Source organism: Mixophyes fleayi, chromosome 2 (assembly GCF_038048845.1).
Source record: "Mixophyes fleayi isolate aMixFle1 chromosome 2, aMixFle1.hap1, whole genome shotgun sequence".
Classification (NCBI taxonomy): Eukaryota; Metazoa; Chordata; class Amphibia; order Anura; family Limnodynastidae; genus Mixophyes; species Mixophyes fleayi.
The window spans coordinates 195361300-195433388 of NC_134403.1; the positions used below are offsets into that span (position 1 = coordinate 195361300).

The 72089-nt window shown below is 40.7% G+C and overlaps 2 protein-coding genes and 1 long non-coding RNA gene across 3 annotated transcripts; 2 read left to right on the forward strand and 1 right to left on the reverse strand.

Annotated features, from left to right (window-relative positions):
• Nucleotides 1-25127: 25127 nt before the first annotated feature.
• Nucleotides 25128-25564, forward strand: LOC142140275 (uncharacterized). Its single transcript, XR_012688369.1, has 3 exons — nt 25128-25201; nt 25295-25396; nt 25484-25564. It is a non-coding gene; the product is annotated as an uncharacterized LOC142140275 (long non-coding RNA).
• A 2430-nt stretch (nt 25565-27994) lies between these two features.
• GALE (UDP-galactose-4-epimerase) lies at nt 27995-36808 on the forward strand. Its single transcript, XM_075195259.1, has 11 exons — nt 27995-28103; nt 29812-29944; nt 30383-30498; nt 30723-30836; nt 32345-32521; nt 32658-32771; nt 33113-33179; nt 34162-34247; nt 34406-34483; nt 34716-34830; nt 35746-36808. The coding sequence occupies exons 2-11, from the start codon at nt 29824-29826 to the stop codon at nt 35802-35804; spliced, it is 1047 nt and encodes a 348-aa protein (XP_075051360.1). The 5' UTR covers nt 27995-28103; nt 29812-29823; the 3' UTR covers nt 35805-36808.
• A 1963-nt stretch (nt 36809-38771) lies between these two features.
• Nucleotides 38772-51156, reverse strand: LYPLA2 (lysophospholipase 2). Its single transcript, XM_075195260.1, has 9 exons — nt 50970-51156; nt 50675-50706; nt 45228-45293; nt 45052-45099; nt 44894-44964; nt 44093-44166; nt 43518-43619; nt 42505-42678; nt 38772-39399 (listed from the first exon to the last, which is right to left on the reverse strand). Exons 1-9 carry the CDS (start codon nt 51045-51047, stop codon nt 39349-39351), a joined length of 696 nt encoding a protein of 231 aa, XP_075051361.1. The 5' UTR covers nt 51048-51156; the 3' UTR covers nt 38772-39348.
• Nucleotides 51157-72089: the final 20933 nt, after the last annotated feature.

Sequence of the window (72089 nt, forward strand, 5' to 3'; positions counted from 1 at the left end):
CATCTTGTCCAAAATGCAGTTTTTCCCCTGCAGATTTCTGGCATATGTTATGGGAGTGTCCAGTAGTAAGTGCTTTCTGGACGAAGGTCTGGAAGTGTGTGACTGATACGGTTCCAATGGCTCCCCATATGAATCCCAAAAGCTGTCTTTATGGGATATCGTTAGAAGATCTAATTGATAAATATCCAGCTGTTTATATTTTCAATTTAATGACACTTGCTAAAGTGGTGATTTCCCGGACATGGTTGGCACCGGATCCAGCTGATTTAATAATAACACAGTGCAACATGAAATATATGTATATACTAGTAGAAATGCTAAAGCTAAATACCATAAAATTTGGTCTATGTGTGTTACCACAACCAATGCGGCATAAACTTATAGAACAGGTAGAAGAGGTCTTCACCTTTAGCAGCCGCCTTTTCCGTAGAGACTGGTTATGCTCACAGGTACTCAGATGCCCCCAGGTCTTAAACTCAAAGTAGTATAAGTTTATACTCGCACAGCTGCTTACAGGTACAGGAGATGACACACGGAACAGCGGCAGACCAGTGATCTACAGACTAGACAGAGCACCGGAGGAGGTGTCAGATATCAGCACGGTCAGGGTCACAGGCAATGGTTCAGAATCCAGGGGCAGGCAATGGATCAGTATCACAGGCAATGGTTTGGAATCCCGGTACAGGCAATATGTCAAAGGTCACAGGCAAAGGTTCAGAATCAGGAAACAGGCAATAGGTCAATATCACAGGCAAAGGCTCAGAATCCAGAAGCAGGCAAAGGGTCATACACGGGTAGTCAAATCCAAAGGTTTATCACCAAGAAAGGCACAGGAGCAGACTAAGGCACAGTAACACTGAACTATAACCGGCAGGGAGGCTAAGCCCTCCCTGCGTTAAATACAACTACTAGCCAATGGGAGCGGGGCAGAGCCATCAGCCACAGATGGCTGTATTAAAGAAAGACAGATAGCCACATTGCGCACGCACCCGGCTGGAGCTAATGCCGGGACGCAGCGCTATCTATAACAGCATCCCGACCATTGCCTAGGCAACGGCCGGGACGACTCCCGGAAGTGACGTCCCGGTCATCATAGCGACGGCCGGGCGCAAGCAAGAGTGTCTGGGCACCGCCGCGGCTTGTGACAATGTGGTATACATCTAAATACCAGGTTTGATCGAATGATCTGGTGTCCTTGGATTGATGTTTGAGGTATGGGTGGGGGGGCTGAGTGTCTGAGGAGGGAGACTCGTTCCGCGCAAAAATTATAGAAATGTATAATGTGGGGGTGTTGGAGTGTAAACTATGCATTAATATGTTGTTAACATACAATGTCTAACTGTCAGATCACTCCATAATATTTCAATCTCTATTGTTATAAGGTCATGGATGGTAGAAGCTATAAACTTTACTTCAGTAATTTCCTGTTCCTAATGATTGGAGGGAGGTTAAATTCCAAATACTGAATGTTGCAACTATTGTATTTAGTTTGTTCCATGTGTAACTATATAAGGAAAGAGCTAATGTATCTGAGAATCACTTCATGGTTAATTGTGGTGTTGTCATGAGCCGCGGCGACTCCGGGCACCGCCGCGACTCTCTGCCCTCGCTTCCGGGTTGTTCCGGCCATTGCCAAGGCAACGGTCGGGACGCATTCACTGTGCTGCGCCGCGCTCCGGCATTCAGGACAGCCGGAAGCGTGCGCAATTACTAAAGAAGCCAGCTGGCTAATTATTCCATCTCGGGGCTGCCTTTCTCCCATTGGACCATGCTGGTATTTAAGGCAGGAAGGGGCAAAGCCTTCCTGCCGGTTATAGTTCCTGCTTTGATGTTACTAGCCTGCTATATTTCCTGCTACTGTTACCATTGGATTTGATTATTTGTTGCCGACCTTTGCCTGATACCTGACTCCGTTTGATTGCCTTTGCCCCTAGACCTTTTGCCTGGACTCCTACGCTGCTGATTTGCCTGTGACCTCTGACCTTGGTTATGTGTACTGGATATTCTGTCTGCTGCAGGCCCCCGACCCTTGCCTGGATTTCACTCTGCTAAATGCTCCTTTACGCTATCGCTGGGTTCTCCCCAGTCAGCGCACAACTCACGACCCTCAGCTGTATGCGGCCAAGTCTATCCCCACCACTAGTGGCTCCAGCGAAAACCAGATTTCTGAGTAGACTCCGGGTTTTGTGTTGCTGGCTGTTGGGGTTCCTAACATTATAACCGGCCCAAAGATTTACACTAGGAGTGAGTGAATTGTATCACATTCGGTCCTATGGAACCAAGTCCGGCGCAAGTGCTGGCAGGACAAATCCAGACCTTGTCCCAAATGGTCCAGGAGCTGTCCCAGTGCAAGGCTGCCCAAGAACAGGCGTCCAGAGCCTCACAAGCTGCTCAGTCCGCCGTGGTGGAACCCAAGATGCATATACCTGACCGCTTTTCAGGAGATCGCAGGCTCTTCCGTAACTTCCGTGAAAGCTGCAAGCTCTACTTCAAATTGAGACCACTCTCGTCTGGATCTCCACAGCAGAGAGTGGGGATAATTATCTCTCTCCTACAAGTGAATCCGCAATCTTGGGCATTCAGCCTAGATTCCAACAGTCCTCAGTTGCAGTCTGTGGACGCCTTCTTTGAAGCACTTGGGTTGATTTACGATGACCCGGACCGAGTGGCTTCTGCCGAAGCACAGCTTCGATCTTTATCGCAAGGGCAACGTTCCACTGAGGAATATTGTTCCAACTTCAGGCGTTGGTCTTCAGACTGTGCATGGAATGACCCAGCTCTTTGTAGTCAATTCCGTCTGGGTCTCTCTGAGCAAATTAAGGACTCCCTGGTCCAGTACCCTACTGTGGGATCCCTCTAAGAACTTATGGAGTTAGCGATCCGAATCGACAGGAGATACAGAGAAAGGAAGGCTGAGAAGGAAAGTTCTTCCTCCTTTTCTCCTATGCTTCCGCAAACTGCGCCTATTGATCAAGTCAAACCTATGCAACTGGGAGCATATCGACTGTCATCCGAGGAACGGACCCGGAGACGTACTTTGGGTCTCTGCTTGTACTGTGGAGAGAAGGGCCATTTGCTCCGTTCCTGCCCCGTTAAACCGGGAAAAGACCAGGCCAAGTGAACATGGAGAGTGTCCATTTAGGCCTACAAGTCATCTCTCCAAAAAATTCTTTGCTTGTACCTGCTCAGCTCACCTTTAACGGGCGAGATATTTCCTTTCCAGCCTTTCTGGACAGTGGAGCTGCCAGAAACTTTTTGGACTTGGCCCTCGCCCGGTCCTTGGGTTTCGCAGCCGTTCCTCTGGAATCCATCATCACTGTTTTTGGATTGGATGGAAATCGCCTAGACAAGGGTGAAATACATCATCGTTCACCTCCTCTGCAGTTAAAGTTGGGTGCCCTTCACTCCGAGACCATCTCTCTGTATCTAATTAATTGCCCTTCGGTTCCTTTAATTTTGGGCCACCCCTGGCTTCTTCTTCACAATCCTTGTATCGACTGGACCAAGGGTGAAATCATCAAGTGGGGTCCTCGATATCCTTCCTCATGCTTGTCTCTACCACTCAGAATTACTCAGATCTGCCCTGAACGGTTGCCTTTTCATTACCGTGAATTTTCTGACGTTTTCTCTAAAAAAGAAGCAGATGTTCTTCCTCCACACCGGGAGTACGATTGTGCTATTGACCTTGTCCCTGGTTCTAGGTTGCCCAAGGGAAGATTATATGCCTTATCTATTCCAGAGACCCAAGCCATGGAATCATATGTAAAGGAGAACCTGCAAAAAGGCTTCATACGGCCTTCCAAGTCTCCCGTCGGAGCAGGCTTCTTCTTTGTGGCTAAAAAAGATGGTGGGCTTAGGACTTGTATTGATTACAGAGGGTTAAATAAAATAACCATTAAAAATACTTATCCTTTGCCACTTATCTCAGCCATCTTCGATCAACTAAAAGGAGCTAAAATTTATTCCAAAATTGACCTACGAGGGGCCTACAATTTGATACGTATCCAAAGTGGCGACGAATGGAAGACCGCCTTTAATACTCAAACGGGCCATTATGAATACCTCGTTATGCCCTTCGGCCTCAGTAATGCTTCAGCTGTTTTCCAAGATTTAATCAACGATGTCCTTCGTGAAGTCTTGGGTTCCTTCGTAGTGGTCTATTTAGATGACATACTGATTTATTCCCGCTCATTAGAACAACACCGGGAACATGTTCGGCAAGTACTTCTGAAGCTCCGTCATCATCATCTCTATGCTAAACTAGAAAAGTGTGACTTCGAGGTCTCCAGGGTCACTTTTCTGGGATATGTCATTTCTCCTGAAGGCTTTGCTATGGACCCCACAAAGGTACAGGCTATTCTTGATTGGGTACAACCCTCTAATTTGAAGGCCATCCAAAGGTTTCTGGGATTCGCCAATTATTATAAGAAGTTTATCAGTTCTATTTCTATTCTCATCGCCCCCATCACAGCTCTGACCCACAAGGGTGCTGATCCTAAGATCTGGTCTCCTACTGCAGTTTCCGCCTTCAAAGCCTTGAAACGTGCTTTCATGTCTGTTCCAGTTCTGAGACATCCTAATCCAGACCTTCCTTTCATTATTGAGGTTGATGCTTCGGATGTAGGAGTTGGAGCTGTATTATCTCAAAAAGATCTTAAGGACCACCGCCTTCATCCCTGTGCTTATTTGTCTCGAAAATTCTCTTCCGCTGAAAAACATTACGACGTGGGCAATCGTGAATTACTGGCCGTCAAATGGGCATTAGAAGAATGGCACCACTGGCTTGAGGGAGCAAAACATACCATCACAATCTATACGGACTATAAAAACCTATCCTATTTTGAGTCCGCTAAAAGGTTGAACTCCAGGCAAGCACGGTGGTCCCTCTTCTTCTCCCATTTCCATTTTATTATTACTTTTCAGCCTGGTTAAAAGAACCTAAGAGCGGATGCCCTGTCCCGTAACTTTATCTCTTCTCAAACTCCAGTTTCTGAGGCCTGTTCGATTATTCCCGCTTCTTCTATTTTGATTGCCTTCACGCAGGAATTGGGTAAAACCCTTCAGCAATGTCAACCACAGGCACCTTCTGAAACACCAGTGGGCAAACTTTTCGTGCCTGTACACATCAGAAAGTCGGTCCTCTCACAGTGTCATGACAACAAGGCTTCTGGATATCCCGGTATTGCCAAGACCATTGAAATTGTCTCTCGTACTGTCTGGTGGCCATCATTGTCTAAGGATGTAAGAGAGTATATATCGTCCTGTGACCTGTGCTCCAAGAACAAAGTTTCCCGGAGTACCCCTTCCGGGCCGTTACTGCCATTACCTGTCCCGGTCAGACCTTGGACCCATGTGTCCATGGACTTCATCGTTGACTTACCTCTATCCTCTGGGTGTAACACCATCTGGGTAACCGTGGACCGGTTCAGCAAAATGGCCCATTTTATTCCTTTGACCAAGTTACCTTCTGCCCGTTCTTTGGCCACCTTGTTCGTCAAATATATATTCCGTTACCATGGACTACCGGAAGATATTGTGTCAGACCGGGGCTTACAATTCGTCGCAGTCTTCTGGAAGGCCTTTTGCTCTCTCCTAGGCATCAGCCTCAGTTTGTCTTCTGCCTACCACCCACAGTCAAACGGACAGACCGAAAGGGTGAATCAATCCTTGGAGCAATACCTTCGACTGTATATTTCCAAACACGATGACAATTGGACTGACCTCCTTCCCTGGGCCGAAGTTGCGTACAACAACGCATGCCCCACGTCTTCCCGGTACTCTCCTTTTTATTGCAACCTGGGGTACCATCCCAGAGCCAACTCCTTATCCTCTCTATCCACCGATAGACCACCTGAAACCAGAGCCACGGCCACCCGCCTTAGGAAGATATGGAAGTCTGTGCATCAGTCTTTACTTCGACTTTCCTTTAGGTCCAAAGTTTTTGCTGATTTACATCGTTCCGCTTGTTCATTCAAAGTTGGAGACTCTGTGTGGTTCTCCACTCGGAATATAAGACTCTGTCAGCCGTGTAAGAAATTAGGACCTAAATTTATTGGTCCATTTACCATCCTAAAGCAAATCAACCCAGTGGCCTTCAAACTGAAGCTTCCGGAATCTTTAAAGATTCCCAGTACATTTCACTGCTCTTTGTTGAAACCTGCCCAATCTCCCAGAAAATTCAAACCTCCACCAGTTTCGGTGGATGGACATCAAGAGTTCATAGTGGAGAAAATCCTGGATTCAAAGAATGTCCAAGGTCAGGTTCACTACTTAGTACATTGGAAGGGGTACGGCCCCGAAGAACGGTCATGGGTACCGCAAAGAAACCTACACTCGGATAGGTTACTCACTGAATTCTTTAGAAAATTTCCCGGAAAACCAGGTTGTCAGGGTTCCTTGACCCCTCCTCAAGGGGGAAGTACTGTCCTGAGCCGCGGCAGCTCCGGGCACCGCCGCGACTCTCTGCCCTCGCGTCCCGGCCGTCGCCATGACGACCGGGACGTCACTTCCGGGTTGTCCCGACCGTTGCCTGGACGCATTTACTGTGCTGCGCCGCGCTCAGGCATTCAGGACAGCCGGGCGCGTGTGCAAATACTAAAGAAGCCAGCTGGCTAATTATTCCATCCCGGGGCTGCCTTTCTCCCATTGGACCATGCTGGTATTTAAGGCAGGAAGGGGCAAAGCCTTCCTGCCGGTTATAGTTCCTGCTTTGATGTTACTAGCCTGCTATATTTCCTGCTACTGTTACCATTGGATTTGATTATTTGTTGCCGACCTTTGCCTGATACCTGACTCCGTTTGATTGCCTTTGCCCCTAGACCTTTTGCCTGGACTCCTACGCTGCTGATTTGCCTGTGACCTCTGACCTCGGTTTTGTGTACTGGATATTCTGTCTGCTGCCGGCTCTCGACCCTTGCCTGGATTTCACTCTGCTAATTGCTCCTTTACGCTATCACTGGGTTCTCCCCAGTCAGCGCACGACTCACGACCCTCAGCTGTCTGCGGCCAAGTCTGTCCCCACCACTAGGAGCTCCAGCGAAAACCAGATTTCTGAGTATTATTATTATTATTATTATTATCATTTATTTGAGTAGACTCCGGGTTTTGTGTTGCTGGCTGTTGGGGTTCCTAACAGGTGTATGTTTAATTGTTTTTGTTTGGTCTCTTTTTTTGTTATATGTGACTGAAAATTCAATAAAAAAGTATCTGATTTTAAAAAAAAAATCACTATCAACGATGGAACGATGTTGGGCAGATGTGGACATGTGTATGCGCTCATGACCGACAGTGTAGGTCTCTATAGTTTGTGCAGAGTCGCAATGTTTTCAGCAGATGGTTATGAGAGATGAAGAACATAGATCTGAAGGTAAATCGTGTAGGTGTGTACACATGAATCAGCCTGCTCATTGGGACTTTCAGTCGATGGTAAAATCATAACAGAAATCTGCATTAATTTTCTGTAGTGTGTACCTAGCTTTACTAACTTCATTTGTCAGTGGTTTTAATGTTGTGGCTCTGATCGGTGTATATATGGATAGCTGTATTTAAGATTAATGAAGGCTTTAGCTATTTTAGATTTAGCCTTCATCATACAAAAACAACATTTTTCAAAAACCTGTTCTTTGTTTTCTGTTTATATAAACAAAGTTATATAGAAATCCAGCTGACCAGCTTTGACAGAAAATATATTATCAACTATAGAAGCTATGATGAAGAAAATGCTTGCTGTGGCAGGTATTCTATAGCTTCCTTTGAAGTTCTTGCCAGAACACATCTGGTGAAGGAGAGTGAATAGCGCCATTATATTACATTTCAGTTGACTCTTTCCTCCGACATTCAGTTTGTAATAATAATTTTTTTTATTCAGTAAGCTCTCTATACCAGTACTCCACCCATTACATCTCCAATGGAATTCACACTCCTTTCTGCTAACTCTATGAATCCAAAATCTAGTATCATGAATCTTCTAGCATTACACACCAATCCAGGAAAAAGTGTAATGGAACCTAGAATCAATCACTAGTCTATATAGCTCTTTATTGCAAACATGACAATGGTGTTAGTAAATTATCGTCTAAATTTAGTATGTATTTGTGAAGATACACTCTTGCACATGCTATACATGTATATTGAGACACCAATCACAGCCATGGCATCTTCCCATGCACACTATGCGATCAGTTACCCAGAGGATGCAAAAGTGATCGCACAAAAAGGTGTGTATAAAATGAAGTACTGTAAGGTATTAAAATATCTCTCAGATATAGCAAAATCTCTGAGTACCTCAATTTATACATATCATTGTTGTGTTTGTTGTTGGTGGCGTCTTTGTAGATCTGTTCATATCACCCTTTATATAATCCTTGGTTATGCTCAATATTATTATAATAAAACTACATCCGTACCTTAGATCTTTCATAAACACTTCTAAATATATTATTTAAAATTCATTTGCTCTTTTTGTAATACACAAGGCAAAAACTCCTTGCCCTATGCTAGCTCAAAAAATGACTTTAAAAAAATATATATTAAATTTATACATCTAGCACCTGGTGAAACTTACCTATTATATTCCCACAATGGATTACCTCTTGTCCTTTGAAACATTATTCCTTCTTTAAAAGAACAATCAACATTTAACATTTATCTTTTACTGATTTTATGCGTAACTGTTTTTGTTTTTCAGACAAATATGCTGTCTAGACTCGTGTGAGACAATAACACTAGCTTTATAAATGTTTTTGTTAATCTCCTGTAATCCATTGTTGGAAAACAAACCTCCTTTCAATCCTGTTAATTAATTTTTTTCTCAATGCATTCTATTCTATCAGTTCAAAAGGGTAAAAAGTGTGTAGTCTTTGTAGATCTGCATTTCAAACAACAAGACCTTTTGTTAGTGCATGAGTGGAGATGAGAAACAAATTGAGTATTTGCTTTTGTACTTACAAATTATATTTAGTCTGAGAGACACATAGTACAAGGTCTATCTTAATTATTTTTAAAGTAATATAAGTGAAAGCAAATGCATGTTATTTTAATGTCTACTCACATTCATTATTCAAATTAATGATTATAGTTGCTATAAAAAGCTAATTTTATAACTGTAAAATAACATAGTATACTACTTATTTATTTAAAAAAATATTAAATGAGCATGTTTTAAATCTCCAATACCTTAAGTAGAGATTTAATTGTGATTTTTTTTCTAAGAAGCCATTCAGATGTTTTGAACCATACTACAATCTCAAACTGTGTTATATATTTATGTGAAGCTGGATTTTATAATATAAAACATGTACATGGTTGGATGCATGAAGCAAAATTTATTTGTATTATTTTTTATAATATATAGTTTAAATCTAATAAATACTTTCCAACTCTCCTGGATTGTCCATGAGACTGCTAAATTTCGGGTAGTTCTCCCGAACCCCAGCAGAGTATGGCATTCTCCCGCGTCTACCTACTTGCTAGTGAAGTAGGCAGGATTAGGGCCACCATGATACGATTCTCAGAGAATAGTGTCATTTTAGACACACCACCCCCCTCCGCTGTAAAATGCTGCATTTGCATAATCGCAGGGCCAAAAATGACACGGTTTACCAAGCTCTGCCCTCCCTCTGGCCATACACCCAAAAACTCGCCAAGTATGATCTAATACAGTGTTGGCTAACCTGTGACACTCCAGGTGCTGTGAAACTACAAGTCCCAGCATGCTTTGCCAATATATAGCAGTTTATTGCTGGAAGGGTATACTGGGACTTGTAGTTTCACAACACCTGGAGTTAGCCAACACTGATCTAATATATTGTATCCAAGAAATAAGACAATAATTGGTTTTATTAACCCATTCAGATGAGTGTAATAATGTGAGTAATATGTTTTGATGCGATGACGACCTATGGATTGGAAATGTTGATATATAACTGTCAAGAGGTAAGGAATTACATGTATATTAAAACATTTTTTTATTCAGCTATGCTGAAACTCTAAGATACAAAATTGCATATTATATACATTATATATATACTGATTTATTTATTTTTTGCTTGTTTACAAAGCTAAAAGAAAAAAAATGGGCATGATGATATATTAGTTACCATGATATATCAGAATACATACTGTTGTAAACTGTTTGTTTACCTAGAAACACATAAAAAACTTGCATGGCCCCTCTATATTTTTTATTTACAATTAATTCAGAAAACATGTGTTCACTACTTTTATACTTTGTACTGCCAGATTTACAATGAAACATCTATTACTAGATCATTTTTTGGTCTATAAAATATATAAATACAAACTGCATTTGCAAGTTTTTATATTCTATCCAGTATATATTTTTTTATTTTCCATATATAACTTTATATACAATTATTTGGATTTTATTTATGCATTTATTCGGTGTCTTTTTACAAAATTATTTCAGTCTAGAAACAAATAAATAAAATCTCCACAACAGTAACATGAAATGTAATTTTTTGCGGTTTGAATATGCCAAAATGATATATGAAGATAGAAGAAACAAGCAAACTTTGCAGTCAAAATTTATTTCCCTATCCATGCCACATTTGTATATTTATTTATTAAAATGTAAAAAGGTATTTCATGTACACAAATGTGTTTGTGTTCCTTACCCCCTATGTCCAACTTATATATAATATGTATAACATGTTATCTTCTGAGCATCATGCTCAGATTAATGATTAATGTTTTTTATAATATAACTGTAAAAGTTTTTGAAGACAAGTGATTTATTATTTATTTTATACTAAAACTCACCATTACAGACAATTATACCTTTTAGTATTGTGATGTGTTTGGAGAATAACCAATAAAGTTTTCAATGATTATATTTGTATATTTGTAATGTTTCTCTAAAGCAATTTTCTTATATAAATGAATGTCATTAAAATTGTGCATTAGATTTATCATTAAAAATATTGTATCAATAGTTTTTAGTATAATGTTAAAAAATATAACCTGTGGTACTACAGTTCAATTGCTACATGTTTACTTTTACATAATTAATTATTATTATATATATATTATACAATTTATTTTACCATTACAAAACTATAATAAATAAATTATGGTGATTTGCACACAACTCAACACCATTGTTAAAAAAAAAAAGTTTTCTGTGAGACTACTAAAGTAGAGTAGAGATTGTAAAATATTTTATAACATTTTGTCAACATTTTAATATGTATAAGAACAATGGAATAAATAAACAAAACCCATCTTCAATAAAAAGTTTAAAAACCTTTATTTTAATTATTTTCAAAACAGACATTACAAAAATGATTTTTTTTATGGTTTTAATATATTAAAAATGTATTCAATAACAGGAAATTATTATCAAAAATAGAACTTTATTTTTAAAAGTGCAATACAAACAAATAAAAACGAATTCATATTTTAGCTAAAAGCTCCATATAGAAAAAAATATCAGTTATTACAGCATTCTTAACTTAAAAATACTAAATGCTATAAAAAATCTTTTTAGTAATGTGTAGGTCAAAATGTAATGTAATATTAGTGATCTTTGGCATGAACATTATCTTAATCAACACTCATAAATTTGGTGTTTAGCAATGTGGTGTTGGTTGAAAGTGTGCTTGTGTTAGGCTGGATAGACACTACAGTGTTTTTAGACGATTATCAGGCGAATCAAATGATAAATGGCCGTGTGACCCAATATCAGATTAGTATATTGCAACAATGAACGACTATCGTTCCAAAACACATCGGAACGTTTCAATTTGATTTTTTAACTGAACTAAAAATCTTGTTCAACAATGGAACAATATTGTTCCAATTCTGCAGTGTGTATGCATTCATGACCGGCAGTGTCCATAGATTTCTATGCAGTGTACAGAGTCACAATCTTTTCAGCTGATGGTTATGACAGATGAAGAGCACAGATCTGAAGGTAAATCATGAAAAATGTGTTTAGTGTGTACACATGAATTGGCATACTGATCAAGACTTTCTTTTAAATCATTGGTAAAATCGTTAAGGATATCGCATCGGGAGAAATTTTGTATAGTGTGTACCCTGCCTTATTGATAGTTCCAATAGCATATCGCAACTAAATCATACATGCCAACCTTTGGGGGAGAAGAGGTGGGCGTGTGGGGGCGGGACTTGAAAAATTGCATCATTGTGGCCCTGTCCCCACTATAAAATGCCGAAAATCACGGCATTGAATAGCAGGGGCGGGTCTTAAAGACACAATTAAGCCCCACCCCTCATATTCAATGCCGTTAATTTCGGCATTTCTTTAGGATTCGGGAGTTGTGCTTACTCTTCCGGAAGTCCAAGAGGACTCCCTGAAATTCGGGAGCCTCCCGGCAATTCCGGGAGACTAGGCAAGTATGAACTAAATTTGTTGACTTCAGACATCAACTTGATATGGTTGTTCAATTGCATTTCAGCCAGACTGGTAACATTCCCTAAGCTTTCCCTCCCATTTGACCATTAAAATTTGTAATGGAGGACCGTCGCTCGTTGCCTTAGCGTGCTATTTGATGGTGGACATTATCCCCTTGACTGTTAATATAAACGTTGAAAAGACAATTTAAGTTAAATTAAATGCACATTTTTGCAACAATCAATGGCACATGTGTGTGTAAAATAGGTGTTGGACAATAAGTACAAACTAGTTATTGATATGTCACATGATGTACTATACTTAAATTATTTAGAATGGTTTTTTTTTTATTTTAAAATAAATTATGATTCAAAAGAGGTATTACATAGGAAAACCAAATTAAATTTGTATATAATGTAATATAAGTAGCACAAACCTTTTTTATGTCTAAAGATATAGTTCTAATAATCCTGTCATTCTTTGGAATAATGTACCATTATAGCTTCTGAAAACTCTAGAAATACAAATGTAAAAATAAAAAATAAGTTGTAATTAATAGGAAACAATATATATTTAAAAGTTAAAAAGTAAGTAAGTGTTAGTGTCTTCAATACAATACCCACCATCCCCCATCTGTTAACATTGCACTATCTTAATAAAATGACAAACATGAAGCTGCTATCTTCAACCTAATGACACTCATCCCTCATACTCCATTGTTTTATGTTATCAGACTATTTTGCATTGAAACCTTGACAATGTTAAGGCGTTAAGTCAAGTCTGAGGGCTAGTTCTTGAAGAAAACAAATAAAGTCACAAATCCTAGCTACTGTTACATAAAAATGCAACAATAATTTCAGCACAACAATAACCCATAAAGCCATGTTAAAAATAAATAAATACAAATTATATATAATATTTATGTTTCTGTAAATAGTATGTGTCAGTCCACTACACTATGCTTTAGGGCAATAATATTATTAATATAATAAACCATTGTTCGCCTAAGCTTGTATGTTATTCAACAATTTATGTCATCATATTAATAGTATTATAATATTACAAAAATTTGACCCTGTACTGATATGCTAAAATTAAAACATTGTACCTTTATATTATTTTAAACATATAACTAGTGTATGGCAGTCATGATAGCATATGTTCTACTGTTTGACCCATGGAATTATTATTTAATTTAAAAAATTTTTTGCTAGTTACAATGTTAAAATAAAATCACAAGTTAAGCCCATAATTATATTTTTAAAAAATTGATTGACCCTGTGCCACTAACTTACAGATGTAATTAAATTTTAAATTATTTTAAACTAAATAATCTAATAAAAAAGTGAAGCTAGGATTAAGCCATTTATTAGGCATATATTTTAATACATTGTACACTTACTGTTGTCCATGTGCTTATAACACTGATTAATATGCACCATATTATTTAAATAATTATTGCAATAAGTATAAAAAATGATTTAATAACAAAGGTTTAAAGTTCTTTAGGGAGGGTCACGGGGAGATGCTTTGATCCTCTTTGTCCTGTCTCTGCTGCCCGACTCTCTGCAAGTTACCTCATTTAATAAATATGCCTATTTCCCCTCAAACTACACTGGCATTAAATTAATAGCACCCACATTTAATAACGAAGCCTCCCTCCCCCCCCCCAAAGCCAACATTAAATTAATCAACACATGAGAGTGTTTGGGTGAGGAGTATATCTTGTTATGTTTTTATTTCTATTATTTTCCTTGTTAAGTATCTAATTATAAATCATTCGAAAAACCTACAACACATCATTAGGTCACCTCAACTGTAGGGAGCCAGGTGCCGGAGCCTATCTTGGTAATTACGGCTCTTTTCTAGGAGCCACGCAGGTGCTGTGTGTATGTGGCATGCTGTGACTTGGACCAAATGGCAGGCGACTGTGGCACCCCTGGGAAGCCACACTGCCCTCATTACGGACCTGTATTGATTGATTCGTGGAATTTAATTGCAATGCAGGTACTGTTTGGATTAGGAGACAATCTCTTCCAACTGAATATAAGCTTCAGGCAAAGTATAATACATGGATTTAAAGAAGAATATAAATGGTCCCTAAAACCCCTGGTACATCAATTAGGGATAAGTTAAAAATATGTAGCCGCAATTCAAAATTCAGCAGTGCCTCATGTCACAAGTGTTTTAAGTGGTTCAAGGGCACGAAGAAAGATATGAGCTACATGGTTCAGAACAGTGGTCTACTGGTAATTTACAGGTGTTGGTATAGAAATCTACAGTGGATGACTGGGGCTGCCTAGGCCCCCAGAAGCTTTAGGGATTTTGATAATGAACCCCCTACATATATTGCCATTTTCACATGCATAAAATAAGGCACATTCACACAATAATAGGTGCAAATGGCACTTGTGTAAGGAAAAGAGGGATACTGGGTCCTGGATCAAAAGGACGGCATTTAGGAGTTATGAATAAATCAGTGGTTTGTAGTGTCCAGTTCTGAGCACTAATAGCTTTATCCCTATTATCCTGGGATCTACTGCTATTTCTGAATCTACTTAAACAAGATCTAATGGGGCGCTTCACTCAGGTGTGCAGCTGTGTAAATACCTCGGAGTTTCCACACACAACTCCACAATAAAATACACTGTAATACACAAAATGGTACGTACACTGGCGCTCCCGTTCTTGAAACACAGAGAACTTCTAAATCAGAGAGATACACTCCCTCAATTCTCTCATCATGTGAGGTACATAATAAAAAAGAAAGAAAACCAACATAGCATAATAACGTAAAACATCAAGTATAGTCCACCACCACTATGGGCATGTATGGAGTGTTCAAAACTTGGTGATGATAATAAGTTTCAATACAGCACCCGTGATCCTTCCTCCAATTTCCTCCCCCTCAGGGTATGAGCTTACATTCAGAAAGTCAAATATAGGCCTGTAGAATAATTCTCCGTTTCCTTACAGATGTCTCAGTACGTGTGTTGTCACACTCCACTCCAAACATATAGAAATATACAAAAGAAGGAAACAAAGCAACCGTACTGGTGCATTATCTCACAAATACATTTATTCCTGATAAAACAGTGCAACTAGTAAAATCAATGAATATGATCAGAATCAATAAAAATGGCCCCGTACCAAATGTCCAAGATAAAAGTGCCTGTATACAATAAAACACTGCTGCAGTTCAGGTCCAAAGTACACGATAATGTCACCTGGGCATTTGATCATCGGGTCATCAGCCAACGCGTTTGAACCTGATATCCTGGGTCTTTATCAAGGCATGTCTCTTCACATTGAAGTGCAGGTTTAAATAATGTACAAACCCCATCTGATCACTCCCCAACGCTGACAAGTCCCTCCCAGCGTGGACAGCTGATCATCTCCACCATTTATTCAAAACGAGGTCTGGATGAGAAAAACTTTATGGACAACGGACATCTTGGCATGAGGAAATAGCAGTGTCTTAAACACCAAGCTACAGATCGTCACCGCCCTCTGTTGCAACCAAGATCTAGTTGTGAATAACTTTATCAATCATGCACATCCGGACATGGGGAAACGATGTCACATAAAAATGAAATAAAAAATAAAAAGTTCCATCAACCGGGATCCAGGCTGGTCTCCTGTGATCCTCTGCTGGACAGCAGTTATTGGTGACTAATTGGCTTGCAAATGTACTTAGTACTCATTTGCACCGCACACTCCTTACACTACAGATTTTTTGTTGCTTAGTTTATTTAATTTAATTTCCTATCCTTACACACTCCATACAGTGCACCCACCCCACCCCACCCCACCCCAAACAGCACATCTTTATACATGTAACATGACATACACTACACTACATACTACAGTACATACATTCACGACACACCTAATAGATATATTTATATACATAACATATTTTGTTTTGTAATAAAGTACAGAGTGTATATATATAATATACACATTAGATAGATTTATAGATATTACTGACAAATCAGATACATTAGTTACAGTCAGATTGCAGGTTGTAGGAGAAAGAGATAGTATATCTAGCTATCTATCTATCTATATATATATATATAAGTTAACCCGTGCATGATACTCATGCATTCTAGTCAAATCAAGCTACTTAAGGTGTTAAAAAGGTTCTTGTCATGCATTTGGGCCATAGCCCAGGCCTCAATCACCAACCACTCCCCACTGTCACCCCCGGCAACCACCAACCACTCCCAACTGGCACTTCTCCTTCAAGAAATATATATATATATTTTTTTTTTAAATCTTTATAAACACTTTTAACAATTAACAAATTAAATTAACAAATTAAAAACATCTTAGTATACCAAATTTCAGCCCTTTCTGAATTTTTTTTTCCACACACACTAAGAATTTAGTAGGTCAGTGTATAACTCTGCCCAGCAGGTGGCGCTGCAGCTCGGTTTTATTTTTTCCACACACACACAGACAGACAGACTAACACACGCCACTAGACATTTATATATTAGATATCCAGTGTAGATCATAAATTTTGGTATTGTATGTCTTATAGATTTTTATTTTTTTTATAGATATAACATATACTTAGACAGATGGTAAGTTGATTCACCTATTTTCAATATGTTAACTGCACCAGATATAGAGGTCTCTGTAAAATCTGCAACTGTTGAAGATCATTCCACAAAGATTTTTTCCTCTCGCGTCCGAGTTAGTAGGCAGGAATCTCCACACAGCGTAGGCCGTGTCTGGAGGTTGGCTCACGTGCTTTCAGTGTGCTGGCTGCTGCGGTTTAGGACAAAGTGCATTGATTTACGGGTAGATTGAGATAGAAGAAAGCATACATTCATTTCAGTAATTGATAGAGCTGCAACCCAGGTTTTCATCTACAGTATTACACCTCGACGCAAAAAAAACCCATGTCCATAAAATAAAATAAAAGCACATCTACGGTCTTGCAGCTTGACACCCCAAATAATCCATGGGATCGATGCTTGGCAAAATAAGTGTAAACTGTGTAGAATGCCGCAATCTAATACTTCACAAGGAGAGCTCCCGCTGCATAATGAAATAATTACAGCCACTAGCGATCTTTATAACATAAGGCTTTCCCATGTCCTGAGGTCATGGGATAATCCCATGTTATCAATAGGACTAGCATGCATCATGACAATGACCTATTGTCAACATTTTAATCATGTAGACATAATGAACATGTCAACAGAATGACTGTCGACATTTTGGTGTCGACAGTCTGAATGTTGGCATGTTCATTGTCGACAGAATGACTACATCCCCTATTTTTCATGTTTTTGTAATGCATTATTTAGATGCATAAGGAAGGTGTTATGTAAATTATAATGTATATTTATACTACCTTGTTCAAGAGACTGCCTTCTAAGGTCCGAGTATCTCATTCTATTGAGTCCTCAACTCTTGTTTTTTTAATTATGTACCCATTTATCAGATCACTTGCATTTTTTCAGCTAAGAGTACTCCAGTGAGTGTGCTGATCTTAGTGTGAGCCAGAGACATGTCCGCTTGTCAGGGGTGCATGTGACGTGAGGTGAATAGACTAATAGAGGCTAGCCAAAATAAAACAGCATAGTTTATTTTTGCATTTTTTTTTAACCCAGAAGTGTCCTGGGATAACATAAAAAAGAAAAGCACAATTAAAGATTTGATCAATATTGTTGAGAAAACCCCCCCCATAAAGAAATGCAATACCTTGCCTGTGTTTTTAAAAACACTTGTGAACCTGAGGACTTAGGTGGACATTCCCTTAAGATACAAAAGGAATTGCAATGGTAAGTGCCTACAGTATTTTACATACAGACATTGACCTCCTTCTTAAAGTCTGTATACTTGTAAAAAATGAAACAACTTATTCATGACAATAAAAACTGAAAGGGTCAAAGGTTTGAGTTCAAAAGATGTCAGGTTTGAAAATTAACTTAGTTTTAACTGTTATAGGTTTATTAGAATTCCATATAAGCTAGTGCCGTGAACATAGAGAGCTTACAGTTATTCATAGGGGTTAACCCATCACATAATTGTGGGGAATAAGGCCTAAATCATAATGGCAGTGTAAATATGGTATATAAATTGAATCCATTGATAAGTTGAGCTACTAAAGTGTAAAATGTGAAGCCAGAGAGTCTGTGTGTGTCTTCGGTGGCTCTGCACATCCCAGAAGATACCAGTGTCACCTATAGCAGCTTCAAAGGGCCCCTGCTGTGAGCTATAACCTGAAACAAGTTAGTTTTTGGACACCTGAATAGACTTTGTGAATCGGTCACAGCTTGACATCCTTGCAGCCAAAGGCAGCATTTTAAGATATATAGAAATATGAGCTTCAAAGGACAATGTCTTCATAGTTCATATTTTGGGAAATCTGGGTGCCATTTCATACTGAGGAGCGGATATCACACCAGGGTTGTGAATGACAGGTATGGCGGTATCTGGGAACAACTATAATCACATATCTTTGGGAAAGGTATGTCACATTGTCATAATTCCATCATGTTTGGTATTTAAATGTACGGGAGATTATGACTGGTTTATTGAAGGGGGAGTTATGTCTCTGGGATATATCTGTGAAGAATTGCCCAAAGGTCAAAACTTTGGAAATATTTGTAAGCAAACTATAGTGACACCAAGAGGACATCCCTGCCTCCCTATTAGCATTAACACTGCCCCTGTGAACAACGTCCCATTTCATTTTGCTTAAAAACCCTGTGTTAGGAAGGGGCAAATGGTCAGTCTGTTGGGAAATCTATGATTGATTGATAAGCTGTCCATCTTCAAGCCAATTTCCCTTGGCTCAGAATATACCACTTTGATGTAAGTTATACTCTGAATCTAATCCTTTTTATTTTAAACTGTTTTGCCTGTGTTTGTTATGTCAATTGTTTATTACTTTTTTTTTTATTATATTTGAATGTCCTGTACCTTTGTATATTAAATCTATAAATTTAGTAAGTGGCGTCCTTGATACTTTAACAAATCCATTAGCCTGTTAAGAAGAATATAGCTCCACCAAGTTAACCCTTTGAGTGCCGGTGTGTGATTTCTTGATACATTTGACTAACAAGCCTAGTGTGTGCTTGCATTTACATTTGTGAAACAGTCTGGAGGTGTGAAGAGTTAACCCTTTGTGTGCTGGTGTGGGCTTTGCTAGCCTGTGGGTTGCCAGAAGTCTTGTGTGCCAGTGTGGGACAGTATATTGGGATCCTATTGCCTGTATTCAATAGGTGGTGGCAAACCTGAAGTGTCTGGGGGTGTGAGAGCGCTGTGTTTGGGGGCGATTCCGTAGGTTTATAACCGGTGTGATAGGTAGAGAGAGACTGTGGGCTGGAATCCTGTGTAACCTCATACAGCAAACACCCCAAAGTCATGAAAGCTGGGAGCGGGTTTGTGACAGATAGTTAGAGTGAATGAAGTCAAGAGGAAATAGAAAGGTAAAAATAAAGCAACAGGTAAATGTATGTTGTGCGGAACTAAGTTGTGAAAAATGCTTGTGTGCACACAGTTGCATCAGACATTGAACAATAATAAGTTCATTAAAGTAACAATACCCTCCTTACTAGGTATGATTACATCTCTGAAAATTATACATACTAATAAATAAAATATCAAAACTTTATTGTTTATTTGAGTTAAATATATATATATTACCAGCAAACTGTTAGCAAGAGTGGAAAGAAATGTGTTAGGGTGTTCAATGTGTGTTCAAAATGATATCAAATTATTAAAAATTGGATATTAAACTACAATATCTCTATTACCAGAGTATTATTTAATAATTATAATTATATTCAAAAAGCTTATTTTTTATATATATATATATATATATATATATATATATATATATATATATATATATATATATATATAATAAAATAAATGTGTTTTTACAACCACATCAAACACAGAGGTGTATATCCACCTTATACATATTATTTAGATTGTGTTCAAGGGCAGGTTTTGCTCAAGTTCTTTTGTGGGGACAAAAGTGCTATAAAACAGTGCAACCCTACCTAAATTCATGCCTGCCAGCTCATTTACTTAATCCAATTGAAATGTCATTTTTTTGATTTATGCACAAATTGAGCAATCTGCCTAACTCTTCCCATCAGCAAGTACATGGATTTGCACCCCTGCAGATGCCACAATTTTGGCACATATATCCATGCAGATTTCCAGAAAACTGACCACACATTCTTTTGCACATTTGGGCTGATTGCAATTTTACATTGTTGTAAATGAACCTTAGTAACATACAATCATGGACAAAATATTGACACTTTTTAAAAGCTAAAAATCTCCTCTAACTATAAACTGAAATTAACAACATTTGGTCTCCACAATCCTTATATATCAAAAAATGAAAAAGAATGGCATTGACACCATAGACACCATATTTGGTACATCAAAATAACTGCAATTAACGCTTCCTGAAGCCATGGACGAGCTTCCTACAATTCTACTGGTGGACTCTTCTTCAATCTGCGTCAGATCCTCAAGATTTGAAGGTGTCTTCTCCCAACTGCTTTTGACATATCTGTCCACAGGTGCTGTATGGGATTTAGTTATGAATAGAAATCAGAGGGTACCTCGACGGGTACGGTGCAGAATCACAGGTATGATAAAGACCTTGCGGGGAATAGGCCCACGGAGGATTCAGGATACAGGCCGGGTTCGGTACACAGGTCAGATGGCAAGACAGCACACATGGCTGAGCAGGAGAGTAGTTAGGTCACAAGCTGGGTTCGGTACACAGGTTTTTTTTATCCACACAAAGTTTTCTGCAAAAGTTAACCCTTAATTCTACAAAAAATTCATCAGATTAAATATTGATTTTCAATTGTCACGCAGCAGAATATTGAATAACAATGATGGCATAAATTACAAAAATAAATGGACAAGTAAACATACTTGCCTATTTTTCTGAGCTCCCCTCTTGGAGATTAAGCTAAATCTGGCTGGATTTATTGAGGTGATTTGCATATTCACACGCCACCTATTGCAACACAGTTTGTGTCATCGTGATCTGCCCACGAGGGGCTGGCTGGCAAATTTTAAATTGGGAGGCGAGACTTGGCTCAGCAGCCTATTAGGAACATTTTAAAGCAAAAAAAAATGCAGCTAGCTCAGTGACCCAGCCGAAGATAGCCCACTATGGGACCGGCCCGGGGGCAGATGCCCCCAGCCCAGTCAGCCCTTGCCGCCCACTGTTTGATGACATGAAATATACTATCACATCATGGTGACTGCAGCAAATCACATACTGTAATGCCTTTAAAGTGTGCTTCTAGCATTTTATACACAGGGTGGTTTATGTAAGTGTATGAATACATTTTTCATGTTGCTTTTCAGACACTAATTAGATTTGTTGCTTTGCTGTCTGAGATCATGGCTGCAAAAATCATAAAGCTATTGTGTAGCGACTAGATCACTAGCACCAGTGTTTAATTTATGGACAAAAAAAAAAAATGGAACCCAATAATTTATGACAAATGAGGCCATTAAATCTTTAAATATAAAAGACTTTAGGACTGAAGGAAGTGCCAGATCAGTGTTCCTGTTTGTCCCAGCACAAATAAAGCCCTGACTACCACATTTTTAAAGGATTGGGTTAATGAAGACTGGCATTGTTTTTGATCACCTGGGTATGGGTGCTGTTTGGGAAAGCCCTTTGACCACTGTATTATGCAATAATGTGTGAATGCTAGGAGGCATTTTTATACCCTGTTGCAAAGAGGCTCCCAACTACCCAGCTAAACCTAAAACAACCTCCGAGTGCATCCTGTCTCAAGGTTGCTATGCTCATCCTGCTCTACACTTCTCCTGGTCTCCTACCGCAGATTGTGGTGTACTGTCAGGTCATTTGTCTGCTTAAGTGGTGTTGAAATTGACCAGTGACACCAGAAACATGGGAATGTAGTGCCCCTGCTGTGCCATCTTCCTTTGTAAGTTCAGTAACTATTTGCCAGACTGTTACTAATTACACAGCTGCAGTTGTTAGACCAACCACAAAGTGGCAGTGTGTGCCGGCTGAAACATATGGAACTCGGGAGAAAGTCCAATTTTAGCACTGTGATTATTATTATTTATATAGCACCAATATAATATTGAAGAACGTTTACTCATTCACATTAGTTCCTGCCCCAGTGGAGCTTACAGTGTAACTTCTCTACCACACAGACACACTTCCAAGTAGTCACTTTGGTGTGTATGTGTGTGGGGAGTGGTGAGGGCTGGATTGATGTAACTATTCTTTTGACAACGCTATGGTTTAACTTCCAACAGAACACAGACTGGATTTTGGTAGGTCATACTTTTCTTAGCATACTAACTAATGGCAATATGACATACTAATAGTAGTTGCCCCTGGAAACAGCATACTCCACTCTCTTTGCCCCCCTTCTCATTTGCTGGTTCGTTTACTTCAAAATGTGACATCCTAGGCAATTCTGGACTGTTGCATCCCTAGTTCAGGCTGTCCCACCCGCTGCCAAGAACTGACATCTCTATGTAATAATATACTAATGTTTACAGATCTTTCACTTTAATTATATTCTTTCAAGCTCAAACCTTTTACCTTAAGGGTGTTATATAGCATGTTTCATGCTATATAACACCCTTAAGGAAATTGATATCCTGTAAGATAAGTACATACTTGCCAACTCTCCCGCAATATCCGAGACTCCTAAAATTTGGGTAGGTCTCCCGTACTCCCGAGAGAGCAGGCAAATATCCTGCAAACAGCATCTTCCTGTCAAAATGACGCGATTCGCTGCGAATTGCGCCATTTTGGCCCTGCCCCCGCAACAAAACGGCATTTTGTAGCGAGGGGCGGTGCCAAAATGACGCAATTCACCGCGCCCTTCCCCTCCCACCCTCCAACCACGCCCCCCTGCCTGGAATCTCCCGGAAAGAAGTTTAAAAAGGTTGGCAAGTATGGATAAGTACCTCACCTCAACTGGCAGGAAATAAGGAAAGCCAATCTGTGAATTAAAATCCAAAAAACTGGCTACAAAAAAACTTTATTACTTAAGCCATCCTCTTTAATGATTTTGCAGCAGAGTACTTTACTCTCCCCACATACCTGTTACCCTTTGTCGCCCGTGTGTACTCTTACAGCATGAAGTGGTAAATGATCAGTGTGTCACACAACCAGCATGAGCCTCCACCTGCACCAGTGTATTCGTGGTGTGTCAATGGAAGTGGGAGAAGATGTGTTATGGAGGAGAGTTATGTATATCTATTATTCTTCCACATTTACTCCCTTTATCACCGGAGAGCTTCTCAGTACACCGATGTAGGAGACAACATTGATTGTCAAATACTGATCAATCACTATGCATCTCCTCCTGCTGTATGTGTACAAAGTAGTGCGCCAGAATGGGAGGTCAAGAAAGTATTCTGGCACTGTATTATCAAAGACTCTAGTTGTCTAACTAGTAGTTTTTATTTGTATTAATAAGAATTAATTCCAACCTGGGAGGAAAAGAGCCGTGTGAGGATCATCAATGGCCCTGGCTGTTATGGCCCACCTTGCCCATACCAACTTGTGTATACATCTAGAAGCAGAAATACACTTGTAAACCTAGACAAATACCTCACTGCAGGTGCAGGGGTAATGTCTAAACAGAATGGTGACAGGAGGGGATGAGAGGACACTGTTTTTTTGAGGCAGGATTTAACATCAAACTAGTTAACAGTACCAGTAGTGGGGCAGGGCCCACAGTGAAATTAAGTGGTTATTTAGTAATATTGCTAAGGTGAAACACACAGTAATATTGCAGTATATGTGCAATGCCCAATAACACTCTTTATTAAAATGTATTGATCATTATCGGGCATATTAGTATGTGGTTAGATGATGACTCCTATCGGCCAGTGTATAGTCATCTTATGACCACATTAACAGGTCCAACTAATGTCAAATATCTTCTGAGGGGCAAAATCTCATCAAATTTGAACTTTGATGAGTGTGCTCAAATTGAATTGATCTTGTCATTCAATGCTAACGTGTGGATTGTTTGATTGTTCAGCAGAACTTAAAAATTTGTCCAGCTATGGAACAACATCCTTCCAATCCTGCAGTGTGTATGCACTCATGATCAGGATCTCCATAGAGTTTAGAGTCATGGGGCTAGATTTACTAAGCTGCGGGTTTGAAAAAGTGGGGATGTTGCCTATAGCAACCAATCAGATTCTAGCTTTCATTTATTTAGTACCTTCTACAAAATGACAGCTAGAATCTGATTGGTTGCTATAGGCAACATCCCCACTTTTTCAAACCCGCAGCTTAGTAAATCTAGCCCATGATCTTTTCAGCCGCCGGTTATGACAGTTGAAGAGCACAGATCTGAGGATGAATCTGATTCATTAAGGAAAGTAAGGCAAAAAAAATGAGTAAGATTTCTTTGGGACAAAACCATGTTACAATACAAGGGGTGCAAATTAGTTTATTATTTTGCACATAAGATAAATACTGGCTGTATTTTCATGAAGCACACAAATACTTGATAGCTTTATTTTTACACTGAAATCTAAAGTTGATATAGAACATGCATTACCCCAACTATAAATCTGTCATCACATTTTAAATTTGCCTCCTCCTCCAAAGCAACATAGTTTTGCCAAGGTACAAAGTTACTCATTTTTTTGCTTTACTTTTAGTGTGTACTCATAATCAGGATGCTGATCGTGACTTTTTTTTTCAGTACTTAGTACAAAATTTCACTTAAGCAAATCCAATGAGCCCAAGAGAGGTGGAGATGATGGTCAAAGTACTGGACCAGGACGACAACGACATTAAAAAAGGTCAGTAGCAGATGTAGTGTACCTGTAGTGTAGATGTAGTGTCACATAAAGCAATGTAAAATGCTAATTTATAACCTAATTTTTTTATGTCAGAACGAAGATTTAACGGTGAGAAGGCCTGTTTAGATACCACTAATGTTAGCAAACAAGGAGAAATTGAACAAGAAAAATATACTAAAGAAGTTCTACACGAAGGTATTTCAGTGAACATGTGTAGACATGTAAATGCTTTGGGCACATACCTGTACCGTTACAATAACCAAAATGGCGCCTGTTTTCCAGAATGCTCGGAGGTTAAGCCCGCTACTATTGCGATTTCGCCACAGGGACCAAAATATAAATATAAACTGATTTCGAGCAGTGTGAAAGGTGAGAAAATGAGAGTATTTATGTCGTAGAATATAAATTACAGATATAGAAGTTAAATGATAAACATTTTTTATCTCCTTGTTTCGTAGATAAAGAAATCAAAGGGAATAAAAACGACATCAAGACCTGTTCTGCCACAAACCAGTAGCACCTTTAATAATACCTTAAAAATAATACTCTGCAGTATTCAGCTCTCTGATTGGTTTGGGCGTGCTCACTTCTCATGCGGATCTTTCTGTGTGTGTTAAAATTTTTGTACCTTTTTCTTGCAATAAAAATGTTGCTTGAACACTGTGTGGTTTATTCTGGGTAATTCACAATTATAAGTTAATAAAGGTTAATATAGCTTTAATAGGTTATAAAGTATAAGTGTATAAAGAGTAAATATGAATACATTGCCATCATAGACGCAAAGGGTAATAACACACGTGCTTTACACAAGTGTAATGGTCTGCAGCCAGACAGGTGCAATATACATTGATACAAAACACAGTGATGTGCGGATTCCGCACCACGAGGGACTGGGATTGACATAAAAATTTACATACACACGCTCCCCAGGTCGAGGAAGTATCGGAGGATTGTCGTGGATCTGTCAGAAGTTTATACACACTGCACAGCGGAAACGAGATTGGAACGAAAATATTAAACGGTACGACCAACCAAATGAGGCGAGAATCGTCCATTTGGGCAGATTTTCAACCATCGTGTCACTGTACACACTGACCCGACTTTTGAACGAGCGGTCCTATGTCAGCTGTTTGAGCCGATTATTGGACGAAAACAGTGTAGTGTGTACCCAGCTTAAGACAGTAACAGCCGTTATTGGTCACTGCTTTTGAGTGTAGATTTGTACCTTTGAGAAAGGTTGCTAAATAATGCACAACTGAATCATTCAATACCAATCACAAGCTCAGTCCCCAATGCATGTTGGTCACTTTGATGATGATTAACATCACTTTGATGTTCATGTTGGCCACCTAGTGACCTCAATGCCTATACTAATCCAATTAAAACTGATTAGATAATTATTAGATAAGTTTGTAAATGCAGTCACAAGATAACTTCAGATAGCTACTACTCAGCATACTGTGGCTGTGATTAGCATTGCTCCCTCACAGTGCTGAAGTTCCAAGTTTAATTCTGACCAGGGTCCTATTTGTGTGAAGTTTGCATGTTCTCTCTCACACTATAAAAACATTAATTCGTTTCTGACAAAATGGACCCTAGTCTGTCTGTTTAGGAAATTAAGAATGCAAGTTCCAATGAGACAAGGACTAATGTGAATTACTACATATTCTCTGTACAGCTCTGCGTATATATTAGCGCTATATAAATAAACAATAATAATATATTTACAGTAATCTTCCTAACAAGTGTAAGATCTCAAATTCTGATCCAAGTTTGCCTGTGGTGTCAAGTATATCTGGAAGCACTTCAATCAGCTGGAGAGAATTGACACAGACCAAGTTCTGTATACAAGGAATATTCTCTGATTTATTGATACAAAGATACAAGTTTTTATAGCCTACTGAATAAATAAATCCTCTGTCATAAGCATACAATAGTCTATGAGAAGCGCTACTGATTAACTTTCTCACGTATTCTTCGGGTGTTCTAAGGGCAGATGAGCCTATTATTCTTATCTCAAGGGGAGCTGGAGTTTCATCTATTTTCCACAAGGGCACAGCTCCCACACTACGAGCTGAACATGAAGCTACTTATTGTTCTCATATCTTGATACATTCTTCAGGTGTTCTCTATGTCAGCTTAACCTCAAGGCCATGGGCTCACATCTTGTAAGACTGCAAATCAGCAGAAAAATTAATAATCTCTTTTAGCAAATAATATCTTTATGCAAATTACAGTAAATTACTGAACAAAGGCCTTATGAGGCCTTAACAAAAAAATCATATTTAACACAAGTAACATGTTAAGAGATTCAGATTATCTGGCCAAGCGCCAGACTCCTACTTCACGTGGCTCCTGTCCCCAATTGGCCTGTGTAACTCCCAACCAAAATGTATGGCAGAAAGGTTGCCACCTATGTATTTTCTGCAGACAATATGTAATCCCTTTCGTATGCCAATCAAATGTGACTACAAATAGCTATTAACAGCCCTGGGTCTGTTGCCCTGAACATATCACTACAGATTGAGGGTGTAGTTTAGTTCTCTTCCTGCTTACTAGTTGCTAGTACTGCAGCGCTGTCGGGAGGCTCCGTTTGCTGTCACTGTCTATACAGATCAGGATGCAGACGCCGGCCGATGACGCTACAGGGGAACGTGTAACCTCCACGTAGTCCGGCTGAATGAATGGGAGGCGGGATAGAGGGTGGAGCGCCTGGTACACAGCACTCGCTCTGCCTGTTTCTTCTATTCTCATTCATAATTCATTCATATCCCCTCCCACCACCGTGTAACCAGCCAATCCGCGCCTTCCCTCTCTACATAAACTCGGGAAGTGAAGCGAGAAGTGTATAGCACAGCTGACCACGGGAGCTGACACTCTAATCCAGGAACGCAGCATAAAGGTAAGAACAGCCTTTGCCTGGCTCACTATTCTAGGAACACAACACACAGGTGAGCCCGGGTTATTAGTCTATACCATAGAGCCAATCGGTCACTGATGAACCAGATATCTATGGAAAGCCATTGAGGTGGGATAGTTTACTATGGGGAATTGGAATATGGGATATTCCCCTAGAAGTGTGGAACCATCAGGGATGTCAGGAAAGGTTAAACACCCACCATGGACAACTGTGTGTTTGGAACCCCCAGTTATCCCGTATAAATGATACAAATGGGTGCAGATTACAGTATGATTTCCCATATTTGTAATTTCTATGTTGTGTCTAATGGTATCAGGGTCCCTTTCAGTCTATTAAGAGAGTGACTTCTAAATGGAAAGCTCAATTCTTGAGAACATTGTATTTTGGTTGAGGTAAAGTAAACTATGCTTAGTATCCATGTTTTCATTGGAGTTTTCCAATTGTTAAGATCAATTAACCAAGCTTAGCTAAGATATTGTGATTGGTATATGTATAATACAACCGGAAGTAGACTATTCTCCCACTGAAAAGAGATTAAGTCTGGTATAGTTAACCATCGTATAGCAACACTAGGACCACTCTGTTACATGTTGCTTTCCTTAGAGATAAGATACAGTTGTATAGTCCTTTTAAGATTAAAGGGTAAAATACAATTGACTGCAGATTGTGAAAGGCTGAAGAGAGCTACTATAGCACATGTGTGAGTTTATGACGTAAATTAATGCACCTATGTAACCACACCCGGATTACTGTAGTTGTACATGTATTGCATAAAAATACATTGCTAATAAGGATCTCTGTTTCATTGCCACAACAGGCACGTTTCCCAGTAGTGCAGCTTTTCAGCCTGTATTTATTGCATGTGTGTATCTATTTTAGTAATCTGTTGAACCATTAAGTAGCTATTCTAGAAGAGTTTTTCATTAGTGAGTTCTTAATGACATAGAACAGTTACTTCTATAAATCACTGCATACTTTGCTTTATTGCACATTCACTTCAAAGTGTTTTGTGTGTTCCAAGTTAACAGAACAAAAACACTTAACAACGACATTTTTATGTGGTTCATTTGGATGAATGGAACATGAAAAGTGCAGCATTGTGTTAGTAAAAGTATTATTGTATACTGTCAGTGTGCATAGTCATCATCATCATCATCATCATTTATTTATATAGCGCCAACATATTCTGTAGCGCTTATAGTCACATAGAAGTGCCCAAAATAGATGCAGACATCTGATACAGAATCTATAAGTTACTTTTGGCAGTGCTGTTTCTACTGCTTCTGTCTTGGAGCTCCGGTTTGTGAGACATTGAATGAAAAGCCTGTCCCTTATCCACTAAACTACTGCTTGTAAAATATAGTTCATCTTTTCTAAAAAAATAAAAAAAATAAACAGGCAAGGTACTGAGAATACTGGGGTTTGGTTGACTTGGAGAAAGTAACTCCTTTTTTTTTTTTTTGGTGTCTTTAGTGTCTACGTGCTGCTATAATGTCCCAAAAGTTTGTATTTATTTTCCCTCCTGCCAACCAACCCCAGGAACACTGCTTCCTTTGTGCAGTTCCTGGCTCAGTATCCTCAAGCTGAGGGATAGATTCATGTTTCTAATTAAAGTTATAGTGTAACCATCTTGATGCAGTGACTATGTGCAGCTGGGTTCTCATTTAAAATTTTCCCTCCCTGTCTCCAGATCTGTTGGACAATGGCTGAGAAGGTGCTAGTGACCGGAGGTGCTGGCTATATAGGTAGCCATTGTGTGCTGGAAATGCTTGAAGCTGGATATCAACCTGTAGTCCTTGATAATTTTCACAATGCCATAAGAGGTAAGCCCGCTGTGCATAAATTATCCAACAATTTCAGTTGTATTAGCATTATCTGTAACACATTGCTGGGTATCGGATATTTTCTTTTAAAAATGTTAAAGGGACAAAATATAATGCAAAATAAATGTATTTTGTATGGCTTGTACTTTTAAGTTGATAGTTTCCTTAATGTTGGATGATGGTAGTGTCCTACAGTTAATGTTACAATAGAATGGCAACATAATTCTTCAGGTTCATTTATATGAATGAGGTGCAGTGTGTGAATACTGATGGCAAGAACACAGCTATACAGAGAATGAGACTGAGAGAAAAGATACAGAGATCACTGTAGTTTAGATCCAGACATTCGGCCTAATCGCTAAACATTTTAGATTTGGATAGATCTGTACATTTCCACTTAGACTTTCCAGTAATCACAGCATCACTTACTGTCTCAAGGGGCCAACGGTCTACCAGAAAGTCTGCTCAGAGTGCAGGAATTTGTAGGTAAGAAGATCGAGTTTGAAGAGGTGGATCTGCTGGACCGAGCGGCACTGAACAATTTGTTTGATAAGGTAAACCACTAAATCCAAGTTATTTTGCAAGAATGTGTTTATAGAGTATAGATTTTTTGGATGTAAATGCTATAATCTTTAAAGTACTTTAGTCACAGCTAAATCATCTCTAATTTTTGTAAACTTTGTTATTTATGGTCCCTGGCTTTTTCACTGAGGCCTAAGATCTTGAAGAGCAATAGATGTCCACACTCACTATAATATACCTTTCACCCTGTATCTAGCACAAGTTCTCTGCTGTTATGCACTTTGCGGGCTTGAAAGCGGTTGGAGAGTCTGTGCAGAAACCACTCCTGTATTACAAAGTGAACCTTACCGGCACTATTCAGCTCCTGGAGGTGAGTGCACTGAAGTAACCAGACTGGCTGATCTGTGGAAGCAGAGTAGGATGTTTGATGTGATGGAAGAGAAGCATTTGTAAGCAACTTAGGTGTAGCTCTTGCATCTCGGTACCTAAATTGAGATTTCTCATTTTTTCCCCCAATGCCCTTATTCAATATATATATCACTTTTAATTACAAAAGTAATGTGCTAAAGTCTCACAAAATATATCCCCCTGTGTCCTTTGATATCTCCCTGACTCTTAAGCTCTTCTCAGAACAGCTTTCAGATGTGCCTGCTGTATTACCCTTTGTATTTAAGAGGCCAGTGACTAGACACTGAGAAGCAGTGAGTGACGAGGGTTCGCACTCGTGTTAGTATGTGTGAACATACGCCAGGAAGTAGGGATCTCCGTACTGGAACCCTTACTGTTTATTATTCATAACTTGGCCAGTAGTCATGTTGACACCTTGCAGATCTCTTAACACCCCCCCCCCCTCCCCCCGAAAAAACAATAATATTCTATTTATGCATATTAACCGCTTCACAGCCAGAGATGTTGCTTTGATTTTACATCTTGGGTGGCCTTCATGTTTATGCACTAAATCAGCTTTGCTTGGAATAACTGTTTTTTTTTTTGTAAGCTACCCAAGCAAACAAGCAAAGCTCTGTTTTGTCAAGACAAAAAGGATTTGATTTTATAGTAGAGGAGATACTGTTTTTAGTCTTTAATTTTTGGGTATATTTAATGTATTGATGTTCTATTAATACGTACGTATCCAAGACTTCTCCTGCGCCGCTCCCCTCCATTGGAACAAGCTCCCCCACTCCATCAGAACTTCCCCTAATCTGTCCTCTTTCAAACGAACACTAAAAACCCACCTTTTCCTTAAAGCCTTCCAGTCTCATGCCTAAACTCCCACCGGTCGGCTACCTCTTTCTCATCCCTTCTCCCCCTTCCTCGACTCCGTTTCTCCCGTCTCTCCGTCTTATCCATGTGTCTGTCTGTCTTCCCCTTCCTTTAGATTGTTCGCTCCTTTGAGCAGGGCTCTCCTACCTTCTGTTTTCATCACTTTTAACTGCGCTCTCCAGCTACTCAGCTCACCTCCTCTCGGTCCCTCTGCCCTCTGTCTTCTCTCCGCTCCCCTCAGTGACTCTCAACCTGTCATCCGTGCCCACCCTCTTGGGCCATAGTTACCTGCCTATACTCACTTTTCCTCGCCCTCCCTCTCTTTCATGCTGTGCCTGAGCCCCCAGAGTTATAGTGCTTACTGTTACTTGTACTGTTTCACCTTGTACTGTGTCATTGTTTGTCCTTGTACGGCGCTACGGATACTTTGTGGCGCCCTATAAATAAAAATTAATAATACTAATATAATATATTAATGTCTTACACTTTATACAACCTATGAAAAACTGACACTGGTTCTATGACCATCAAGGTATACTTCCATTTGGTGTTATTAATCCACTAGTCCACTGCAGATAAGAGTGAACATGTTACATTTCTGTGTCCTAACTTCAGGTAATGAATTCTCATGGGGTGAATAAGATGGTTTTCAGCAGCTCTGCCACAGTATATGGAGACCCCAATTACCTGCCTATAGATGAGAAGCACCCAGTTGGGGGATGCACAAACCCATATGGAAAAACAAAGTATTTCATTGAAGAGATGATTCAGGATCTGTGCAAAGCTGAAGGGGTGAGTGCAAAAAAAAATCAATATTACTGCCCCTACACATAGACAGCTGTGTAGAAGGGTAGCAAACCCGTTTGGGTGAGGAGAGGGTAGGGATAAAAGGGTCAAGTGTGTGTATATATGTATTTTTTTTTTCTAGGAGTGGAACGCCATTCTTTTGAGATACTTTAATCCTATTGGCGCTCATGTGTCTGGTCGAATTGGAGAAGATCCACAGGGAATCCCAAACAACCTGATGCCATATGTGTCTCAGGTATGTTAATTGTGTTTTCTGTATATCTGGTGTTCTAATCTATGGGCCAGGACCCAAAACATGAATTACCATACCATTCCTGGTGTGCCACTATGATCATAGCACCTGTTGGATGCTACCACATGATATATTAATTAATGTGGAATATTACTTTGTACAGTCCTCTACATTTTAAGTTCTATTTTTGTAAACAATTGGAATAAGAAAGGAAAATCTGAACCATGGCTTATGATGCTAATACAAACCTGATTTGGGTCCTAGCTGAAAGAGGTTAAGAACCCCCATTCTCTATTCTCCTCTAAGCATATTCATATAATGCAACTCTTATGTTCTCATTTCAGGTAGCTGTTGGAAGGCGAGAATACTTGAATGTATTTGGAAATGATTATAATACACCTGATGGGACTGGTAAGTCTCTACAACCATGGTGTGGCTGTATAGGAACAACAATTTCTATTTGAGAGAAACAAAATGTTTACTTTTAATGCTTATGGTGCGTGCAGTTAGATTGCTTATTATCACAGAGATAATTGAGGTCTTCGGTAAATGCATCCTCAGTACAGGGTACCAGAAATACATTCATTTTCTATTTAATTTTTTTTTTTAATGCATCCTGATAGTGTGTGTGTGTGTAGGATGCTTATACTACAGAGATCAGTAGTCTCTATGGTAAATGCTATTGTGTCTGTGCCTAACTGACTGTGGCAGTATACACCACGCATGCTTCAAGCACTGGAAGCAGAATTTGAATGTTGTGTAAAAGCCTTTATAGATTGCATTGACTAATTGGTATTTAGAGCTGTGGCTTATCTGCTTTTACCTATGAAGCGCAATACATAATATTGCAAGAAGCTGTTATAAATGTATTGTACCACCTGAACTGCATTATCTTCAGCTAGCCTTGGACAGAGCAAAATGTAACTTAAACAGGATGTTGAAAAAATTGTTGATGGTATCACCCAATGGCAGCCTCCACGGTGTGTAGATGACGGATCCATCAGTTTAAGTCCCTCCAGTGCATCTAATTCTCTAAGCCAGTGTTGGCTAACCTGTGACACTCCAGTTGTGAAACTACAAGTCCCGGCATACCCTTACAGCAATAAGCTGCTATATGTTGGCAAAGCATGCTGGGACTTGTAGTTTCACAACACCTGGAGTGTTACAGGTTAGCCAACACTGGTCTAAGCCATGTGTAATATTTCTCCACCTGCAGATATTTTCAACAGTGCTTGTCTAAACAATGCATCAGAATATAAGTTTCATGTCTAAAGGGTGTTTTTGTGTTTGAGCATGAACACAGGAATGCTGTGTTGAGACTTCCATAGGACATGAGCTATACTATACATCTACCACTATTCGTGTATTTTTGTGACCTGCATTTGTTTTACAGGTGTGCGAGATTATATCCACATTGTGGATCTTGCTAAAGGTCACATTGCTGCTCTCAAGAAGCTGCAGACCAGCAGTGGGTGTAAAGTAAGTATGGAAACTGCCACTTTGCATATCATTTCCCTTCTCTTTTAAACATTAACATCTTGTTAGCTGCCATCAACCTTTCCATTAGCATTCTATATATATTGTGTGCTGCAAGTCTTGTTCTTATATGTTCTGACACACACTGTCTTCACATGCAGGTATATAACCTGGGAACTGGAGTAGGATATTCTGTACTCCAGATGGTGGCAGCAATGGAAAAAGCTTCTGGGAAAAAGGTTGGTTTCCATATATGTTGTATAAAAAAAATGATAAGTACACTGTGGGCGGAGATCAGGACAATATTACATGTAACACTTTAACCAAAAAAATGCAAAACTGTAGAGGGCATTATTATTATTGTTTATTTGTAGGGCGCCCAAATAAGAGTATGTCAAGATGCCATCTCCGCTCTTTAAAAAACCTAATATGTGAAATACATAGAAAATAACTTTTTTTTTTTTTTTTAAGGTTCCATATAAAATAGCACCACGGAGAGAAGGGGACATAGCAACATGCTATGCAGACCCCACTGTGGCTGCAGCAGAACTTGGATGGAAGGCAGAATATGGCCTTGACAGAATGTGTAAGTGGAAATATCTGTACCGATTGCCATTTCATGGCATTAGTTTATCACATACAAGGTTGCTGAATTCCATTAACTGGAGAGCTTGCAAATTAGAAGGGTAATTGTTAGTATTGGTGATTTTTTTACAATCTAAGCTGTAAATGTCCTCCTCTGCACTTCTACAGACCCCCTCCCCCAATTATATTTCTAAAGGAAGCCTGGTAATGGCACAGCATGTCCTAGCAACTTCCCTGCACTAGATCTCCTTTTGAGCACAGCACTCACGTTCAGCAGGGCAGACAGTAAAACACTGCCAGTCATAGGATGTTAATGATGCCATGCGTCTTGCTACCACTAACAATAACTGATTTTCTATGGCAGCAGAGTCATTTGCTGACCTAGTTTAACCACTCTCAGTGACACTAAGATTGCCTGAAATCCTATAAAAAGTACTAGTCACTCCTGCAACATAAGAGGATGTGGAAAAGAAACAATGTACTATTATGATTAGGACCTTACATAAAACCTGCTAGATCTAGAGATCAGGGTATAATTGGGGCAGCGCATACAATATTTCATCCCCATGTATTTATATACTGTCCTTTTTCCACTGTCTTGATTTTGCTGAATGCTAAGCCTATATCAACATGGGATTTTATAGGAAAATCAATAATTCCATCCCCAATGCAATAATAAAAATAAATAAAACAAACAGATCTGGGATCTATTATGCAGAAAGCTCCAAAAGCCTGAAGAAAGAGTATTATACATATCTCTAAAATATCTATTTTCTAACAGGGTACTTTGTAAAGAATTTGAAGGACACATGTGTGCAGCAATATTTCTGGAGGGGTCTTCTATACAGCAGTTTAAGCCTTAGCACAATCTAGTACATAGCTTTAATGTTAACTGTGCACACGTTTCTATTCACAGGTGAGGATTTGTGGAGATGGCAATCCTTAAATTCAACAGGATTTAGTACAGAATCATGAAGCAGCTCTGGACATTAAATTCCTATCATTTATGCACCTGCAATATATATTTTTTATTTTGGGACAAATAGTACTGTACAAAATAACTCCTACAGTGTCATGAATCAAACAATCTCAGGACTTCCTCCAGTACATGTTGGGAAAGATCACTCCTACCTCACATGCAAGTAATTTACAGCTCTGTGTATACAGAAAAAGCAAAGTACACAGTTCTTTTGTACTTCCTGAAAAATATTGCTGTTTAAGAAGATCACATGTACCATAACTAATATCAGCTGGCAAAAAGTACTACTGCAGGAGACCTTTTCTACAGATATCCATTTAGATTCTCCCAAATCCTAGACATGTAATTTAGATAATACTTCACTTTATTTTGAATATATAATGGGAGGTTTAACACTTTAATAATAACGAGAGGGCAAGTGTTTCGTTATACACAGAAACTAAACAAAATTCTTTGACATAGCTTACAATAAATGCTCTAATGTAGTTTTAAAAACAATTTTATGAAGCATACATAACTCATATCAGCACCTATATTAAAATGTGTATAGTGTGATCAATTAAAACCTGTACCCTGAGAATGTTTTATTTATATATATTTTGAATCTCACAATAACAGTCAATATGAATCATTGGCAATAGTTATTGTTGCACAGATACTGTACAATAGTTCCCGATTCATAGATTAGCAGCTTATTGCACAGCAGATCATAGATTCAGATAAATGTATATTGGGATAGACCTTAGCACAATAGGAGTCACCCTGTATGGGTATTGCAGTGATAAAGGACAGTTGGTTTAGCTCTTCGCTCAGAAGTTTACGTTGTATTAAACCAGCAACAAGCCACCGTACAAATTATATAAGTATAGAACTATTCAGTGAGAAACAAGGTATCTATCATATATAGATGCCTTACGGAGTTACAATACTTTAGTGCAGCAGTAGAATGCAGCTTAGCCCAGATAATCTACAACTGTTACCTGCTGTATTTAACAGATGAGTATTTTATGAGTGAGATAAAGTATTTATATCATTATATTTAGATACCTCAGAGCTATACTATTCTAGTATAAAATTAGAATGGGGCTTAGCCCGTGAGGATCAGCTTAGATAATGCTGTTACTTGGCATATTCATCTGTGTAATCAGAGGCTATTAAACATATAGCCTTTTACCGGCACCACACAGTTTGTAGCTCTCAGCCGATTAAACACAATTGATGAGCAGTGCCAACTGCCCTTCTAAATTAGTGAATTGCCACCTGTACTAAATAAACTATTGCAATGGAGGGTAACGTGACTATCACACAGATACCCACACAAAACAAATAAAAGCTATTGTACACAAACAGCTTCATTATTATTTGACTCAGTGGCTTTCAATTGGCTGCATTATTGCCAAAAGTAATGCGGCCTGCACATTATTACTGTTAACAGTAATCTTTAACACTGGGTTTTACTCAGGGAGCCACGAGCAGAAGTCAGGGTTAAAATTACCATATTAACAGTAATATAATTAACACTGTTGACTGTGGCCAAATTGAATTCCCCCCATAGTTACTCTATAATATATAACCCACAATTTAAAACCCAAACCAATTACCTTAGCACAACAGCAAAATGTTACACAATTTGTGAGAATGAGGCAACTGCAGAGTCAAGATATCCAAAATCCTGCTGTATATTAAGTGGATAATCTATTACTCACAAGCTATTGTAAGGTGTCTGCATGCAACAGTAAACCTGGGTACACACTGATGCAATTATCGTGCAGATCATATGATAAACAACCATTTGGTCAGATACTGCAAGCGTGTACGCTCCCATGATTATGTTTTATCATAGCAAAGCACATATAGTTTGGTTTTCTAAAACTCATAATCTACAATGTTGGGCAAATATGGAAGTTTGTATTCACTCACACGCAGCAGTGTAGGCAGATAGCTGTAGAGCATGCCTGGCCAACCTGTCTCTCCAGGTGTTGTAAAACTACAAGCTCCAACCATGCCAGACGATAACAGACGGGGTATGCTGGGACTTGTAGTTTATCAACACCTGGAGAGCCACTGACCCATACTTACTTATCTTAAGGACATACCATAATGGATTAACATTTCATAAGATATATAGAAATTAGATAATTCCTAGTTTACACTTTTAATTTACAACATGCTTTAATATATTTACTGAAATACAAATTTTAGTTTATATATACTTAATAAATCTGTTTTTTTTTTTTTTTAAATCATTGTAAAACTACATTAAAGAGCATTTATTGTAAGCTATATAAAAACAATTTAGTTTGGTTTCTGTGCACCACAATAAACACTTGATCTCTCGTTCTTTCTTATAATATAAGCTGGCCTCAGATGTTGATGAAGGGGTGTAACATTCTTTAATTTATGATCAATTGCTTTTTTTATGTTTTACTTATTAAACGCTGATTTCAAAAGAAAAACCCATCATAAAAGATTGTTATTTTAAAACAGTATTTTAAGCAATACTCTGAGTTTGCTCAGTGATGAAGAGGAGTTTAGTTATCTAATACGGGTCATTTTACTAAAGAGTAATAACAGTCCTATAAAACAATGGACTGGACAAAACACAACACAGGAGTAGCAAGTCATGTTCACATTCCCCTTGTTTCTACCAGTTGCTTACTGAACAGTGTAGTTCAGTGTTGGCTAACCTGTGACACTCCAGGTGTTGTGAAAACACAAGTCCCAGCATACCCTTCCAGCAATAAGCTGCTATATATTGGCAAAGCATGCTGGGACTTGTTTCACTGCACCTGGAGTGTCACAGGTTAGCCAACACTGGTGTAGTTGGACCCCTAGCATAGGGGGGAATCCACTAAAGGCACTTACTAGCTGCAAAAAGCTACTCTTGTATTAACCTTTATGTCAAGACTGCAGTAAAAGAACCAGGCTTCCTGTAACCAAAATAAGTGTAAGGAAAGATGAAAAAGGGTAGAAGGCTTTTTATTGTGAATAGAAAAAAAAAATTGACAGTAATGCTGCTTAAGTAGGAACACTGCTCTTTCCCAGTGCATGCTGAACCTTACACATCCACGGTCTGAGCCAAAAACATGTCAGTCTGGAGCTGAACAGATGGCTGTGACAAATACCTAAATTGGGGCACAGAACCAGCTGTAGTGGGCCTGAGCTCTGCTCCTGAAAGGACGGAGTGTATAAGGCAAATTCACATCTCAATACTCAGCTGCTCCTCTGAGGTATATGGTGGCTTCCCCCTGTCACTAGATGAGACCTGGTGACAACAGAAGAATATGAAATGTAACACTAGGAGGATCTGTGAAGCAGCAGCAATGAGAAGACCTGTTCTACGCAGGGATCATGGAATGGGTGCAGGAGCAGCAACCCCCACCCTGTACCTTAACTCCTGTCACATCTGGCAGGACAGATAATACTTTGATCATAAATCTGCACAGAGTGGGGGTGGGTGGGCAAGAGGAGATGGGCTCAGGGAAGAAACACTGGAGTTGAGGCCGAGTGGCATTTTTCTGCAGTGGAACTGTCTGCGAGTTATATTCGTGGAATCACCTTCTCCATGAAATCTTTCACAGACATCATTTCCTGCAACCAGAAATCAGAATGTGTTAGAGGTACTGGATTCTCCAATATACAGGATTATAAAAGAGGAGCTGGTGAGGCGGCAGGTAAAAGTAATAAACAGGTAAGATCAATGGACATCCCAGGTAAACTACTCAACATGAGCGTTACAAGTACAGAGATATGCTTGAAAAGAGTATGTTTTAGGGTGACTGATCGTGTAGAAAATGGAATGCAAATGAACTAAATAATTTGTCTGAAGACGAATAAAAGGAGTTGTGTATACCAGATAAAACAACCTATTTACATGACGAATTCCAATTAATACAGAAAACTTAATGCATTCCTTAAAAATGTATGATTTTTAAAAAGGGATGTTTTTATTTAGTTTTACCAGAGTTACCAAAATATTTTCATGAAATGCATGTTTACAATATTTTAGTGCATCATCCACAGCGCAGCCTTTGACTGACAAAGGTTGAAGTTGTTGCCATCGCTTATTTATATTGTATAGTATGGTGACCCTCAACTCAAGCAAGAAATGAAACTAAGGGCTCAGAGACAGTTGTTGAAATTAGACATTCAACAAGCAGCCAGGGCAAACTTTTGTTTCTTGTCAATTTCAACACTGTCTGCAGTGTTCACAAGCGTTCAAAGCTGAGCTTGGTACGCGATGCTGCAGGATGACTGAGAAAGCCCTGTTGAAAGAAAACGACAGCATACACCCTGTTTCATTGAGGAGCCACGACACGAGAAGAGAGGGGACAGAGAAGTCAACAAGAGGCAATGGGAATAGACATTAAAGGCTAGGAAGCAGGAATGACAGAGAGGAAGATATGGGATTTAGGGGAGGTAAGAATTGAAAACTGAAGAGGATTTTGGATCAATAGGAAAAGTCGGTAATCAGAGAAAGGGAAGTGTGCGAGATGACAGGAACAGAGTTGCATCAGGGGCCCTGGACCAGACAAACCTGAAACCAGCAGTAGCATAGACTGAGAATCAAGAGGTCACAGATATTAATCAATTGCAGGTAGTATTAACAATACATTTTTCCATTTATTTATTTTTTACACATATTTGCATATTTCCCTTTAAATGTGTTATGTAAATATAAATTTTTCAATTGGCCATGCATCCACAGCGATTTGCAGAGCTAAATGTCAGTAGGTGGGCCCCAACCATTGGTTTCCCCTGTGGGCCCTTTAAGGCCCAGTCTGACACTGCCCCTCTGGACCTCCGAATGGCAGCCAAGACTACCCAGACCTTTGTGAGTATTCACGACACAGTCATTAAAGTGGAAAAGCCTGAAACGGACATGATGTGATTGCACTACAAGTCTAAGAAAACATTAGTGACTGTCCCAGATCAGAACCTGTAAGGATAACTGATGTATCTGGAGATACTGAACTCTGTCAGAACAGTTTAAAACTGATCTTAAATCCATTTTGAATCTGTCCATAGAAACCTGAGTATTCCATAGCCTGGACGATGATCCTATCCTGTTCTGGACCAATAGGACATCTCCCAAAAAATAAAAAAGGCAAAAGAGTTTTAAAAAATATTCTGTATCCATGCCTCAAAGCTTTAATCCAGTGAGAATGGCGTCACAAAACCAGTAAAGCCGATAGTCTAACTCCAACGAGACCAGCATTCATAGTCACATAACCCCAGATATTCAGATGCCTAATGGATGGCTTCAACCAAGTCTATGAAGACCTGGGTCTACCTCAATGTCAGCTTTCGTTCTGGAATGCTGGCCGGAGGTCACTACAGAGCCAGGAGTTTCCTGGCCAAGAGCCCTCGGTAGAGGAGAGCCTTCCCCTAATGTTTTCGTGGAGGATGTGGTAGGGAGAAGCTAAGCCGTCAACTCAACAAAACCTGTGGCGACTTGGATGGATGCAGCAAAGATTTGGGCCAGCTCTTCTGACCAAGCTGGACCAACCCTGACAAGACAGCACCGTGAGGTATGCACAACAAACAGCCCTCAACCTGACATGTTATGTTAAGTGTCCAGGTCTGACAAAAGCAATTTTGGTACAAATATAAAGATACTAGGGTTATGGCTGGTGGGGTACTATCAGTGCATTACCCTCTGTATCAGCCTTGACAGATAAGGAAGAGACAACTGCAGCACACAATACGCCAAACATTTGATAGGGGGTCCACAACATACAAGATCCTGTAGAGTCTGTGGGGCACAATTTCACGCAGAAAAACCACCCTACAATACCCAATACTTGAGAGATGGAGAGTATGGTGAGGGACAGCACTATAAGCTTATGAAGCCTGTCTATTGTGGCGGGCTTTCACGAGTACAAGAAGCTCTCCGAGGAGGTGCTACGCTGAATAGGGACAGCAATATAAATGCCTAGTAGAGTTTGCGCTATATTGTCAGCCGTCACCTTACTCACTGCTCAGACCTGAGATACTGAAGTAGCTTCCCAAGAGCAGACTCCAGTCTATGGGCTGACTGCGACCCTTGCTCACTGTGTGCTGACAAAGACCAGTATTCCCATTGGGTCCTCATCTGGACCCTTGACCATGCTTTCTTGCCCTGGTCCCACCTGCAGGCCTTGAAGACTGTCTACTCTGGTGGGCTTTCCCAAGGCAGGAAGTCCACCAAGGAAGCGGTGCTGCAGCCTGGCCCTAAAGATGACCACCATCCCCGAGGACAGATCCCACCCACCCGCTGGTGCCTGCCTCACAACAACTGTCACCGGACACTGCACACTAATTCCTACTCTGTGTGTTGTCTTCCAGCCGGGAGAGGAGAGAAACTTCCCTTCTGCTGCACTCTGCAGTCCGATGCTGCAGTAGGCGCACACAGTACTTTCTCATACTCCTGCAGCATGAAGCCACACAGGCTAACTGGGTGCTGACATTGTGTATAAAATAATGCTAAAAATAAAAAAAACACACACAAAAGGACTGCCAGAGAGTGTAAGGAGTTAAATGTATTACAGATTACTTAAAGTGTCAAGATACAGGTCTGAGATGAAAGAGAAAACTGTAAGACTAGGAAAAGGACCAACTGCACAGTGTGAATATACCATTAAGCAGCAAGTGGTGACCAGTGCTGAGAAATAGAAAACAAAGTAATTAAAGCGACACCCTGACCGCCATCCTTACCTCTTGACTAGTACTGTGCATGACTCCAGGATATGTTTTGAAATGAACTTTTGATGGATTCACCACAGATTTCAGTTTCTCTGAGGTGAGTGCTCCAAAGCGGACAGGAATCATAGGATCTGCTTCCCCATGACATTGCAGTATGGAAATGTCCTTATTTATGCCACTTGCAGCCTGCCATTTAAAAATAAATAAGTCAAACAAAAGAACCATTTATTCATAAAGCATCCTAATGTGCAGTTAGACTTCCAAACCAATCTCTATCAAGAAAATCTGTCCCTCATCAGATCTACCTCACTTAGCGAGCATCATTGCATTTTATAATAAGGAAGTCACTATAGTACCCAACAATTATTCATCTAGAATTCTGCTTATCTTTAGGCAATCCACTTAAGTGACAAACCCCCCACAAGACTCGGGTGGTGATCATGGTCCTAAACATCTTGCAGAGGGCACTTGAAAAGCTAAGGTACCTTAGCTGCAGAAAACTACCATCTATACACATTATACCTATCCCTTTTAACACAGCCAAGCTGTCTGTAACCTGGTTATTCTGCTTACTTTCTGCAGGTGTACCTGCCAGGACATGTAATAAACACTTAACATGCAGGGTGTTCATTACTGATTACTAGATTTTCTGTACAGAAGACCTGCCAACATACTAGGATGTCTCCTTTATAAAGTTCTTTGCCGACATATTAAATCTGGGAATCAGTGATAACCTGCATTGCAAGTCTTCCATGCTTCCAATATTATGCACATATCACATTAGGCTCTGTTCCCCATCCCAGCCAGCTAAACGCAATAAGAATAAGGATTGGGGGTCACGTGACTCCCATCACCAACAATAAAAAAAACAACACAACAGCACATTAGTGTTGTCGTTCGTCTCCCTGCTAAAAACCAATTTTATCTTAGTTACTTAGAATCCATCTACCATGGAACTAGACAATCTCTCACTCCTATAGATGTTTTGCAAAGTTAGAACTTACTCTAGAATGTCTTGAACTTACCTGAGGGAATGTCTTGTGCAGAGGCAGCCAACAGCTGAGTCCAACAATGCCAGCAAGTTTGTGTTGACAGGTCAAAGCTGTATACAAAGACAGGGCACCTCCCTGAAAGAAGTACAATGAGGTTGCAAAACTGGTTTACTCTTAAGCTAGCACGTAGTTTTAGGAGTACATATAAAAAAAAAAAAAAAGCACAAGTGATATGAGGAAGGAATGTGATGTCATAATTTGCACAGCAGGCCTGGTTGGTTGTAGCCGCCATCTCTCTTCAATGAAGAATTGTTGTGAAAGAAGAGCAGGGGAAGAATTATACTTAAGTATATGTAATGCTATGTGCTAGTCTGTGGCTTTTTGAAAGCAGAGAGAGAGAGAGTATGTGAGCTGGAGAAACAATTGAATAGTGCCATCTTGGTTAACACATCAAAAGGTCTTGTCATTGCATTAGAATACAGATAGCAATAACACAGGTTAGTCACTGTTTACTATGTCTGCAGTGTATAGAGAAATTGAATTATGTGCTCTTCAAAGCAGCAGTAATAATTCAATGCCAACAACTTTCCCTGATGTACACTACGCACCTGAGAGAATCCACCGAGGACAATCCTATTGGCTGGGATTCCATTCTTTACCTCATGTTCAATTAGACTTTTAACTAAAAGAAGATAGGAGAATAAGAATGAATTACCTCATGTGCCTCTTAAACAAAGCTGATCAAACTTCTTTTCACATACGTCAACCAGGCCATGCTTTCAGTATAACTCTGTACAAATGTATTGGTACAAATGATGAGATCCAGGAATTAATCAACCTAATGTTTTTTCATGGGTCTGACTTTAGTGTTGTCTTCAGAAAGTGAAATGCAAGTTCGATCGCGTTGAGATCCGGTGATGGACTTGGCCATTGCAGAATATTACACTTTTTGCCTTAAAAAAAGGCATACAGGTCATAAAATGAGGGCATCACAGTTCATGGCACACAGAGGACACGTACAAATCCTTGAAGGAACTGTCACACTGTGAATAAATCTGACTCTTAATGAGTGCCTGTCACATAATCTGTTTATTAAAAATTAAAATCTGAAATAATCTTATCAAAAGTACCTTTTTTTTATTATTTGGTGCTGATCACAAATCGTGGCCATTGATGATATTTTTATTTGCTACAGTATGTTATAATATTTCTAGTTTTGTAAAAAGTATTTAAATACAATTTGTTACAATATAAATATGTCAATTTCTACATATTGATTAATGTTGCAGGATATTGTCACACAGTATTAACCTATGTATTAGCTATATTTTTCTTTAAAACATAGCCAATTAAGTTACTTTATGAAGAGGAATAAAGAACTCAGCAACATTCACTAGGACAATTCTTACTGCTATCTGCAGCCTTCTTAATGCCAGCTTCATCTTCAGGAGCATCCGGACTGAGGCCCATTAAATCAAACCTGCAGTGAAAGGAGAGAAGAGGTCTGGAACAAGAAACTCTAGCATCTATATTATTAGAAGTGCACTGCCAACGAACACAAACTTACCATGCCGGCATCACCATCTTCATGTTCAGTGATACAGGAATACGAGGCCTGCAGGGGTAAAAATTGCAATCATGCTTCATGTGCAAGTAAAACGTGAAGCACAGTTTTCATCTTGTACTGCCTAATCAAAGTACCTTATAAATGTCACAATAAAAATAGTTCTGCAAAATACTCACGCATGTGGACATATGTACTTCACATAGGGCAGTTTAACAGCAGATAGTGACTCAGCCCAGCCATGTCTACAGAAAACAAATTAAAATAAATAACATTTAAAAAAAATTGATGGAGATACATATACACACACACACAAACACACACACACACACACACACTAGTGCTGTATAAACAGTTCTGATTTCATCACTGGTGTATTTAAAAGATCATTTTCAAGTGTATTAAAAACAGAGCAAGGAACCTCATATGTAAATTACAGATATTATCCTTTATTTATAGGGCACCACAAAGGGTCTGCAATGCCAAATAGAGAGCATACAACAAAACAGTACATAGTATAAACTATAATAAGCTGCAAATGGTGTCCCAAAACCACTATAACTAGGAAAGGGAGGGAGTTAAGAGGGAGAATTAATCAGAGCAAGCTGAACCTAAGCTCAGAAGGGCGCAGCTAACAGTATCAGAGCCTGTGATTGAGGTGTGAAGACCGAAGGCATAGAGCCCAGGGAGGAGGTGCAAATATAGCTGGTGTGCCGAGAGCAAAGATAATGAGAGGAGGCGTACAGGAGGGAAGAGGGCTCTGCTCATTGGGGGCTTACAATCTAAACATATTAAAAAAATCTGCTGATTTCTGTGACCTTTACAATATAACATAATAGGCTTATCATATGAAGCGTCTAGGAATTGCAACCATTTTATACACAGTCCCCTATTTTCAGGGGATCAAATGTAGTTGGACAAATCATAAATAAAATGTTAATTTTTCAATACTTTGCTGCAAATGTTTGGCAGACAATGACTGCATGAAGTCTGTAATCCATGGACATCACCAACTGCTGGATTTCCTCCTTTGTTATGCTTTGCCAGGCTTTACTGCAGCTGTCTTCAGTTGTTTTTTCATGGTCTGACTTTAGCTTTGTCTTCAGGAAGTGAAATGCATGCTCGATCGCGTTGAAATCAGGTGATGGACTTGGCCATTGCAGAATATTACACTTTATTGCCTTAAAAAACTCCTGGGTTGCTTTTGCAGTATGTTTCAGGTCACTGTCCATCTGTACTGTAAAGCACCACCCAATCAACTTTGCTGAATTTGGCTGAATCTGAGCAGACAGTACATCCCTACACACTTCAGTATTCATTCACCTGCAGTGTCAATGGAAGCCAAGCATGCCCATGCCATGACACTGCCCCCTCCGTGTTTTACAGATGATGTGGTATGCTATCAATGAGCCATTCCAATCCTTCTCCATACTTTTTTCTTTCCATAATTCTGGTACAGCTTGATGTTCATTACATCTGTCCAAAGATTGCTATTCCAAAACTGGGCTGACATTTTCAGAAGTTTTTTTGCAAAGACTAATTTGGCTTTTCTATTTGAGGCTTTGTTTGTGGTGAACCCTCTGTATTTTCTCTCATGAAGTCTTCCCTTTATGGTAGACCTGAATGATATGTCTACCTCCTGCGGAGTGTTCTTCACTTGGCTGGATGTTGTGATGGGATTTTTCTTTACCATGGAAAGGATCATACAATCATCCACCACTGTTGTATTCTGTGGCTGTCTAGGCCTTTTTGTGTTGCCGAGATCACTGGTGCTTTCTTTTTTTCTCAGAATGTACCATTTATATGGCTGTCAGTATACAAATACCACACTTGGAACCAGCTCCAGAACATTTGCTTGCTTAACTGATGAACAAATAACAAAGAAATAGCCCACTTCTGTCCATGAAACAGCTTTTGAGTCAATTTTCCAATAACTTTTGGTACCTTGAAAAAGAAGGGGCTACATATTAAACAGCTGTAAATCCTACACCCTTCCTCCAATTCTGGTGTGAATACCCTCAAATTAAATCAGAGTCTGCACTTTAGACCCATATTCATTATATAACCAGCCATAAACACACACACACACACACACATAAATAAATAAAAACCTCTTAGTGGAATACAGCAGTCAATAAGACAGGATGCTATATAGTACACATACATCAATACAATCCATGAGCAATGGTAAAGCCCATTGTGAAAGCATTATTTTACACCACATGATAAGCAAATTATTAAAGCCTTAAAATCAACAAACTGTGCCTACGTGTTATGGTGTATGCTTAGCTGGGTACACTTAAACCAGATCCTGCTTTGAGCTTATAGTATAATTAACAAATGAGGTCAAGGATTAAGGTCTGAGGCTTAAAGACATCCAACTACTGTCTTCAAATTGCATAGTGAGCTAGAGGTTTAATCCTGTGTACATTCACCAATTTTTCAAGTTCTAAATCATTACTAACTGTGGCTTTCCAATGGTCGAAGAAGTGGGAATGTAGTCAAGTGTCAGGCAACTGTTTTACATGCAAGCAAAAGGAGCTCTCGAATTACAGCTTTATTGGTTTCTGCTAAATTAAAATTATCAAGTCAGCTTACGGTAATTGCCCATACCTAGTAGCTAAAGTATTACTAGTTTGTAAACTATCCTCACAGTACAGGAACTAATGGCAAAAAAGAAGGACTTAGAGCATTTTGTTTGCTTATTTGCTCAAGGGCGTCAAAGAAGCTATGTGTGGTGTTACCTAAAAATAACAATGCGTCATCGACAAATAATTCGGAAAGGGGGAAATAAAAAATAAAAAAAAAGCCTTAGATTTTACCAGTTCACTTGCTTGTATTAAACTCAATCTGGTGTACAATGTAAGCAATAACCCCAGACAGTCTGACTGCAAAAACAGTTAAAAGCATTTTGATGTCAGGTTTTACTAAAGGAATGGGCCTATATGAATTTGGACTTTTAATGGGTTTAAGCAGACCTGTAATTATTGTGCTATATATGGAATCAGGTAAAGTCCAATGAAGAGCAAGCAAAAAATGTTCTGTGATACATTCCCACATAGTTTGAATAATTCCTATCACCCTAGTTAGAGAATGACTTAACAGTGGTCTCAAAGCTCTGCCTTTAGTTATAGGAGCCAATAGAGCAATGTGGAACTTTAACAGAATAGATAGAGAGTCAATATTAAGCATATGCAAAACAGTTATAGGGGGTGGTGTCTGCTGCATTCCAGCAATGCAAGCAGCAAGTTGTGACAGTTCTTCCCTCTGCTCAAAGAATCCCTACATTCAGGACAATAGTTTGATTAATGTGTTTTGCTTAAGGAGCCTGTGGGTCTGTCTAATGTCTACTATGGCTGACTAGTACCGTGATTAGTTCTCGGGTACACTTTTAGATATGCATAAGAGGCATTAAATACAGACAGAGGCCATACAGCTATTCTGATAAAAAAAAATATTGACAGTTCTGCCACATTAGCTCTATTACAAACTGACCGTCACACAGAAGTGGCAATTTATTATATTAACTTAAATAGTACTGGAGAGTGATTGGATATTCCTTGGTATGCATGTGTATTCATTACCACTTTAAGCAGAAGCGTCTGTGTAATAAGTGTTAAATATAGTTGGAACATTGATCAAGGAGTGCTAGAAAAAAAGTGCTAGAAAAAAAGCAATACTGTTTTAGATCAGTCAAGTCACCAAGGAACCCAAGCTTATATACACTAGTGTCAGTTAAATTTTAAAACCTGTCGAAGTGTACATATAGGATTTTATTTAAAATCACCCATACATACCGTAGGAGGGTAGGGAATTTTTGCCATATAATCGGCCATTTTCTGAATAAACACAAAAGTAGTAGTTGGGGATAGATATACAGGGGTGCAGGGAGAGAGTAGGGAGCAGGTACAGTGCAACAGGCCCAGGCCTGTCTGTGTAGTGGGAAGAGTCACTAGTCAGGTGTTGCTCTGCCCCCTTACGCAGCTATGGCAGGGGTCGTAAGAAGTTGCTGTACCGGGGGCAAGAAAGCTCTCTTGGCGGCCCTGTATATATAACTCAGTCACTATTATCTGACTCTGATCTATTTGCATTGGAGAAAGACAAATTAAAACTCTGCAAAGGTTACAAGAAGAAATTAATATTCATCACAATTTACAATGATACTACCCTGGAATATGTGGTATGTGCAGGATTGTGGTTCCCAAACTATACAGGACCTCTTTAGCACAACAATCCGTTGTCAACAGACTATTAGCACCAGTACTCTTAACTTATTCCCTGAGCAGTACAGAAGTCAAATCCCTAATTAACAGTTGCAAATCCACATTCAGTGGCAGCACTATGTCCTACATCTCCCTCACCAAAGCCGTTCTGGCATGTTATAGTAGACCAATGTCAGACATAATAGATTCTATGTAGCTAGTATTCTCTTCTAGTGCAGATTTTGTTTTTTTGCTTACACCTGGAGGCCAGGGAGAGCTTTGGCCTCTCTTGTAGTCCTTTTGGGCTAACCGTATGTTGCGTGGCTGTTGGGGCAGCTGGTGTGACCACGCCACTGTCATTTGGAGGTGAATGGTGTACAAACTGCTAAAGCTTGACAGCAGACTCTCTGTTACAGGATCTAGTATTTGCTAAGGCATTGCCACATTGCCTTGGATCAGAAAAAGTGAGAAAAGCAATAGATCCTCTCAGCATCTACAGCTCACATGGGCAGTTTTAGTCATTTGTGGTATTAGTGTAGGAAATCAGTCAGGTAATGATGGAGAACAGCCATTAATAAAAATCAATGCACTTTAACTTGAATATAATGTATTTAGGCAGCATCAAAACTACTGATGGCAAAAATGACAATGCAGATCTTGTTACATATTATCTATTTGAAGGTCAGAGAAAATATAAACAAAATTAAACATTTAAGAATAAACAATGAATAAGAGAAAGGGGAAGGCTAGCTGTGCCAATTTGTTTTATTCTGCAGATAACATTCTATGCTTATGGGCAGCATGATGGCTAAGTGGTTAGCACTTCTGCCTTATAGCACTGGGGTCATGAGTTCAATTCCCAACCATGGCCTATCTGTGAGGAGTTTGTATGTTCTCCCTGTGTTTGCGTAGGTTTCCTACACCTTAGAACTCAATTTTGAGTTTTTATGAAGACCCATAGCTATCTGATACCTAGGCATCCAGATTACAAAAGAATATACCAAATTATATCAAGCAAACTACTTCCACTATTGAGATAACAAGCTTCTGGAGCCCCATTTATATTTTGTGGTTTAGTAGTAAACGGATTTACATGCAGCAATTATAAATGCATCAGGGGAGCAATTTTATATTGCTTGCTTTGTGTTCCAAATACTATCCGAGTTCCGTAAGGAAAGGTCATTCAATTTCCCAAATATTTATCAAGTTATAAGCGCCTTTACACTAAACTAACTCTGGATTGCACAATGAAATTATTTGCAATTTACCAGTAGCTTCTATTAACAGAATAAGCTTTTCAAATAAAAACACCACACTTACCTGCATGCATTCAGACATGATCTACACAACTTAATTTTGCATATATTAAGCCCATTCTAGCGTTACAGTTGTCACTTGTGGGTCAAATCAGACACCTAACTTACCCAGAGTCCCCAAGTCCATGCAGAAAGATCACCTGTTGACAGCAGAGACACATAAATCACATCAGTAAGGGACACAGATAAGGACTGGATACATCTTTACAATAGTGACAGTAAGAGGATAATAATAGGTGACAGTAAGAGGAGACTCCCCATCCTGCTTACCAGACAGTGAGATAGAAGCTGTGTACATATATACAGCCGTGACACAATGTAACAGAGCCAACGTACACTATACAATGTGATCAGACCCGCCTATAGTGCACATGCTCATCTACCACACAGCCATGTATCTTACCGCCGCAGTCTCTCGCTCCCCTCCGGGTACGGTCGCAGCGTCGGTGAGTAGCGGCACAGACATGTTGTTTCCGCACATGCACCGGAGTGATGTCACACACCGCCCCGGTGACCTCTGACCCTCGAGAAGAAACAATGAGCCGCAGCCGCTAAGCGGATCTAACCCCGGCGTATGTCACGTGATTGCGCCACTCCCTTAACGTCACCGCCTCACGCAGCGATCCACTAGGGCCCTCTAGGCGGCCATCTTGCGTGTGGCGGAAAATCTAATCTAGTTGAGCGCTTCATTTCATTTGACACTGTACCAAAATAGTTTCCTGGATCGTGATAATTCTTCTTGGTGGAAGAAAGGTGGATTTTTGCTCATATAAGATGTTTGGCTGGGTGATTTGTTCCGTTCTCACTATGCGTTGACCTATTGACCTACTACAATGTCATTTGCAGATTTCTTTTTTTCACCATCCATTCATTTTTTTTGTTTAATACAGTATGTATGGCCGTACCTATTACAAGGCATCTGGCTCACCTTTGAGGGCAGGGAAATGTAGGGAATCACTTAACATAATCCACTTCTTTGGCTGCTAAAGTCTAAATTAATGGTTTATACCTTGTTGGTAGTGTCAGTGTGCCATTGTACAAGGACCCTAAAGCAGGGCTATCTTAACAACATTATAGGCACCCGGGCAAAGCATTGCACCGGGGCCCCTAGATATAGATATATAGATGGCTACAGATATAGATATATAGAGATAGAGATTGATAGATGTACTTGCTCAGTGACCATTGTAGGTTTTTTTTTGCTGTTTTTTTTCTTTTGCAGGATTATTTATTCTCATTAAGAGCCGTGCCTATGGGGCCCCCGGGCAGCTGCCCATTGTGCCCAATGGAAAAGATGGCCCTGCCCTAGCAATAAACCACATGGTTCACATTCTAGCGACACAGTATAATAATAATTGTTTTTAAAGTGCTGTGGTGAATGAGAGTCTGCACCATTGTGGTCAGCAGGGTCAATAAATTAAAGGGTGTGAGTAAAAGCCGGAACCATATTAAATGCATTGAAAAAGCTGGAAACAATGTAAAGTGTATTGAAAAAGCCGGAAATCATATTAAATGCATTGAAAAAGCTGGAAATCATAGTAAATGTATTGTGAAAGTGACAATCATGTAGTAAGGGTATAGCAAAAGCAGGAAACCATATTAAATGCATTGATATGGCCCGAAATAGAAAATGTTTTGAAAAATCCACTCAAAAACCAGATACACATATATATATACACACACACACACACACACACACACACCATGCCATATACACACTGAATTCACACAAAACACCCAGATCTACACTAGATGCACACAAAAGGCCGGAAACCATAGTAAAGGAATTATAAAAGCAACAATAGCAGCATATTCAGCTTTGGTTTTTTTTGTAATGTTTTAATAGAGGCCAAAGTTTTGAGTTAATCAGCCTACATATTAAAATTAATGGTATTGCATGGTGAGGCTTAATGACGCAAAATTGTGTCATTAACCCTGCCTCCACTGTGGTCCGGGAGGATGTCTACTCTTGGGGAGCCTCCCAGAAATTCCAGGACAGTAGGCAAGTATGTACTATGCTTTCCGGCTTTTTCAATACACTTTACATGGTTTCCGGCTTTTTAAATACATTGAATATGATTTCCGGCTTTTTCAATGTACTTTACATTTTTGCTTTTTTTTATCAATATACTTTACATGCTCTTCGGCTTTTTCAATATACTTTACATGGTTTTTGGCTTTTTAAATATACTTTACATGGATTCCGGCTTTTTCAATATACTTTACATGGTTTCCAGCAGTGCATTTAATATGATTTCCGGCATTTTCAATACATTGAATATGACTTCCGGCTTTTTCAATGCATTTAATATGTTTCTGGCAATGCATTTAATATGATTTCCATTTTTTTTCAATACACTTTACATTGTTTCCGCCTTTTTCAATGCATTTAATATGATTTCCTACTTTTTCAATAGATTTAATATGATTTCCGGCTTTGTCAATACACTTTACATGGTTTCCGGCTTTAACCCTCTTCCTAAATAAACCCCATTGACCTCAGTGCCTTTCTTATTGGAACATGTAACTTTATTTTGCATAAAGATACAAAAAAACAGACATAATACATTACAATCAAGTGTACTGCATTGCAGTAGAGCTGAAAGCACAATACGCTGTGAAACATAAATCAGATATATTTTGTAGTACAATACAAGGCATATTTTACATGATATGACATCCTACACTATACTTCAAATACTGCACTACTCATGCAGCACTTCAACATGACAACAGTTTCAACAAGCAATGGATGTGAGGGGTAGGTAGGTGAAGGGATAAGGAGGGAGAGATCACAGGCCCAATTTTTTATTGAAGGACAGGCACATATAAGGGGAGGGTGCATAAATTTAAGGCAAGAAATTTCAACAAAACTTAAAACATTGTAATGGGGGAATTGGATGGAGAGGGAGTCCAAGGCCCAAAGCTTTATTGAAAACATACACATAGAGAAGGGGAAGAAGGAGAATAATCTAGGGCCTGATTCATTAAGAATCTTAAATTAAGAAGTTTCTTATTTAAGTCTCCTGGACAAAACCATGTTACAATGCAAGGGGTGCAAATTAGTTTTCTGTTTTGCACATAAGTTAAATACTGACTGTTTTTTTCATGTAGCACACAAATATCAACTTTAGATTTCAATGTACAAATAAGCTATCAAGTATTTGTGTGCTACATGAAAAAAACAGTCAGTATTTAACTTATGTGCAAAACAGATAACTAGTTTGCACCCCTTGCATTGTAACATGGTTTTGTCCAGGAGACTTAAATAAGAAACTTCTTAATTTAAGATCCTTACTATATCATCCCGTAGTCTTCATCTTCCTTCAAACTGTCCATGATGTTATAGTCTTTAGGCAGACTGTGGATCAGCCTGCGACAGTCCTGGATTGAGTTCTCCCCCCTTTTCAAAATGAGGCAATTCCTGGCAAGCCATGAAGCATCCTTAATACAGTTCATAAGGCGTCAGGCCTTCTAGATTGCCCTTTAAGTTTGGGTCCCAGGAAATAATCCATAAAATACTAAATGGAATGAAACGCAAGTCCTGGGCCCTCTGTCCTTAAGTTCATGTCCCAGGGCATCCAACAGTGCCTGCACATATGGCCAGTCCCAAAAGATATGCTGAGATGTTTCCCTGCTGACAATGCACCAGGGGCAGTGAACATATCTGCACAGGTTCTGGGAGTGCATGAAAGTCCTGAGAGGCAAACACCCCCAGGATAGCCATCCATGCCAAGTCTTTGTGTCCATTATTCAACCTTTTATAGGCCACATTTTCACAAACACGTTTTGTAGTTTTTGCAGGGAGCCCTGGAACAGACTTCATAATGTCCTTAGCTCTGATGAGCTTGTGGATAGTTTTGGGCTTCCACAAATCTGGTTTAACTCCCTCCAGGTGGTGCTCCCAGTGGCGCCTGCAAGGGGGGTTTCTGAGTCTCTAGAAACCCCCTCCTGCGCTAACTAAGTGGCCACTGTCCTATACAGCAGCCGCGGCGCTGCCAAAGAAGCGTCCGCGGCGGTGCTGTATTGTATACAGCACCGCCGCAGATGCTTCTTAGACAGCGCCGCGGCTACTGTATAGGACAGCGCTGGCGAAACGGAGCTGCTGCGCATGCACAGCAGCTCTCGGGGTTTTTTTTTTTGGGTCGGCGGGGGGAAACCCCCCTCCCCCCCGACAATCCTCCGTTCGCCGCTGGCTCCCTCACAAATTGTCCCACATCCAGTTAGAACAGAAGAGTAGTCCAGTTGTAAGGGAAGGAGCTGTACCAGCCATGGTCCCTCTGAAGGGGCAGAAGGAAAAAGTGAGACAAGGAGTTCCCAGCAAAGAAGGCTTGTACACAAAGAAGGCTTGCTGTGAACACAAGTAAAAGGAGCAGGTAGAGTCAGAAAACAGGGCTTGCAGAAATCTATGATCTGCCAACTTCATTTGTTCAAGGGAGAGATGGACCACTTAGTAACACCTGGCATTATTATTATCTTTAATTTATAAGGCGCCACAAAGGGTTCGCAGCGCCGTACATGATATACCAAAAACAGTGAGCCATAACACAACATGATACAGAAAGAACAAATCTGAACAAAAATATATACACAGACACAGGTAACATGGTAATGCACATCAAATTATTACTGGGACAATGAGTGAAAGTGATGATAAAAATCAGTGAGAAGTAGGCCGAAGCTTAAGAAAATAGGGCTAGGGAAGCAGGACAAGAGGTACAGAGGATGATGGAATAGTAAAAGGAGCACACAAGGAAAGAGGGCCCTGCTCCTGAGAGCTTACATCCTAAAGGAAAGGCGAGACACAAATAGGGTGGTACTAACTGGGGGAGAAAGTTAGGAGGAGGACTGATAGAGTTGAATAAAGAAATGAGTCTTAAGGGCACGCTTGAAGCCTTTGAGAGTAGATGCTAATCTAATGGAACGTGGAAGACCGTTCCACAGCTGGGGAGCAGCCCGGGCAAAGTCCTGAAGACGGGAGTGAGAATAGGTGATCAGTGAGGCAGCGGTCAGAGGCAGAGCGGAGGGGGCAGCTAGGAGTGTAGGTAGAGATGAGATTGGAGATGTAGGGAGGGGAGGATTGATTAAGAGCTTTAAAGGTGAGGGTGAGAAGTTTAAATTTAATTCTGTATGCCATGGAGAGCCAATGTAGTGACTGTTGGAGGGAGACAGCAGAGATAGAGCGGTGGGAGAGAAAAATTAGGTGGGCAGCAGCATTGAAGATAGACTTAAGAGGGTCAAGGTGAGAGTCAGGTAGGCCAGAGAGAAGGTTACAGTCAAGGCGAGAGATTACAAGCGAGTGAACAAGGGTTTTCGTAGCTTCTGTGGTGAGAAAGGGCCGTATCTTGGATATATTCCAAAGGTGAAAGTAGCAGGATTTTGAGAAGGACAGAATGTGAGGCTAGAAGGAGAGGGATGAATCAAGGATGACCCCAAGGCATTGGACTTGAGGGACAGAGACGAGGGTAGTGTTATTAACAGAAATAGAAAGGGAGGGAGGTGGGAGAGTCCTGGAAGGGGGGGAAGATGATAAGTTCAGTCTTGGAGATATTGAGTTTAAGGAAGCGTTGGGACATCCAAGATGAGATGGCAGAGAGACAGCTGGAGACACGAGAAAGAAGGAAAGGGGACAGGTCAGGGGATGAAAGATAAATTTGGGTATCATCAGCATAGAGGTGGTACTGGAGGCCAAAGGAGAGGATGAGGACACCAAGGGAGGAGGTGTAGAGGGAGAAAAGCAGGGGGCCAAGAACGAAACCTTGAGGAACGCAAACAGGTAAGTGAAGAGGAGGGGATATAGAGTCATGTGTAGAGACTGAGAAGGAGTGGTTGGTGAGGTAAGAGGAAAACCAGGAAAGGACAGTGTTACAGAGGCCTATAGATTTGAGAGTTTGCAAAAGGAGTGCATGGTCAACGGTATCGAAGGCAGCAGAGATGTCAAGAAGAATAAGAAAGGAGTACTGTCTTTTGGATTTAGCAAGGAGGTCATTAGTGACCTTAGTGAGGGCAGTTTCAGTGGAGGGGGCGGAAACTGGATTGGAGTGGGTCAAGGAGTGAGTGAGAAGAGAGAAACAGGTGAGACGGTTGTAGACAACCCGTTCAAGGAGCTTGGAGGAAAAAAGAAGAAGCAAAATATGGCGGTAATTAGAGAGAGAGGCGGGATCAAGGGACGGTTTCTTGAGTATGGGTGAGACAAGAGCATGTTTAAAAGAGGAGGGGAAGATTCCAGAGGAGAGGGATAGGTTGAGGAGGTGGGCAAGGTGGAAGCTGGCTGACGGTGAGGGAGAGGAGGAGGTGAGAGGGGATTGGGTCCTGTGGGCAAGTGGAGAGGGGTGTGGAAGAGAGAAGTGTATGGACTTCATCTGCAGATACTGGAGTAAAGGAAGAGAAGGAGGGTGAGCTAGCAAGAGGGGAAGGGAGAAAGGACATAGCAGCCGCAGAGGAGGGTGGGAAGGGGGACAGTGGGCAAGGAGGGGGGAAAGAGTGGGGTAAGAAGGGACTGCTGGGAGATGTCATGACTGATAGACTCAATCTTGGAGGTGAAGTCGGTAGAGAGCGTGGGGAGGAGTGGGAGAGGAGGGAGTTGAAAGTGGCAAAAAGCTGACGGGGGTTTGAGGATTGGGAAGAAATGAGAGCTTTAAAGAAGGATTGTTTAAAGAGCGATAGGACCGAACTGTAAGAGGCAAGTATGAACTTGAAGTGGAGGAAGTCAACATGAGTGCGTGACTTTTTTCCAGAGCCGTTCTGCCTTCGTGAGCATTTTTTGAACATAGAGGGTAAGTTTTGAGTGCCACGGTTGTGGCGGAAACCGACGAAGCTTGATGGTGACAGCTGGGACGACAGAGTCAACTGCAGTGTTAAGACTGCGATTGTAAAAGGAGACAGCCTCATCAGGGCAGGAAAGAGTGGTGATGGGGGAGAGGAGCGAGCCGAGGGAGGAGGAGAAAGTGGTAGGATCAACTGTGTCAAGATTACGCCTGGTGAGAGTAAACTTGGGGGATGGGGATGGTGAGAGGGGTGGAGAGATGCTAAAAGAGAGAAGATGGTGGTCAGAGAGAGAAAAAGGTGAATTAATGAGATCGGAGACAGTACTGAGGTGTGAAAAAAACAGATCAAGGGAGTGGCCACTGTGGTGGGAGAGAGAGGAGGTCCATTGAGAGAGACCAAAGGAGGAGGAGAGGGAGAGAAGTTTGGAGGCAGCAGGGTCTGAGGGATTGTCTATAGGGATATTAAAGTCCCCCAAGATGAGGGAGGAAAGGTCAGAAGAGAGAAAGTGAAGGAGCCTGGTGGCAAAGTGATCAAGGAATTGGGAGACAGGACCAGGACGGTAGATAAAAGCAACACGGAGGTGGACTGGGTGGAATAGGTGGATAGAGTGTACCTCAAAGGAGGAAAAAGAGAGGGAGGGTTCAGGGGGAAGAACCCAAAAAGAGCAGCAGGAGGAGAGAAGTATGCCGATGCTACCACCTTGCCGGTCCCCAGGTCTGGGTGTGTGGGAGAAGGACAAGCCCCCGAAAGAGAGAGCAGCAGGAGAGGTAGAGTCCTCAGGGGTTAGCCAGGTTTCAGTGATCCCTAAGGACTGGAGTTGGGAACAAGTGATCTAGAGATAAAGAGATCATGGATAGAGGTCAATTTGTTACAGACTGACCTGGCATTCCAGAGACCACAGGATAGAGGAAAAGGGAAGTAGAGAGATGTGGATGAGATTGTTGGGGTTGCTCGACTGCAAGGATGAGTAAGACGTGGAGCGAGGGGCATGACAGGGAGAGAGGGTTGGAATTGGACGAGAAGCAAAAATAAGAGGGAACTTGTCAGCAGACAGGAGACAAGGGGCAGGGGAGCAAGAGGTGGGGGAGGAGTGAATATGGGGCAGATAAGGGGGTTGATGAGTGGGAGAGGCAGAAGGTAGGAGTGACGTGAGGGAATAGATTTCCTGTGGGGAAAAAGAGGGAGGTTGTAGGTAGGAGCAGACCAGGGGCGGATCCAGAACTTAATTATACCGGGGGTGATTTAGGGGGGGGCGATTGAGCCCCGCCCTCTTTTTGCCACCTAAGGCTGCCGGCGGCTGCACACTATGTGCAGGTCCGTTCGGCAGAGAGAGCTAGGGAGAGAGTCCTGCCCGGCTGCTCTGATTGTGTCAATCAGAGCAGTTGGGCAGGACTCTCTCCCTAACTCTCTGCCGAACGGACCTGCACATAGTGTGCAGCCACCGGCAGAAAGCCCTTGCTAGGGGGCCCCATCCTAGATCCGCCACTGGAGCAGACTGATGCTGAGAGAAGAGCAGCGAAGGGGACAAGAGGGAAAGGGTGTAAGTGGGGAAAAGGAAAAGAGAGGGAAAGATGGTGGAGGGGCAGTGAGTCAGATCAGGGGCACAGTGGCACAGAAGAGAAGAGGAGTAAGATAGGGAGGGGGATGGGGAGGGAGAGAGAGGAGAAGGAAGAAGAATATGGAAGGTTGGACAAGGGGATAAAGGGACAGAAGTGAGAGAGGAGCAAATCATTATAAAGCTAGAGAAGATGTGAAATAGACAGTTGAAAGTAATACAGAAATCAAGGATGGTAAGGCTTTTCGAGTGAAGCGAGGAAATGGTGAGAGCAGGAAAGGTGATTAAAGTGAGAGGGTGCAGCGGTAGAAGGAGAGAAAAGAGGAAGAAAAGATGTAAAGTATGAGCCATGGAATATGAAGCAGTAAGGACAGCAGAGAAACCAGATGGGTGTGTTTAGAAAAACATTATACAGTGACATTAGGCATGATTGGAATGGAAGCTGGTTATGTAAGTCCACAGAACACGAGGGAGTCAGATAAAAATCAAGCTAAGTGGAGCAACAGTGTGGTTTAAAGGTGGGAATACAAGCAACATAAGTGAGATCAACACGTCCTATTAAAACTGCAACAGTCAAAAATAAGTGTAAGAAACAGATCAGCAGGGAGTGTCCAGGCAGTTGACAATGCAGGTGGTGGAGGATATCAGAGCTCACGGCTGATTGTGGAATGTTGTCCTCATGTAGCAGTATTTGTAGGTAAACACATCTGATCTTGGACACTCTGCGCATTGTGGAGCTTGATCTTGAGCCAAGGCGCATCATCCCGACAGCAGTACCGCCTTTGACCAAACTTGTGGCGGTACTGCACTTCTGTGCCACTGGTTCATTCCAGTGCACAGTCGGGGTCGCGGCAGGTATGTCCCAGGCGACCTTCAGCCGTGTGCTGGAGGTTGTCCTGAGGGCGTTTATGTTGCGGCTCCGGCAATTTATCCATCTGCCACTCGATGAGGAGTCTCTTGTGCGGATCAAGCAGCAGTTTGCCACCATAGCTGGCTTTCCGCACGTCATAGGGGCTGTAGATGGGACGCATGTGGCCCTGGTACCGGTGAGTGGAAATGCTTCGGTTTTCATGAACCGGAAGCATTTCCACTCAATAAATGTCCAGGTCATATGTGACCCGTCTCTCCTGTTTCGAAACCTGGTTGCGAAATGGGGTGGGAGTACCCATGACTCCTATGCGTTTCGTAACTCAGAGTTGTGGCCTAGATTGCAACAGAGGCAAGGGGGTGTCAGGCCACACGGAGATGCGTGGCTTCTTGGTAATTATGTGCAAATAATGGTTCTGCCAACTCTAAGTTATTAATAATCTTGTATGAGAAACCTGGGGGCATATTCAATTAGCTTTTGGATTCGCGTTAACTCGCCGGAACGGCCGCGAAACGTAATACACGGTACAGCAATAACGTGGATTTTCGTTCGCAGCCCATAGGGTTGCGTACGAAAATCCGCGTTAATGCGGTACCGTAATACCCGCAAGAATGAGCACTTTTTTCGGTAACGCGCGTTACCGCGAATCCAAAAGCTAATTGAATATGCCCCCTAGAGTTGTAAAATATAATATTGGACTTGAGATGTTACTGTTACCCAATGTGTTATATAGTGCATGTGCCTTGTATGTTTAGTTCCCGCTACTATAGAGTGATTGAATCAATGTTTACAATAGTGAGATATATAATGGTAATGTAGGCCTAGTTTTGAAACACACCTAGTAGCAAAGGGTATGTGTCCTGTGAATAGTGGACGCCGCCAGGTGTGTAATTATTAGTTCGGTGTACATTGTCAATCTCCAATGTGGATTGTGCTTTGTTTAGCAGTGATTAATAGACATGGGTAGTTTGCATTGGATGCTAATTAGACAGTATTATGACTTTGTAACCTTACTATTTAGGCTAGAATGTAGTTTCAGCTCATATATTTGAATGTTACCATTTAATTTCTTGCAGGTATAGTTGTACTCTTAAATGGTGTTAATCTTGCTTTATTTGTCTTTCCTCTCTTCCTACATAGGAGACCATGCGTATCCCTCCTGCCCTTGGCTCCTCACTCCTATATTGAACCCACACACAGAGCGGGAGGAGGCCTATAACTCGGCTCATAGGGCCACCAGATCGGTCATTGAAAGAGCCTTTGGCGTTTTGAAGGCTCGTTTTAGATGTCTTGACCGGTCTGGTGGCGCCCTCATGTATGATCCGAGGAAGGTGTGCAATATCGTTGCTCTGTGTGTGGTGTTTCATAATATTGCCATCAGGAGTGGGGCACCAGGGGTTCTGGACGAGGTTGCTGGGGTGGACGAGGAGGAGGAGGCGGAGGAGGAAGATCTTGGAGACCCCCCTCATGAAGCAGTGCGTGGCTCCAACTTCAGGAGCTATGTTGTGGACTTTTTATACCTTCACATTTCAAAGATCTGTGGTTAAATCATGTGCAAGCTTAGTCAAGGGTAGATTATCTATGGTATGGTAATTCAAAATGGGAATATGAATAGACATGGCCTGGTGTGATAGTGAAATGTTTAATATGTGTAATAATAGGGGAAAAACCATGCCAAACTGTATTTTACCTTTACAATGTGTGTAGAAAGTATAGCTTCATGCCTCTAAGTTTAGCCTCAATGTCTTTTGCTAAATGCACGTTAATGGGGTAGATTTAATCTACAGCCTAATGTGGCAACATAATTGACGTTTGGTTTTCTTCAGTTTAAACAGTCCAGACTCTGCACACTTGATGCTTGTATTAGCTGAGGCACCAAAGGTGCTAATGGTCTAGTATGTATATGTCCCCTAGTGTCAAAATGGCGTGCCGAAATAGTTCTAGCAAAAATGTACCCTAACTCTGCTCATTTAGCCATGTGAGGTTTATAGTTTATTGATCTGCACATATAGTGTTGAGAAGTGCTCATTTCTCACACTTTATTTGTTTTTCTTATATCTACAGCCTTTAGATTACACTTGGCCTGCAGTGCTGGCCTTTGTGCCATTGCACTTTCCTTTGGAGTTGGTGGATGTTGCCATGGTGAAGGGTGTTGACAAATGTAAGTAGTATAGTGTTATTAGCACTAAAATGTGACTGTCCAGTGAGTGTGCTCCATACAATAATGTCGTTACTAAGCCTGCAATGTGTGGTTGTGCAAACAAAACATATGGCCAGATGCTAGCGATGTTACATATGGGTTTGGGGTTTGTAATTAAGTCAAATAGTGCATTCAGAATCCAAGATATAGTCCAAACACACAAGCCATTATTATGCACTATAGTGTAGAATATTACCGGCTTTTTTACACATGCCAATACAGTGGTCAACCTCTTGATTAACAAGTCATCAACTAGATATCAAAATGCAAGTTATATGTGAGCTAATATTGCCATATTAAATTGTTGATTCTCATTCAACAGGGTGCGTTGGCGTGGATTTTGGAGTTGTGCAATTCGTGTCTCACTACATGTTGTTGAATTTCTCCAGAGCTCCAAGCCTGCTTATGCCTCTCTTCAGTCTGGCCAGATTGTCATCTCTTCATCCAAGGAACTTTGACACACACAGACCATTAAATTGTTTGCTTTGTTTTTGTTAGCACGTTTGGGTACATATATGTAATAAATCTAGCCTATGCTGCAAATGTCTCAGCAATCAGTTGTCATGCCATTTTGTACCATTACTATAGTGCAGTGAATCATCTTTTAATACACATAAATCCATGTGTAGTGTTTTCCAAACTATTGTGGAACAGGTGTTTTTTGAAAATATATTAAATCTATGTGTGGTTCTTTTGTCCTTTGCCACAGATACACCATAGCCTACAAACACGCTCAATGGGTTTAATGTTCAGTTTTTGAAAATGTGCATAGTGTGGAGGTTTGTATGTGTGTTTGGTTGCTTAGTAGTAAATTGTTTGGACACTTTCAGCTTTTAGAGCGAACATGGGATGTGCCTAGCAATATAGGCATGACATTACAGGTAAATGTATAGAAAGAAAGCAAAAAATGTTAGCAGTGTCAGGTGAAACACTACCAACTTTTGGCCCTTGCCCAAACAGAATAACAATCTTCTTCTCTAGTGCTAGTGGCACTTTGTTTCAAAGTGGTCCAACACCCGCATGCCAGACACAAACCCCACACTAACAATCATGGGGAATGCGTTGGGGCACTAAGCTAGTGGAGTCTTGCTACAAGGCCATAATAACAATATGTGTTAGCCACCTTTGGTTTAGCAAATATTCCAGTCTCCACCCTTTTCTTGGTGTTTTTACAATGTTTAATTGGTGGGTTATGTAATACCTCACCTAGTTTGCTAATTGGTTGAGCCACCTATATTTGAACTTACAGCCAACACAGATACTCCACATGAGCACTAGTTACATTAGTCTGATTACACACATTGTTAGGCAGCAGTCACTTGACATGTTTGCTGAACCTGACAATGTAGGTCTCAAATGTTATTGTGGTGTATAAATGTGTAATTGTTTCTCAATACCATTTTCATGTAGATTGCCCTCTGAAAGTGGAAAGTAGTGACCAAAGTCACATTCCAGCTTGGTTTCTCTTTAAATCCTATGTGTGTGTGTGGGGGGAGTAAATTGTGTTAGTTTGCGCCCTAATACTACCTATGTCTGTTTAAACATGCTAGTCAATGTTAACAATAATTTTCTGCTCTTGCATTTGCCCATGCCTTGGCCAAGGGAAGTACAAATCCTTAATGTACACATATCCTCCCTTTAGGATGATGGGTCCATGTTCAAATTCCTTTAACAACACCATCTAATCCAAGAGTGTTGGCCCGAGCACACAGTCATTTGAGGGTTTAATGTCTGGTAGATATTGTTGATATTTACATTGTTAGGTGAGGCATGCACTTTATTTGGCTTATAGATGGTGAACGTGTGCAATGGGTACCTGTGTCTGTATTGCAAAGAAATCACAACATACCAAACTTCAAATTATAAATTACATTGCTTAGCGTATGTGTACTTCCTGCTTTGCGTACGCGAACTTCCGGTAGATTTGCCACGTGGTTAAACAATCGTTTTGATAGTTGTTATACATGCATAGTATAATTACTTGTTAAAACCTCTGGGACATTATTACTATTGTTGGGAACTTTGATTTTCTGCGCAGAAAAGGTGTATTTCGTGTGATTTGGTGACTTTAAATACAGTAAGGTTTGATCTATTGTTGAATAGAGTGTCAGTTGCTGTCTGACGAGGCAGGTGCCCAACTGATGTACGGTATACAAGGCAGGTATACCGGGGGCGGAAACTGAATGAGTTTTTGCGACGTGCACCCAAGGGTAATCGCATCGCTTACGGATTAGCTTTAAGCGTTGCGATTGCACCGCACGGCAAGGAAAGCCGTGATTGTGACTTGGGAGTAACGGGGAGGAATTACTTTGGTAAGGCTGGTAATTGACTTTACCGGATGCTGCCAAGCGTAATAAACTCAACAGATTTTGTTGGAGAGTCAGGGGTGATCAGGGAACTGATAACCCTTTAGTCCGCATTGATATTTCTGTATTAGGGGTCCTCGTTCAATACGAGAGGAAGCGAGTGGACGCGGCTTGTAGCAAATACGTCCACGGGCCGGTAAAATATCTATAGCGGTAGTGTTGAAATTAGTGGCAGGATATTGTGTTATTTCTGGAACCCTATTTTGTGGCAGGATATTGTGATATTTCTGGGACCCTATTGTTAACATGGGTGCTAAGCAAACGCTAGAGAAGGCCAAGGTACTGCCTAAGGAAGGGCCTATTGGTTCAGCGAGATTTCTCATGTGTAAGAAATATGGTGCATACGCAACTGCGTATTGCGACACATGGGTCAAGATGGCCAAAGATTGTGATAGGCCTTTCCCAACAATAGGGAGTTTTAATGCAGAGGTACTAAATACTGTAAAAGATAAAGTATGGTTGATTAAGTCAACGAAAGTGAGGAATGAAAATAAGGATTGTTTGAAATTGTGGCAAATGGAAGGTAACACGTGGCAGAGTAGCGAATGCACAGCGGAAGTAGGCGTGGCGAAAAGAGCGCATGCGGCGGACGTAGCCGTTGAGAAGCGTGGCGAACTCAGCGCAAGCGCGCCCCCGCCACCTTTTGTGGCGGGAGGGGTAAGTACAGCTGTTATTAAAACTGAAAAAAGAGAAATTGCTAAGTTATATCCTGTTTTAAGTCAGTTTAAAACAAGTGTATCAGAAGATGAAGATGAACCCACTGTAATTTCAGCCATTGCTCATGCTGTTAATATGCTAGAGGTTCAGCGTAAGTATGGGAAAGGAGCAATGGCTGAGATAGGTGAGAGTAGTGTGACCACTAGGAGTGATAGCATTCAAAATACTGAAACAGCAAACCCTGTAGTGTCTTCTGAAGACAGTGAACCAGTGGGTGCATATCCAGTCTGCACAATATTAGTTCCCAATGGGAAGGCGGACAAGGATGGTGTAGTTCCTTTAAAGAATGTTACAATGCATTGTCTCTGGACTAGATCAGAATTACGTTCTATTATGACTGAATTCCCAGATCCTAGAAAAGAGTTGGCAAAGTGTCAGAAATTTGTTAAAGACTTAGGAAATGCCCACGAACCAACCAATAAGGATTGGCATGTAGTGTTGAGGGCATATCTTCCTCCCAATACTAACGTACAAAAATGTATTAAAGATTGTTCGTTGGAGGAAGATGATACCTTGACAGATGAGGTGAATCAAGAGAATATAGAACAAATTATCCAACATTTAGCCATCTATTTTCCAGTAGTGGTAAACTGGAGTAAGATTTTCACCATAAAACAAAAAGATAGTGAAACTGCAGCGGACTATTTTGGTAGAGCTCTTGCATCAATAACACGGTTCACTGGGATATCGAACATAGGTGAGGACCCACATCACAGGGAAGTAGCTGTAGGAGTACTAATGGATGGTCTTAGGGAAAATTTAAAAACCAGAGTACAAATCTCATTACCTAATTGGAGAGGCATCACGGTAGATTCCCTTAGGGAGTCTGCTGTGGAGCATGATAAAAATATCTTTAGGAAAAAGGAAGAAAAGAGTGACAAGTTGATGACGGTGAGTATACAAGCATTAGAGGGAATGTATACACGACCACCAGCCTATAACCCACATAACAGGAAACGCAGAATGTTGAGATGTTATAATTGCAAAGAAGAAGGACATATGAGGAAAGATTGTACTAAGGGAAGATATAATCCTAATGAAGGGTCGCATAGATATCCTCCAAGGAGGGATTCACATAGACTAGAAGACTCACACCTGCCCGCGCATATTACAGCAGCAAATGCTGCGCGGGAAAGCAATAGTCAGCACTAGGGGTCAGATCATACCTGTAGTTTACAGCCAGTGAGGTTAACTGAGAGTCTGAGAGAAGAACCAACAATAATAGTTGACATAGCTGGTAGGAAGCAAACTTTTCTTGTAGATACAGGGGCGGCCAGATCTGTGATAACCTCTCCTTTTAATCTACAGGTGACCAGTAAAACTATTCGAGCTATGGGGGTAACGGGAAGAGTGTTGCATTATCCTCTAACTAAACTCGCTGAAGTTACTATCGGGCCCCTGCATACTAAGCATTTGTTTCTCTTGGCTGCAGCGGCTCCTACTAACTTGCTAGGGAGAGACTTGTTATGTAAAATGGGATGTGTCATATACTGTACTTCAGATGGTGTGTTCCTAGATATACCCGAGAAGGTCGCTCATGAGGTACAGGACATATTGGACACCCCTCAAAGGTTAATGTTACACTCTACTGTTATAGAACACAGTCCATCTCAAGTAAAGGGGATGTTGCTGGAAATACCAGGTTCACTATGGACCAGAGATGGACAGGACACTGGACTGATGGCAAACGTAGCCCCTGTCATGGTCAATCTAAAAAGTGGTAGGATAGCTGCAAAAATCCCACAGTATCCATTAAAACCAGAGGTGGAACTAGGTATATCCTGTTATTGAAAGGCTGTTACAACAGGGGATTTTAATTCGTACATCAAGCACAGCAAATAGTCCCATTTTCCCTGTGAAGAAGAGTGGGGGGAGGGGCTATAGATTAGTCCAGGACTTAAGGGGAATTAATAAAGTTGTTGAGAGCCAATTCCCTGTAGTGCCGAATCCAGCTGTTATCCTCATGCAGATTCCACCGTCTGCTAGTCATTTTACTGTCATTGACCTATGTTCTGCTTTCTTCTCAGTCCCTCTTCACCCTGACTGCCAATACTTATTTGCATTCTCCTACAGAGGATTGCAATACACATGGACCAGACTTCCCCAGGGGTTCATTGACAGCCCCAGTATTTTCTCCCAAGCCTTACATGACTGTTTGCAATCCTTTCAACCCTGCAATGGGTCTATTCTAATTCAATATGTGGACGATTTGTTGCTGTGCTCTGATTCTTTTATGTCATGTTTACATGATACTAAATTGTTGTTGCTTCATCTTTCACAAACAGGGCACAAGGTGGCAAAGGATAAATTACAGCCATGTCAGACTAAGGTCAAATACTTAGGACACTGCCTCACTAAGGGGCTAAGACACCTGACAACCGACAGAATTGAGGCCATACAACACATGACTCTGCCGCAGAGCCAGAAGCAGATTCGTACTTTCCTGGGGATGGGTGGATACTGTAGATCCTGGATCCCAGGTTTTTCTATTCTGGCATTACCATTGCAGGAACTAGTCTCTTCTTCAAAACCAGAACGTGTTGTACACACAGAAGAGTCAGAGCAAGCGTTCTTTAATCTTAAAGATAGTCTGACTAGAGCACCTGCATTGGGAATACATGATTATGAAAAGCCTTTTGAGCTATACTGTACGGAAGCTGATGGTTGTGCAGCAGGTGTCCTCACACAGAAACATGGTGACGCTAGCAGACCGGTAGCATACTACAGTGCACAATTGGACACTGTGGCAAGATCACTCCCAACATGTCTCAGAAGCGTAGCAGCAACTGCTCTTCTGGTAAGTAAGAGCGAGGACGTAGTATTAGGACATAATTCAACTGTCTATATGCCCCATGCTGTATCAGCTCTGTTAAATTCAGCCCAAACCAGACATGTTTCTTCAGCTAGATTCACAAAGTGGGAACTAGCCCTGATGGCACCCTCAAACATCACCATCAAACGATGTAGCACCTTAAATCCAGCTACATACCTTACATATGTGTCTCTAGAGACACAAAGGGTGGGAGGTGAAGAGACTCTGGTTGATGATGAGTTAGGCAAGAGTACTGACACGCATGATTGTATGGAACACCTGAATCAGACCTTTACTGCAAGGCCCGACATACGTGACACCTCCTTAGAAAATGTAGATTTTACGTTTTATACAGACGGGAGTTGTCATAGACAGACAGAGACGGGAGAGCTATGTACTGGTTACGCTGTGGTAGACGATCAGGATGTGGTAGAAGCTGAACCACTTGACCCACCTCACTCAGCCCAAGTGGCGGAACTAGTAGCATTAAGGAGAGCGTGTGAGTTGGCAGAGGGTAAATCAGCCAATATATATACTGACTCTAGGTACGCCTTTGGGGTAGTGCACGATTTTGGGGCCCTTTGGCGTCTTAGAAACTTTACGACAGCAGCAGGTACGCCAGTGGCACACTCACAACACATAAAAGGACTTCTGACAGCGATACAATTACCCAGAACGGTAGCCGTTATAAAGTGCAAAGCCCATACCTTTGAAGAAGACCCAGTGTCATTGGGCAACAACAGGGCAGACGAAGCTGCTAAATGGGCAGCATGGCAACCTATGAATGTATCGACCGAGACTATGATGGTTTTTCAGACATTAGACATGCAGAAATTAATTGAAATGCAAGATTTGTGTTCTCTGCAGGAAAAGGCGGTCTGGAAGGCGAAGGGATGTAGTCAAGAGTCCTCAGGACTCTGGAGGGATGGACAAGGTAAGCCTGTAGCTCCCCGAACATACTATCCAAGCCTGGCTGAAGCAGCACACGGTCTGACTCACCTGGGTAAAGAAGGTATGTGCAAACTGGTGAGAGCATACTGGTGTGCTCCTGGATTTTCCTCTCAGGCTGGTAAGAGCAATGTCATGTCTTACTTGTTTGAGAAAAAATTTCGGGAAAACTATTCCGACTGAGCCATTCCACATCCTTCCTACAGGCGGACCCTTTCAGGTATTACAAATTGACTATATCCAATTACCACCATGCAGGAATCTAAAGTATGTGTTAGTATGTATTGATGTGTTTTCCGGTTGGGTAGAAGCATATCCAGCAGCCACTAATACTGCTGTGTTCACTGCAAAGAAAATTGTACAAGAACTTGTGTGTAGGTTCGGTATCCCTAGAATCATTGAAAGTGATAGGGGTACCCACTTTACTGGTGATATCTTCCAGAATATGTGTAAGCTCATGGGAATCAGTAGCAGACTTCACACCCCTTACCGACCACAAGCCAGTGGTAAGGTGGAAAGAGTAAATGGTACTATAAAGAACAAGCTTGGTAAGATAATGGCTGAAACTGGGTTTGCATGGCCTGAAGCTTTGCCACTAGTCCTCCATAGCATTCGAACCACTCCTAGACATCCTCTTAATCTGTCCCCCTTTGAGATACTGTTCGGACGATAACCTCATTTGATCGTGAGTCCGCAAGACGACTTAAAGTGTAATTATGAAGTGACTGTGCACTATCTTATAAAAATGAGCAGACAGCTGAAACAACAACAAAAACTCAAAATGCTGTCATCTGGTATGCCAGAAACGAATTGTCATGATGTTGAACCTGGGGACTATGTTATGATCCGCAATTTCTTACGTTCAGGTTGTTTAACAGACCGTTGGGAAGGCCCGTACCAAGTGCTGCTGACCAGTACTACATCACTGAAGGTTGCAGAGAGAGACACTTAGGTCCATTCCACCCACTGCAGGAGAGTCAATAACCCGGAGAAAGTACGAGATAAAACTGAGACCGACGACACAGATCTGTCACTCGTAAATCTGTTCCGGGAAACCTAAGGCCCGTAGTCAAGACACCTGAGTCAGAGACGTTGCATCAGAATTATCTTTCCAGCTATGGAGTAGCGGTTTTTGTTTTGCTTTTGTTCCAGGATTTTCCTTGTTTTTACTTTTTCTAGGACATTCTATTTTTGTGAAGGAGGATGGAGGACAGAGGAAGGTTCTGGCAGTGATACGGATGAAATGGAAATCGAGGAAAAGTTATTAGAATACCCAGAGCAGTCCATTATTAAGCTTGGTCCAGGGGTTATGAAAAGGTTTGCTAGCTCGGGAACTCAGAGACAGTGTGAGGGGCTATTGTCTGATGAGTATTGTATCTGCAAGTTCTGTGACTCCCTAGTTGAAGAGAGATGCATCCAGCGATGTCAGTCCACCGGTAATCTGAATGTGGACGGGCATCCTTTGGAGGATTATCACTCCCTGGTGGGTAAGGTGCTAAACCAAACCGAGTGCTGGGTGTGCTCTCACGTGCCGTAGGGGCAGCATAATATAGGACTAGTGCCATTCCCATTAAACATCTCCGAAGTACTCAAATTTAGGGGTGGGAGGCCCATAGAGGGGAGGTACAATAACACTAGGTCCCCTAGTCTAATGCTTTGACAATACTCTGTAGACAGATCTTTGCTGTGTCTAAATATCTCATGCAAAGCGTCTGGAGAATTGGGAAGCTGACCTATCAGATCAGACAATGGCTCGCCACGTTCATTTTGGAGGGAGACTGAGGCCACCAATAAGTAGGAATGTTGACGGAAGTCACAAATTAGGGCGTGTAACCAAACATAAGAAAGTATCCATTGGAAAAGTCTCTATAGATAATTGTAAAAATGTCATCCATGCTGACACGTGTCTTGAGCAAATGGAGACACTAGGCATGGGTAGTTTTATCGAAACTGTGTGATATAATTAATGGACATACTGTTCCTTATGTTCTCCCTGATGATGTGTACTTTGTTTGTGGAAGGAAAGCTTATTCCTGGGTGACTCCGAGTTCCAAGGGCTTGTGTTTCTTAGCTAAACTGGTTCCTGAAATCATGACTATTACTCATGAAGAAATGGTTGGTATTCACAAGACTACATCACCACCATACATACACACACAGTATGAACACCGTGGCAAGAGAAATATGATTCCTGGTGAGGAGCCCATAGCTACAAAATTGATTAGTGAAACCGCTGGGTTTCAAGTTATGGTTGCTCTAGATCTCACCAGGACCACTCGGGGAACATTAAACTTTAAATATATCCAAGACCTAGCTAAATTAATAGATAATATCACCGAGATGTATGATGACACTTTCAGGTATACTGGAAGGGAGCTACAAGCGTACAAGAAGGAGTTGGTGCAACATAGACTGGTACTAAATTATCTCACCTCTATTACTGGTGGGTACTGTGTGACACTGGCCACCCAGTTCGGTGTAAAATGTTGCACGTACATCACCAATAATACGGATGACCCTAAGGAGGTTATAGACCGGAAGATGGATGAAATTCTGCAACTGAAATGGGAATTTCGAAGAAACCATAATTCTTCGTTATATGAGATCGGGGAAAAGGTGGCAGGTTGGTTCTCATGGTTGAACCCTGTGAAATGGTTCTCTGGTCTGGGGGAGTGGGTACAGGAAATGGTTGCTAGTGTAGGTAAGCTCCTTCTCCTTATACTGGGTGTCATCTTAGCAATTGGTTTATTTGTCAAATGTGTTCCTACTGTGTTGAAGTGTGGGAAACAATCTTCTAGGAGAAACACTGAGAGCGAGACAGAAAGGGTGGTGCAAGACACCGAGATCATGGTATGTGAAGAAGTGTTGTATAACCCTGAACTTGAAACGGTGATTAGGTGATAGTTTATTATACTATCAAAGGGTGGAGCTGTTGAAGTCAGCATATTGAATAAAGTCATTTCAATTAAAATCGAGCAAACTTGGTTGTCTTTGTCTGAAAAGATGCGTACGGTACGCTACGGCGTGAAAGGGCACGCTACGGCGTGGAAGGGCGTATGCAGCTGCAACACGTGGCAACAACAGTATTTAGTCTTTTACATACATTCTCACAAACACGCACACTTGTAAAATAGTACACATTAATGGTAGTTGCAACACATAGTTATTTATGTCGAAATATAGTAGTATTTATATGTAATATTATAAGTTATAGGCATATCAGTAAAACATGGTACACGTTGAAGCAATCTAGTCATGTGTGGTATCATACTAATACTCTTCGCATTTG

Coding starts and splice junctions, on each gene's coding strand:
- GALE (XM_075195259.1), top strand. CDS start 29,824: ATGGCTGAGAAGGTGCTAGTGACCGGAGGTGCTGGCTATATAGGTAGC. Junction 32,772..33,112: donor TGATGCCATATGTGTCTCAG/GTATGTTAATTG, acceptor TTCTCATTTCAG/GTAGCTGTTGGAAGGCGAGA. Junction 34,484..34,715: donor AAAAAGCTTCTGGGAAAAAG/GTTGGTTTCCAT, acceptor TTTTTTTTTAAG/GTTCCATATAAAATAGCACC.
- LYPLA2 (XM_075195260.1), bottom strand. CDS start 51,047: ATGTGCGGAAACAACATGTCTGTGCCGCTACTCACCGACGCTGCGACC. Junction 50,707..50,969: donor GGGAGCGAGAGACTGCGGCG/GTAAGATACATG, acceptor TGCTGTCAACAG/GTGATCTTTCTGCATGGACT. Junction 45,294..50,674: donor CATGGACTTGGGGACTCTGG/GTAAGTTAGGTG, acceptor TGTTTTCTGTAG/ACATGGCTGGGCTGAGTCAC.